Here is a 72,089-nt window from a genome sequence, read left to right as displayed (position 1 = left end):
ATAAAAATGTCAAATCCTCTTAAACAATAAAAATATTATATGTGGGTGTATGTGTATGTGTACACTCACACATACTTTTTTTTAAATGAAACCACAATATTTATATTAGAAAAAAGCTTTTAAAATGAGAATAGTCTCAACAAAAGACTAAAGCACTGGGAAAACACCTCTAGAGAAGAGACATCCAAGTCATTCTCATGACAAGCAACACACACACTCACACACGAGAATAAAACTGAAAGACTCAAATAGATAATTAATGATGGGAAAGAACATGCTAGCTACATGTCCATGTAACAACACTTAGAAGAATATAGAAGAAGCATATAGAAACATAGGCATAGAGATACAAAAATGTAGAAGTAGAATGGCATAGAAGCATAAACCTAGGCAAACATAGCATGAGCATAGCATTAACATACTCATTAACATAAGCATAATGACATAGAAGCATAAATTAAATTTTTAATGTTATGAGAGAGAGAGAGAGAGAAACATAGAATCATGAACATAAATAGGCATAAACATTGAATCATAAACATACATAGGCATATATAAAGGCATAAACATAGAAATAGGCATATAGGCATATATAGGCATGAATCATAAACATAGACATACATATGGTTATATGAATGGGCATAAACATAGAATCATAAACATAAATAGGCATATATATAGGAATAAACAGACTCATAAACATAAATAGGCATATAGGCATATATAGGCATGAATCATACAAAGTGGAATATCATACCATAAGTGAATGAAAGAAATACATAAAAGTGAAACTGCCATACCATAAGCAAATAAAAGAAATATTGAGGAAATACTACCATACCATATAGACAAGGCTATTCCAATGTTTCTTTATGTCTAGCTTCGAAAGAGAAATGAGGTACTTCCAATTTAAATACATCTTAAACCCAATGAAGCATAGAAGCATAAACAATGGCATTCACATAGGTATAGACTAAAGAAACATTAGCACAAAGAAGCACAGGCATAATTTCCATAGAAGCATAAAGATATGGAAGCATAAAGATATGAAAGCATATAGATATGGAACATAAAGCATAAATAGCATAGAAGCATATAGAAACATAGGGAAGCATAAACATAGGCATTCATCAATGGCCTACAAGCATGATTTCCTACGAAGCATAGACTAACCACATAGTTCTACACAAACCAAGCTAGACTTTGTGATAGGCTCCCACTGATTCAGGCTTCCTCATTAAGATGGAACCGATGTCCATAACAAACAAGACAAATTAGTAGATCGCAGGGACAGGGGCCCATTAAATTTTTCTCTAAAGAGCGACAAGAAAATCAACATTTTTTTAAAGATCACATGTTCCATTTATCTAAACCAGCTTGGCCACTGAGCGATTCACAAAAGTAGAAGAGAGCCAGAGGCATTGTCCAACAAGTCACTGACAAAATGTTTCTTAATGTGCTCCCTACCCACTGTGCAACTGCAAACATAGGCTGGTGCTGTCTTTGCATATTGATACCAGCCTAAGATAAACCTTGGATAAGCTCACAATCACATGCACTAGGGTCAAGCCCAACATGTTGTCACACATGGCTGCCTTGTCACAGCAGGTTGTAGGCATAGCAAGAAAATCAAAGCACCTAGGGGTAGTTTCAAGGAGGTTTATGGGGCCAGCCAGGGCAGAAGGGTGCACGATAGTAGCAAGGTAATCAATAGGAATAAACAGAGCCCAGGAGTTGGAGCACTAGGTTGGCTGACCTGGCTGCTAGTTAGCTGCGTACAGACTGGGTCGGCCAACCCTGGTCTGTAAGGCCTACAGACTAGGAAATCGGCCAGGTTTTTGGGGGGCATACAGTCCTATAAATAGCCTTGTGGGGGCCAGTTTACAACACTAAATATAGGAGCAGAACTCCAAGCAATCTAGAGTACACCTAGGTGCATACCTACACCTGAAGCAGAGCATAAGAAGGTGCACAAGAGTGAGCTCTATTAGTAGTGAACTCAGGAGCAGAACTTTGCAGAAGAGCTATGCCTTTGAGCAGCTACTGAAGCCTACCACAAAGGCATGTGGCGTGAATTCCCCATTCATCATCACAAAGATGTCAAGTTGACTAATTCTCCAACTTGGGATGGTAGAAATCTGGTGATTCCCATGGCAAGAAGGGCTTGCAAATCCCAAAAAAAGGTCATTCAGCCTGCAATAATGTCTACGTACTATAATAGGGAGAGAATAGGGAGGAGATGAAACCTGAGTAATGCAACTCAAACTATTCTTGACATTCAATAATGGCCATTGCAACCTAATAAGCATACGCTTGGTATGGAGATATGGCGATGCTCGAACCATGAGAAGCTATAGTAGCTTGAACTGTGAGCATACAGACCTAGCTTAGTTGAACTGTGAGTATACAAAGTTGGTGCAATAGCTTAGAACTTGATGCAGGCACACAGAGCCAGCTTAACTTGAACTTCGGGGAAAGCCCTAGAGAAGAAGCCAAGCTTCTATAGGTTAAACACAACTCTTACAGCCTCTTATAACAGTGCTTGCATTGATCGACTTACTATGTGCACTAACCTATAAGCTTGGCAAAGTATTTAAATCACTTCAAAGAGAGCCCATCCGGATATGTCTCTCAGCTAATTGGAAGCTTTTGGAAATTGATCTAAAATCCAAGAGAGGGCATTTAACATATGATAGATACAAGCTAAGAGCTAAGGCATCCGGTACAGGATTCAATATCCGATTGCGAAGGAAGAAGCCTAGAACCACTAGTCGAATAACCATTGTCATACGGTATGGATTGATCCGAGCAGATGAAATTGGAACTTTTTTGAGATAATGGATGCCTTACCTCATCCATCCTAAAGAAAATAAGACATGGCAGATAATTGATTGGTATTCATAGTAGAGATATTAGTTGACATAGATGCAAAGTGAAGTCTCAACCACTATAGAGGCTACTCATTCTTAGCTTGAACACTAACAACAGAATTGCTTACATAAGGTAATGAACCGAATTCTATAGACTTACATAGGCAGATCAGGATGCTCTCAATTGTCCCCATCATCTTCCCCTTTGCCTCCAACCTGGCATCCATCAATCTTCATCACGTATAGCTTTCCTTACCTGGACTTCTAGTTCTCCACTCTCTCCTTCCAAGTGACGCCATATGTTGCTGCCAAGTCATTGATTGGATTCAATCGTTGTGGTTATACTTTGAATTATAACAAGAATTGTGCTTTTTATTGGATAGGCACCGAATTGAGAAGTGTGTATGCCCATACAAGGCCTGAACCTGGGACATTTTACTCTAAATAAGGAAGAGAATGAATTCATTTCGCCTCACCTCCAATGTATGGAGGAACCCCTTGTGCATGCTGATCTCGGTGGAATTCCAGGGGATCCCCAGCAATCTGACAAAACAAATAAAAGAGTGCAAGTGATAATGAAAACAATGTACAAGAAAGCCTCCACAATAGATCACATCTATAACTGAGAATTACTTGCGACAACAGTGCAAGAGCTTTTCAGCTTGGATGATGAGTGTCGCTTACAGTTGGCCCGTTAGTGAGAAGAGGAACCATAGGTGGTATTGTTTGCATCCTGTGATGCATTTCATCGTCAGTAGCGTGTCCATAGCTCATATGCCCTTGCTGTACTCTTTGTGACAATCGAATTCAATTTCCAAATCATCTCAGCATAAAAAATCTCTCTTATGAAGGGAGTGACATTACATGAAGTTTGAAGACAAGATTAATTAGCCTTCGAACTTCATAGTAGACTCTATCTTTGAAGAGGTTTCGAAAATTTCAACTCTGTGCACATAACACCACTTTGAAAGCTAGATCTATAGTGTTAGAAAAATTTAGCGAGTGAAAAGGGGGAAGCAACCCTCTGAGCCATTTGTATCTTGTCTTACACTCTGATTCCCCTCTTTACGTCCATACTGTAACAGGACCGGCAAACAGGCAAGGAGCATTTGTTGCAGGCAACGAAAAGTTCAGCATGCAATGTGAGCCAGACATCGTTACCGCAAATTTGATAGACCTTGATGAATGCAAAAGTCATCACAAGAGAGAGAGCTCGAGAAAGAAGGGGTATACGGAGAACATACCTGTCTCCAATCCTTGTCTCCCAGAGTGCCAATGTGTGAAAAGGATGAAGAATAGCAAGCAATGGTTCAGTCTGAGTCAAGGGTCATTTCCTGTGATGTCTTCACCAACGATTGAAGCTGCACTACAGAACTTTGTCGGTAGAATGCCTGCACAAACAAAGGAGCGAAGAGCTACTTACTTCCAAGCCAAACGTCCTACCAGGAGCTCTTTCTACTTGGTGAAACCGTTTCCTCTATAGGTTCCAAAGATTCTACCTTCATCTTTCCCCTTTCATCACAAGCTCCCCAAGTTCCAGTGATCACATACGGAACGCAACCGGAATTGCAATTTGCAAGTGTTCTTGCAACGACTTGTGCTTGTTGGATAAAACATCCAATAGTGTACAGATACAAATTATGAGCTTGAAAACTGCGCGCATATCAGCACAATGTCATACAATATGCATTCCGTTACAATTCCACCTTCCGTCATGATCTAGAGCAATCCTAATATTTTGAATAGGAAAAAGAACAGAGCTTCGTGTGTATCTGCATTTGCATTGCCTATCTAATCGTATATGTACGTAATGAAACAGATTTATCAGCATTTACATTTCCTATGGACGATCATCAAGCGTAGGATGAACGGCGTAATCATCACTCAAAGAATAGAACCACACAACCCACAGCATTCAATTAAGTATCAAACATGTCCTCAGCAAAAACTCCACTTTGCAGTGCAAACACACCTTAAGAAAGATGTTGATTGCTCTGTACAATCCATCGTCCAGCACCCACGCATAGTCCATCAGCTAGTGTCGTGAACTCAGAGACCTTCAAATTCGCATCGGGAGCAATCTCTGTGAGATTTAGATCGATCAAGTTAGCGACCTTCATGATCCCCCACTGCGAAGGAGACCCCAAGTCATCGGATTCACATAACGTGCTGCTGTTGCTGACATGGTCCTAGTTCTCCTTCTGTTGTAGGTGGGTCACTAGGACCCGCTACACGATGTCGATGTCGAAGAGGGGATCTCTTGCATGTGAGAGAGCCGGGATGAGGAGGTCATCGACGGTTTCCTGTTCGAGCTGAGGCCCGAGTCTGCAAGCAACCGCAATGGTGGTGTCGAGGACGATGGAGGTGCCAAGGAGAATGAACAAGAAGTTCATTGGGAAGATGTTCTTGCCAGAGGGCAACAAGATCACGATGGTTCCGAGCAAGGTGCACTGTGCGTGCTCAGAAGCTGTCGAGGACAAGATTCAGATCTTGGTGGTGTTACTGGTGATAATCTTGGAGGTGAAGCTTTGCAGAGCTCACTGAGCATAGTGCATCAGAGAACCTCCCAAGCTTTCGTTTCGCAGACCTTGAGATTTCATGGCTACAAGAGTTCCCTAACCTGCACTGACATACACAGACTAGAGATAACCACACTGATTTCAACCATTGAAATTCGATACCCACACTGACATGCACAGATGAAAGATTTCAACAAGATGTTGAGCTTCCTTCAAAACAAAAAGAGCTTCCTTCAAAGTAGGGCCATGTGAAGAAGCATCACTTACTATCGGCTCCCCCAAGCTACATTACAGCATCAACAAAGCGTTCATGGAGTTCTGGTGTCCAGCAAAGCCGAGGCTTTGGATCGTCGGAAGCTAGGACGCTGATATCCCCAGGGAGATTAGTTCCAAACAAAGCCAATTGTTTTTGCTACTGACTTGAGTTCGGGTTATCAGGTATTGCAACGCTGGGGTTTGCGTAAGGTCGATACATATGCAATCAAGTAATCCAAATACGATAAGTTACGAAAGAAAAAGAGGAAAGTGCAAAAATTGAGTAGCAAAAACACCGTGCCACGAGGCTGTGCTAGTGTCTGGCATCAGCAAAGCGACAATAGATGAGTTTTGTAAAGCATCCAGGGGATTGAAGAGCAGCGAACCTCGAGGCGATATATGAGATGAGAGAAAGATGGAAGAGGAAATCAACAGAGGAGGGGGTGATGGAAGAAAGGAGATGTTGAAAAGTGCAGAATTTCACGGATGGGAATCATAGCGGAGCTTCAAATTGGAAAGAAGGAATTGCAAAGGGGATGAAGAAATAGGATGGAAGCTCGCAGCTATGGCTATGGCTACGGCTACGCAATCATACGTACGGGTATAAAGGAAGGAAGCTTGAAATCATACAAGTATAAAGGAAGGAAACTTGAAAGTAGTTGTTGCAGTGAAGCTAAGCTTTGGGGGAAATGGGGGCCGTTTCAACAAAATTTGGGTTTCGTCCCCAAATTGTATTTTCCCGCCTCTCCCTTCCCTTCCCCCTTAGGCACAATGTACATAAGATTTATTAGCCTCCACGCTTAGGCACAAAAAGGGGGGCCACTTTAAGGCGGGTCGTCTTGATAACTCAAGTGAAGGCTCCTATGGGGGGGAAGTTGTTTGCCAGCTTCGCGGTTTCAGATCATGCCCCTCTAATGTGAACCTTTTCCATTCCCTTGCCTATTGGGAGGTCCCTGGATGTGCCGTTTAAATTTGTTAATATTGGCTATAGATAAGGAATTTTGTCAACAAATTAGAGCTATGTCAAAGGAAAGCACACCAAATGTGGTGGACCAATGCACTAGATGTGATGTTGGGATACAAGGTATCCATGTTTTTGCTAAGTGATGGGCCAAGCAAGAAAGAGACAGATTTGGCAAGGATAATTATCTGTTGTCTGTAATTCAACAAAGTCTAAATATGCATAATGGTTGCTGATCCTAGGGATGCATATTTTTCTACCCTATTAGCGGAGTGTGAGTTGTCCATTAAGGATTTGGAGTTGGCTAAGGTTGAAAGGTCTAGAATTGTAGTAGACAGCTATGGCTAAATGTGGCAGATTGTCCCTCAAAAATGTTTTTTTAGGCAACCAAAAGAAAGCATATTCGGGAGGAATCGATTGATAAAGTTCAGGATGGGAATGGAAATCTGGTTACTGGATTCTGGTAGGTTATTGCTGAGAGTTGGTGATTGAAGGCCTATCACTATGCTTAATGTCTCCTATAAATTAATTGCTACATTGTTGGCTATCATGGTGCAAATTGTATGCATGCAATTAGAGGATGGAAAGAAAACGGCTTCATTAAGGGCCGTGACATTCTAGAAAATATACTTAATGTGTCTTCAGTGCTTGATTTTATGGATTAAATTGAAGCTTCAATTACCACCAGAATGAAAAGAGCACGGGAGAGGAGAGGAAGGCACACACTTCTCTTAGCTTCTTAGCTACGATAGCAAAGGCGCATACTCACGTAAAGACCAGCCACAACCTAATATCTCAAAATTGCCTACGTTAAAGGCACACACTTCTCTTAGCTACAAGAGCAAAGGCCAGACATACTCACATAAAGACCAGCCACAACCTAATGCCTCAAAATTGCCTACATTATGACCACCTAACTGGTAGTACTATCGACTTTAACCCATACCTCTACAAATAATCAAATCATTTAATACACCTTAGACAAACTAATGCCCTCCTTCCCACCTCTAGAATTTGATCCCGTAGGTGGTTGGAACTCCTCCTTAGAAAAGGGACGAGAAAGGGACAGGCCAGCATATTGCATTGGTACTAGGTAGTCAAAAAAAGTACATAGTATCCAACCAACCCTTTGAACATCTCCTCTATCCAGGTCACTCATTGTGCATCATGAATGGCTTCTTCACTAATTGATGTGCTGAGCTCATTCCAAAACACATCGAGGATATGCCAAAAGTTGGTGACTAAGTTACCATCACGGTTCATCACTCTATCAATCTGATAGCTCTCCTACTTCCTTCTAACAGATTGGAAGAAAGTTCAAGAAAAAGGAGAAGTGCCCCACCTATAGCAAATGATTTCTGCATCTTACCCTTGCCCACTCAGCTTCCTCGATGTCTCTTGCCTGCATGCAATTCCCGCTCCAATCGAACGAACGCTCCAATCTTTAAGCAATCTATAAGCTACTCCCAAGTACTCGAGATGGTTTCACAGGCTCCTTCATTTTTGGCTTCAACTACTTTTATGGTAATTCGGCGTGAGTCATTGTGCAAATTGTTTGCTAGGGAGCTTGGCACATAGGCAGGGAAAGCACAATGGAAAGCACGGAGGCTATGTAATAGGAGATGGAGCCACGATGATGGTTATGATGACCATTTCATTCCCCATTTTCCCCATATCCCACACACATTGATCGAATGGATGACACATGGCTAGCCCCTCAATTGACAACTCAATCCTTAAAAAAGGAAGATAAGATGTTTTATTGTCAAGTTATTCAATTTGATTTACAATTATTGAGACCTTTGCATGAGTTGCAATGCCTCTCCAATGCCTACATGATCAAAACTTTTGCAATGTAAATATTTTCTTTTAATAATTTTTTTTCTCTTTTGCAAAAGAAAATAATCCATGATGGGGTATATTTTAATGAGACCTTTGCACAATGTCTACATGATTAAACCATGGATGAGAAGATATAGTTGCATTTGTGTGAAGTCGTATGATATGGTCCATAGAAGGATGATGGATTGTTGCAAGAGACGACCATACTACAGAATAATAATTGTTTATCTAAACTCTATAGGTCACAGATGTGAAGGATATGCATTCACATAGGCACATAGAAGGATATGCATTCATTAAATAGGCATAAAGCATATGCTAGCATTCACATATAGCATAAACATACATCATAATGCATACAGAAATGTAGAAACATAGACATAGGCATACACATGCAGAGGCATATAGAAACATAGAAGCATAAACGTACGAATTCACACAGGCATACATAAACATAGGCATATAGCTTAAAGTATTTACATGAGATTTACATAAAGCAACCTGGTGCCTCTGCTAGGTCAACCGTAGAAATAGCCTACTAGGTCTCTGTATCTATATCAACTTTCCATGTAATATTAACAATAACATCCAATTGGCTATCTATCCAAGAGTATTCTAATATGAGTAGAAATAGCTTATTCGCGATGCATGTAGGAATTCTCATTGGGGCCGCAATTCAATTCTTGAAGCCACAAAGCTTGAGGTCTTTGATTCTTCACTACAATTATAAAACCTTTGTGTTTTCTTACCCAAACCCTTGCTCCTCTCTTCACCCCGAGTAGTGAACAAAGACTTTATAGGCATATCTAAAAAATTAAATCTTTTCTCCATCCTTGACCAAATGGACCTGGCAGCTTCTTTGATTCTCTTGTGAAGGTTTTAGCTGATGGGGTGGCATGGAGGGCCCCACCTTCCACACTACCAATGACTTCATGATGATCTTCCTGTGGGTCTGGTTGTTGATATTTTTGGTTGAGGAGGAATTTATTATGGTTGGAATCGGTAAGTTCTTGATCACCATGCAAGACGAGTGTTTGGAACTTGAGGAGAACTTGAGAGACCAATCTGGCTGAATCCAACACCAATATTTACTTATAATGACTGTGAGGGCTATTCAGCACATTAAAACTTTGAGCTACCCATCAACAAATTGTGAATGCTCTTACACCATCCTAGATGAAAGAATATTTAAAAAATAACTTTGAATTTGGATATGAGAATAAACACACCCTACCTGTTAATTTAAAAACAGTATATAAAATTACCCCTGCTATAAATATATTTCTGTAAGTATTGAGAATTAAAATACCCCTCATTTTGAACTCTCATAGTATATATACATTTCCTAGATGGACCCCCTGAGCTTTTTAAGGCCCCCTTGGTATATCTAAACAAACAACCTGGGAGATGCTCACCCCTAGAGCTAAGAAGATCTTCAAACAACCATAACAAGAACACCCAAAGGCAATCGATGGTACAAGAGTAGTTGGAAAAGATGAGACAAGTTCTTGAGTGGATAGAAAGCCTAAAAAAGGTAAGATCCCAACTGTAAAAGTAGTGCACAATGTATTCTTAATGAAGCATTGAAATGGTTATGCACCTTTGCTATTGTTAGGTTCATACACGAGTTGAGGCCTCTAGATATTTAGGCTAGAAGGGTGGGTGCACAATCTCTGGATGCGTAAAGGTCTAAACATCACTAGTATATGCTTCCTATGAAATGGATAAATGGTCTTCCTTTTTGAAAAGCCTGAGATGGCCACAGAGGTCATCCAAAATGGTACTTGGACCATCAGAACCAACCACTTTTAGTGCAACTTTGGGAACTTTCCTTTAGCTCGGACTTGCTACCTCCTTCCAAAGCTTTGATCTAGGTGGAATTCCTAGAACTCTCTCTCTCTCTCTCTCTCTCTCTCTCTCTCTCTCTCTCTGTGTTTTGAAAAATTGATGCACTGTGTGCACCCCTGGGCCAATTTCTTGTCCTCAAACTAAAAGATTTATCAGCCCAAGGGGAAATCCCTAGGCTTGTGTCCCAATGGACCTTGTTGTCAACCCACCAAACATAATCCAAATCCTAGACGAGGACGGAAGTGAGTTTTTCCAAAGAGTCTTCTACAAAAACATTCCAAATTCTTGCTTCCTATGCAGCTTGGGAGGACATTTCATCAAAGACTACCCCACTAGAGCTAGTAGGAGAAGGGAGAAAGAGAACACTGAGAGCCCACCCCAAGAGACTGTTCCAAAAGTTGACAAAACTAAGCCCCAAAAAGAGAAGCCGCTCAGTCTACCTCAAGAAGATAAAGGGAAAGTCCCTCTTTCCCTATAGAAGAAAAGTGAAGTGCTCCTTGTAAATGATGACAAAATGAATGACACTTTGGAGGATGAGGAAGAATTCTTAGCTAATACACAGGACTTTGAGGAGCGGTTAGTGCAAGCAGAGCATGCGCTAGTTGAAAAAGGAGAGACACCCTTCATAGTTGTTAAGGGGAAGAAAACAATCCAAACCGAAAGGAAAAGTCACAGAGCGAACCTCGCTACTAGCAATCCCAAAGAAGCTAGCATCTTTGAAAAGGGAGAAAAGAAGGATGTCAAGAGGCTTCACCATCTCCCCTCAACACAGTCCGGTCAGCTTTAAGAGGAAGAGAAACAAAACTCCGCCTAGTAATGTAGACACCCACCCAGAAAAGTTTTCCTTTCTCAGTCTTAATGTTTAGGGGCTTACAAATGACCTCAAACCTCTAATTTCTAGGAGATTGATCAAATAGAGTAGTCTTCATCCAGACTTTCTAGAACTCTAGGAAGTCAAACTTTGAGGAGATAAGTTGAGACAGCACCTAAAGCAGATAGACAAAAACCAAGTTTGGTTGGTCACAGATCATGAAGAAGGTATAGGTGGTGTTGCCCTTGGGGGTAGCAGCTCATGTAACCCAATTCATAGGTAGAGCTCAACCTGCCTTTGAGCCCAATGGAATCGGGTGCGGGGGATTCAGCAGGAGGAGCTTATGATATCATGTGAGTGTACAATAGGGGTTTTTTTTTATATGAGGCATAAGCTTATACATTAGGGGTGAGGGCCCTTTTTATTTTTTCCCAATATTAAATTTAAGTTAGGGGGTCCATGCCATATTTAAGATGGGGGACATAGTATAGGCTACCTTGGGTAACTAGTCCGAACAAGTTTGGTTTTGTGTATGGTTTTAAATAGTCATAGGGAAAGTAATCAAAATTTGCTTATAATTGTGTGATCTAAATTCTTGAGAAATAACGTAGATTTAAGGAAAGGGGGGGACATAATAGAATTTCGGTGGTATCTTATAAAATTAAAAAGGGTTGTTTTATCATCCTACATGGATCTTAAATAGGGGGTCTTTTTGAAGTTCATGCACACAGGTGATGTCCCCCTTTAATGAAGAGTGAATCCCCCGAGGAATCGAGATCGATTTCAACCACAACCATTTTTTCTACCAGATGTACTCAGTCTATGCTCCCAATTCAGCTCAAGAGGACAAAACACTGCTATGGGATGATAATGTGATCTGATCCTCTTGGGGATTTCAATATGGTATAGAAACCAAGAGGGATAGATGGCAAGGGTTGGGGAATGTCATCAGAGGCAGAGATTTTCCTCTTGGAATTCTCTAAAAGAAATGGTTGAAGTGGTAGGCACTATAGAGGATACTTCCTTTACATGGGCCAGCAATCAAGTAAGGCACTACTGCCACAAGAGAGCCAAATTTGAGAGAGCTTACTTCTCAAGAGTAATACTTGACGGAGCTCTAAGCTAAAAGAGAAACTCTTTGTCCTCTATACCCTTCTCATACCACATGCAAATTTTGATCAGCCTAGGCAAAGGAGAAGGAGAAAGAGCCAAGTCTTGGTTCAAAACCAATCCTTTCTTCTTCTAGCTCCCCTACATTAGAAACAAAGTAATCAACATTTGGCACAATGCCTTTGGAGGCTCAACTAGAACAACAGATAAATGGATCAGGCCAATGGAAAGGTCCAAGATATTCTTGCAAGCAATAAAAAAGAGGGTCGGTTGAGCCAAAAACAAGAGAAGACAAGCTCTTGAAAACCACGTCATATTCTTAGAAAGGGACTCCATTGAAGATTCTCCTAGCTCTACTAAGCATCCACATTGCTTTGTGCAGAATTAACCACCACAATAAACATGATTTTTTCTTCGGGATACCCTTGTCCTGCAACTTCTCAAACCTTTGTGTCCACCTCTTTTCTGAGTCTCATCTAAGCCACTTTTGATTAAGTTGATCTATCACGGTTTGCGCATCCATAAAGACTGGGATCAAGAATGCAGCCATGCAAACCATATCCGATGGGCATGACAACTTACACATGTCTAAAAAATGGGTGAGACTTATGCAGTTTTAAAGTATCGTGCCCATCAAAGACACACATTTGAATAATATACCCTGGCCCAAAGTGTGTTTTTGACTCTTGTGCATGATATGTGGTGAAAAAACATGGTATAATGTGTCTTCAACCATCCAAACCATATCTGATGGGAAAGGAAACTTGCATGGGCCTTAAGAGCTCTTCATCTTGAAAACTTCACTCTAAGCTATTGTTCTAGCTAGGGCAACTGCTCTAGACTCCTTTTTGCCTTAATGTACCTTTGAGTGTAATTTCTGAGAGTGGGTTGTCACTCTTGATGATGGAGAACCAAATGGAGTCATGGCTGCAAAAAGTTCTCACCTTCCTACTGAACCCTTTCTAGGTTAGGAATGGTTTCAAAGATTCCCCAGCCTTCCACATGCCCTTCCAAAGTTCAAACCCTATGCATGTTCCTTTCCTAAAGAGGGGTGCACCTATCAGTAGACTTCCAATATTTACATCTATTTATCTTTACCCTGGAGACATTTTTTATGATGAGTGAGGCCCAAACTAATCCCAAGTTCTGATAAGCTTTCAAGATCCACTGGGCCATAAATATGGCTATAGAATTTTCTACATCTACAATGCCTAAACCCCAAGCTACCCTTGGGATGGTACAGCTTGCCACCTTACTTTAGCCATCTTCCTTTGAACTAGATCCCTACCCCAAAGGAATGTTCAGAAAATAGTGTTTACCTAGTCAAAGCCCTTCTCTGAAGGGAACCAGTAGGAAATGAAGTAGATAAGAGAAGGATAGATATAGTGGTTAAGTACAAACTCTCTTCTAGCAAGAGAGAGTTGGAGTCCTTTCCATCTTTGCACTTTTGTCGTGATTCTATCTAGCACCCACTCCCATCTGTCCTTATTTGAGCATTTAAAGCCCATAGGAATTATGAGAAGCCTAAAGATTTCTCCTTGTTTTAAGAGTTTACACCCTTTGCTAGTCAAGAATTGAGGGGGAGGACTCTTAGTTCTAAAGATACCTATCTTTTCATGGATAATTTTGGAGCCAAAGCCACTGCAAAATATCTCTAGGCACTTTACCACGTTACCACAACTGATTGTTCATCATTTCGTAGAGTGAGGTTGGTGTCGTCCAAGAATTGCTGGCAAACTACCCAAATGCCTTCTATTGTTCTCTTGTTAATTTCCTCTTGAGTTAGCCAACCGAGAGAGTCTGCCGCAATGGGATCTAATGCAAAGGCAATTAGTACCTTTCCCTTTCAAATTTTCCTACATTTTACTAGAGATCAACCCACAAGGGCCCCAATCCACTGGAACTTTTTACGAAGCAATGTGCTATGGTGCATCTGGATTCAAAGATGGATTAAAGTCTTTTCTAATGAAATAATTTCTACTGAAGTAGGCTTGGATTTTAATTAAAAAGTGGAAGGAAAGGAGAAGACCCCTCTCGACTCAGCACAATAAGTGCCGCTAAAGGATGACCACACCAATACCCCCACCAACTATGATTGTGCTACCATAGGTTCCCCCTCCTCCAAAGAGACATTGACATCGCCGTGCCTCACTTGACTATGGCACCCTAGCCTCCAACAGTGAAAACCTGCTACAAGCGCCTTGTATCTAGAATGATGCTATCAGCATAGCCTACAACATCAGGAACGAGTCCTCTACTCCGAATTTCTAGTATATCCCTGTTGGTGATAGACCGATGGTTTCTGTGGATCTACCCCCCTTGCCCTACTGAGACACTTACAGTGAAAGCACTGTTGATACCACCATGACACCACCTAATCCTCCTATTTCCTCTACCACTACAACAAGCGCACATTTGAATGCTTTCTACTGATGAAGATTTTGCTCCAGCCAGGGTCACCTTCTCCCTCTAACTATCCTAGGGAAAAAAATCCTCGGAGTAGTATGCAAGGTTGACACTATGGCTCCCAAGGAAGAAGATGATGTCTGAAAATGTTATTCTTATTTGCTTTGTTGTTAAGTTGATAGTTGGAAGTTATGGTCTCAATCTTGAATTCAGCTGGTATGATATGACCATCCTCCCTTTTTCTTGCTTTATCAGGGAAGAGATATAAAGTTGTAATCGATACGATACTTTTCTAATATAATATAAACACATCTACATTTTTGGGGGGGGGAAAGGGGAAGGAATACTTGTTCACAATAGAAATCCTTCTAGCCATGAAAGAATCATGCTATGCTTAGGCCTTCCAAATTTGTGCAAGGTTTCCACTCAAAATAGTCTTCAAACATAGAAAGGGAGATCAACTGTCTCTCTCTCTCTCTCTCTCTCTCTCTCTCTCTCTCTCTCTCTCTCTCACACACACACACACACACACACACGCACACGCACACATGTGCGTGCGCACGCACGCACACATCATACCCCTTCCTTCTTTTGAACACCTCTTGTCTATTATCTCCCCCCCCCCCCAATTTACTTTTAATCTTTTTCCTTTGATTTAATCTTTTAGTTTTAATTCTTTTAATTATTTACATTTAGTCTCCTTTAATTTTTCCCTTTTTCTATTAGTTCCACTTAATTCCTTCCTTTTATTCAAATATTTAAAGTTGAATAAAATTCCAAAGGTTTTTTCCCCTTATTTTATCTCAATTTTCTTTTCGTTTTTAAGTCCATCAATAATAAACCCCCCTCTTTACTTTTAATATTTTTCCTTTTGTTTTACTACTTAATCTTTTACTTTTAATTCTTTTAATTATTTACATTTACTTTCCTTTAATTTTTCCCCTTTTTCATTAGCTCCACTTAATTCCTTCCATTTTATTCAAATATTTAAAAGTGAATAAAACTCCAAAGGTTTTTCCCCTTATTTTATTTGGAATTTTTAAAAAAGCCCTTCATTAATAAACCCCCCCACCCACCCAAAACCCCACACACACGTGCCATTTTGGTCTTGCTCCGTGAAGCATGCTGCTAGTGCCTTACTACACACCTCCCCTTGCACAACATGGCGTGCCGCATTCAGCGCCTCTTTTTGTGTAGCCCACCCCTCCAAATTCCTTGGGCTCCTCACCTCTCCAACACTCCTCATCTCCCCGACTCTCCCTTCCCCGACTACCCCTCTCTTGCCTAAAAATGAAGCCTTTCTCAAGAGAACATTCCCTACCTCCAGCTCCATAGACTAACGAATCTTCCTCCCCCCCTTGTAGTTGCACTCACTATGTCGTGCAGTTGCTTCTGCAATTACACTACCTATGTCCATACTTCGTATACCGCATAGATACGCTATACGACCCTCGGTACAATTGCATTCACTTCTCCCTACTAGCATGCTGTCTAGAATCTGCTGCTCCGGTGCCACGTTCCCTTTACAGCTCCCCTTTTGCTTCAACACCTCCTTCCACCTACAGTATGGACTCCCCTAACCCATTTCCTTTATTTTTAGTTAACTACCTTCATTATTTAATTAATCCCCCCCCCACACCCCACCCACCACCCACACACACTCTTTCATTTCTTCACAAAATTTAATTTTTTACTTCAAACTCCTCTCTACTTTATCCCATCCACTTCCCCTTTATTATCCTTTCCCCCTCTAATTAATCAATCCCCTAACCCTTTTTCTCTATTAAATCCCTCTCTCCCTCTCTCTCTCTCTCTCTCTCTCTCTCTCTCTCTCTCTCTCTCTTCCCTCCCATAACTTTTTTTTGTCTCTTCATGTTATCTTCCCCCCCCCCCCCTCTCTCTCTCTCTCTCTCTCTCTCCCCCCCCCCTCTCTCTCTCTTTCGCTCTCTCTCTCTCTCTCTCTCTCTCTCTCTCTCTCTCTCTCTCTCCCCTCTTTCTCTCTCTCTTTTGCTCTCTCTCTCTCTCTCCCCCCCCCCTCTCTCTCTCAATCCTCTTCTATCTTTTTCCCCTTTATTTTTTCAATCTTTCCCTTCTCTAAAACTTTAAATTATTCTCATTAAAAAAGACCCAATTCCTCACTCTTCCTATACCCCTTCATTTCTCCCTCTTTACATCATCTCACATAAGCAAATCCCCTTTGCTTAGTTTGTCTTTGTCCTTATAACCTTTTCCTCCCCTATTAAAATGTATTACCCTCCCCCACTTTGTTTCTTTAATTGTTATTTCCCAAGATAATATTTAAAACCTTTCCTATATATAATTATCCTACCCACCCCTTCTATTTATTGCCTTATTTTCATTCAAGTTTTTCCCCTCCACCCAAGACTCTTTCTTTTTTCCTTAATTTTTTCCTTGCTCCCCTCTTTTTTCCCCCACTTGTCTATAAGTCCCTTTTAGTAGATTACCCTCCTAAATTAACGCTTTTCTCACACTACAATTTTTTACATCAAGCATGTTAAATGTATGGCAAAGCTTCTCTTTTATTGTGACCTCGATAATAAAGGATTGTCTATGACATCTGTTTTCCCAACCAGAGTTAAGATGGTTCTTATCATGTTTGCCTATTGGATGGTGACAGGTATGCAGATTCTTCTCTTCAATAAAAGAGATGCTTGTCAGGATTTCATGGGCTTTAATTTTTTACACAAAATATTTCTTTTTCTAAAACATTATTAACACTTCTTATCAAAAAACTCTTACATACTTTTTATACAATTTCGTAGGTGTTTTACCTACTCACTCAAACACTTCCTTAATTCTATAATGTTCTCTTTCTACCCTTTTCCCTGACTCTTTTGTCTTTTAACTATTGTTGTCTTCTCTACCACTTTCATTAAATTGTTTTTTCCTATATTTTACACAAAATTCTTGTTACTAATTCTTTTTTTTATCTTTGCAAAAGTACTCTAGGGATACTACACTTTAGTCCAAGTCACTCAACACTCCTCTCCCCACTCCGTCTCCCACGACTCAAGCGATACTCTCATGTTTCCAAAAACTTGAGTTCTTTTCATTCATTAGAACGCACGATCTCGAGGCTCTTGCAAAAAACACTCCTTTGCTCATTAAAACGTTCTCCCTTAATGATTGGATCAAGCTTCTCAAATTCTCATAGAGCGAAAGTAATGGCTCCCTTGCCAGACTTGAAAAAATTGCCTCAAACCTAGCCGCTATCAATCTCAATGACACAAAGGCTTTGAATGATTACCATACCACCATCCCCGGCCTTGCCAATGACATCCTTGTCCTCAATGGTGTGTTCCCCCTCCACATCCCTGTTGGGTCACTCTTGGTAATTCTAGTTTTCATAACTTTATAAACATTGACCTCCTATTCCCTGAAGACAAGGCTTCTTTCCAAACACTCTCTCAGTCCCTATCTCAACCACTGAAGCCCCTCGACAGTAGAGAGCTTTAAAATTTTGCTTCATGTGTTCCCCTCCTTCCTCTTAAACACATAGAAACGAAGGTTCTAGTTGTTGATCACAAAATCTGGTGTCTCGATAAGCGTAGCTCTCTTGCACCCTTTTCCATTCCCTCGCTTGCCTTCATTTGTAACCTCTTTTGAAAAGAGGTGGAGCAATGCAAACAAAATGCCTACGAGGGGCGTCAACATCTAAATTCAAATTACTCTTTTAACTCCCACTTCCTCATAAACTCTATTGACCATTCTAAATGTGGTTTCACCAAGGAGGTCTTCTTTCATTCAAAAGGTGCCACTTGCAATGATGCTAGCTCTTCAACCAAAGATGACAACTATTATGTCAAGAACTATTGGAATGTTTTTAGGCCTTACATAAAGTGCACCTGTCTCATAAAGAAAACAAACATGTCCTGCAAATCCTATATCCTTTGGTTTGACCATGTGGTCTGGTATATACTCAACCATCTGGATCTTTTTTTCCCTATTGGTTCCTTACAAGCAAAATTCTTTGCCTTCTTAAACTGGATGGTGCAATTACCCAAAGAGGTAATCTTCTCCCTTATCACGTTTTACCACTTTAGGATCCTACTCCTTGAAACGGCACAATCCATGTCTCCCTCCATGGACTTCTCACTCCCCTCTTTTTTTCTTAACCTCCCAGGTCCCTCCCTTGCCCTTAATATTCTTTCCCTTTCCTCTATTGCCAAACTAACTCCTCCTTTACCCAAAAGAAGGCATAGTTCCCTGCCCCAAATTTCAAAAAATTTTCCCTTCTGCCCCAGTTAGCAACCCTTCTTTTGTCTCTCATGTTAAAGATTCCCACAATTGGAGTCTTACACCACCTCTGCTCCCAAAAGAAAAACACTTGATAATGATGATTCTTCATACTACTCCATCGACTGGGATAAACATTGATCGTCTCCGTGTTTTCTTTGCAGAGCACTCCATCTGATGATCCTGAGGTATGTTCCATAAAATTACTCAATAATGGATTATTTTGTTTTCAGTCTATTCCAAAGAAGAAAAGTTCAAATTACTTTAATGTTCTTTATTCTAACAAAATTTTAACTGAAATTTCCCCTAAATCTCTTTTTAGAGATACATTGCTGCTACACTTTAATACTAATTCCGACACTCTCCACACTTTCGACTCTTTCACTTTCAGCTGGAAGTATACTCCACCCCTTAGATCCTTACTTTACAAACCAAAACTCACCCTCCTAGCAAAATCCTTTAGCTCCACTTGTCTTTCTTATCTCATGTGCACTTATAAAGCACACTAGTATCCATTGCAAACGTGCTTGACTCCCTTAAGATTCCCTACAACTCCAACAACCTTCCTTATCTCATGTGCACTTATAAAGCACACAAACACAGCTTTTGTTGGCTCACTAATGCTCGAGACTAGATATTCCTCAATGTAAACACCAATTTACAATGGGGTATAGATTCAAACTACCCCATGAAATCCACTCTCTCTACTCTACTAACATTGCAAACTATTATGAAGCCATTCCTCACCATGGCTCTTTCAGCCTTATGGCATCCCTATCACATTTCTGTAAACTTGCTACTACCAAATTATGTTTTAAAGGATTCTTCCAAAAAAACAATTGTTTTTGTCTCATAAAATCAACCAAAGTCAAAACCCTTTACACCTTTAGTACATTTCTCAATTACAACTACTTCTTGCTCGACTTTTGTGTCATTTAGGTTGGCCCACGTTGCTGGATCTAATCTTAAAGGCATACCCATAGTTTCTCATGCTCTTTGGTGCCACCTTTATCTTACTTCTTTCGAATTCAAATTCGTTAAAAAACTTGCACGTCTTGGCCATTCCCATTTCCTCTCTAAAATTTCTCCATACCTTCAGATATGTTGATGACATCCTCTTCATAAGTAATCCCTACATCACCAAGTTTCTTGACCCTTCCAGACCACGTGGGGCTTCTATTATTTATTGCAAACTTTCATTGTTTTTATTGTACTTGAGTAGTAGAACTCAGTCATGGAGCTCATGAGTGTCCTTATACTTTGCATTTAGAATGATGACTATGTGATTCTCTTTGACCATGATTTATGAGTACTTGAATTGTAAACATGACTAAGCCTGAGCAAGTAGAGAAGTTTAATGGAACTAGTTTCCATACTTGGCAAATAAAAGCTAAGTTTGTGCTTATGAAAAAGGGGATATGGAATGTTGTGAATGGAAAGGAAAAGAAGCCTACAAAAGACCCTGTCACTTCTCACACACTTGAATTACCTAAGCTATTTAGATAACCTAAATGACACATCAATTTAACCCCAGGGCCCAACCTAACCCGCCCCCACCACCCTCCAAGGGCTCAACCCTCCTCAAACGTTACACAATCCCACACAGCACCACCCGTGGTTATTTGTATGTATCTACATGAGCCTCTTTATATTTCCTACTTCATTGCATCTCTTCCTACCTTTTCTTATGCTACCTCATTGCCTCGTGATCTTTTTGCTCTCGTAAACTATTTGCATCATCTTCATCATAGGCCTTATACTCTATTTTACATCATGGTGACTCCCATCATTCAGGTTCACCTCACTTTTGCATGTTGCCTTTCTTGTTTGGACCTATTTGCATGACTTTATTTTCTCTCATGATCCTTGTGAGCCTTCTTTTTAGCTTATTGGTGGCCCGAATCCTTGGCACTATACTGTGTGGTTTAGCCTCCTTGTATGTGACCTCTTGACACACCTTTGTGACTCCTTGTACATAACAACCCCAACATTTGGTCTCTGCTAGAATCAAATTCACCCCTGGTTGCAGCTCCCTTTGTATGGTGGCTTTGAGTTCTCCCTTTTGATGATGGTCTTTGCCACTAACCTGCACTTTACCTCTCACCATGGCTCCATTGTGGACTACCATTTTAACAAGCTTCCTTGACACTCTTTATTCTCCCCATTTCTTTTTTAACTTCATGTAGGTTCACTCATGACACACAACTTTGTTTTACTTATGAGGTCTCATGTATGATGGCCTAGCGTGTTCCTTTTCACCTTGTCTTCTATTGATGCAACTCTCATGGCTTTCTTGTTGCCCTTTGCCTCTTTTTTGCTCTTATGTCATATAATATGTGCTCTTTTCGGTTATTACATTGATTCATTCATGACTTACCTCTTTCTATGTCTACCTGGTGATACATATTATTATATGTGTTCATATTTATCTATCTATACTATAATAAAAAACAATTGTGATGGCACTAGTAACTAAGAGTACTATTTTTGATTGTAATCTCTTTACTCATATGGCACCATTCCTTTTATTTTTTTAATCTAGTTATATATATATATATATATATATATATATAATGCAAAAAACACATGTCATGGTACTAGTAACTAAGAAGACTATTTTTTATTATAAATGTTTAAAATCTCTTTATTTATATAGCACTATCTCTTTTATTTTCTTAATCTAGTTTGACTAACATTTTCCCCCCCTCGCCCTCGACCCTATTCAATTTATTCAATCTAAGGCTCTTACCTTAATTAAAATTTTCAAAGGATTTTTTATTCAATTACTTTTCCCTCAATTATAGAATTTACCTTATCTGATTTAATTCTTTCAATCATTTAATTAATTAATTATTTATTTTACTCAATTTGATTTATATTTTCATGAACGTGACTTAGAGTAAATTTCATTTTTTACTTCTGTAGTGCTGTTTTGATTTTTTACTTTATGACTCTTTTAATTGTTGAGGTGATCCTTGTGTATGACTTAAGGGTGTGGGTTACCTCGCTTACTTGTGTTTGATTCTCTCCAGGGTGTGGATTACCCCCCTTCTCATAAGAGGTTTAGGTTTTTACCTTGGGTGTGGATTTACCCCTAATCCTTTGTCTTTGTCATGGGTTGTGGATTACCTCTCTACTTTTTGGTTTCATTGTGGGCTTAATATATAAGGATAATGTTTACGTGAGTACATGGCTTAATTTATTGTCTCTATGCATACATTTGATATTGCCACTTGCTATGATGCCATCCCTCATATTAGCGATGATAGTTTGATATATGCATTAAATTTTCAATTGAACTTACTAAAAAAAAGAGGATATTCAAGGTGCATTCTTACCTAATTCTTTTGTAAAGGTTGGAAATAACATTGCCAAACAAATCCTAGGAATACCCATGGGATATTCTTGTTCCCCCTTATGGTGCAACCTGTATCTTCTCAAAGTTGAGATTGCTTTTTTAAAGAGACTTATGAGCATCGCCACCCAATGAGCTCCGCGATGAACCCAAGATCAAAGAAATCATCAAAATTTGATAACAATTTGAATTTTTCCAAGTGTGCCACTCGTGGTGATTTTACCGACATTCGACTATGATTATAACTATTAACACCAAGTAATATGCTAGTATCTTATCCATTCGGAAGACTTATCTTGGTGCTAATATTCTCGACATTTATATTCTCGGTGTTAATATTATCGGCATTATCTCCGCACCCAAGGAAGGGCCCATTCCCTTGGATTATAACTTTTCGGGGAAGGAAGCGCCTCTGCCTCCCTTCCCACACTATGTGTGGTTATAATAATTATATATTATATATTATCATGTAAATATTTTCAATTGCTCGTCCATTCAAAATTGTTTGTTTTCAATCTGAATTCTTAAAGCATTCCTCTCTTTTAATGCATGTAATTGATGCGAGGGAGCAAGGAAATCCAAGATGGATGTAAGATTGAAGGACGACGACACCTTTATTCATATGGTTTATTCCATGTGACAATGTTGTATAGACTGATGGAGCAACAATGGCAGCATGGAGAATACCAACAATGAAGGAAAAGACTAGTTTATTCATGACTAGAGGGCCTTTATAAAGGCAACTGATACAGTGCATGTGCCCAAGGTAGAGCACCTCCAAATCCATAAATTACTCCACTGATCTCTCAATCAGACCCATGAATCTCTCAATCACACCTAATAGAACCTTCTACCAACTAACTTGGTCACATTAACCACCATGTGGTGACACACAAACTCACACTGACCTTCTACCCCTCGATATAAACCCCATTAGATCAATTTGTCCAACATAGACTTCAATGAGGATAAGTTATTGGATCTCACCTCGGGCATTTGTAGGGAGGATCGGGTCTTGACGGACCTTGTGTCTCATCTCATGTCCATTTTCCTCATTCGCTTTTTTCGTGAGAAATTTGATAAAATACTAGGATCCAAGTACAATTTCGAGTTGAGTGGGGCAAATCTAGTTTTTGTAATTGCATAAAGCCTTTCCAAGGAGGCAAATTGTACAAATCCAATGTGTCAAAACTCAAATTCCATAATTTATCGATCTTTTTTTCACGGCCATCTTCCACACAGACATTCTGTGAGATATCTTCCATGTCGAATAGGACCCCAGGGACAACCATAAAGGTCAACGGTGTTTGGTTTCATCATCAGCCTAAAACACTAATCTCGGCTTGTATACCCCTCTCTGCACTTTGTATAACATGGACAATCACTCGTATCGATCTGATATGGCTTCCTGGTCATAGCGTAAACATCATCACTGCATTTGGTTTTTACAGGTTCCAACGGCTAGCGATGGAGATCGGAGATCGAGCTGTAGGATTCTCTTTGCTGCTATTTAGTGTCTCCCTGTTTGCTTACTACACATTTTGGGTGATTATTCTGGTGAGTCTCTGCTTGACTAAGCTCTTTCTTTCTCTTCCTCGGTTCCATAAGGGATCACAAACACAATTTTACTTAAATTCATCGGCCTGCGTTGTCTACAGCGGAATTTTTATTAACTATGCACCAATGGACGTATTTTCTAGAATCCATATCATTCCTTGGGATTCCATCTCTCTGTTCTAGAAACATACATTATGATCTACCTGTAGTTGCATGCATAGTTCAAGCTCAATTATGTCTACAAAATATGACAATCGGATTTTAAAAAAAAGAACTAACCGTATCATCCAAGCTAGGTCCACAAGGTTAAGAGGTTGCGTCCCACAGGAAAGGCTTTTATGGAAAAGATGAGATTGCCATGGAGTGCTTCTTTAAAAACCTAAGCCTTCAATTAGAGTGCTTTCAAGTTTCTTGAACCTGCGTACTGGTACATGCAACTAGACATTTCAAGTGGAGTCATACCTTATTAAACTAACAAACATATTGATAAGGGATGCATTTTGAGCTTACTTCCTGGTTGTAGCCAACTTGAGTAGTGGCAAGGCATCCAGATCCATTCTCTTGATGGAGTTAGACCTTATTGAATCGACTAAGATATTAATAAGAGATGCATTTTGATATACTTGCTACGTTTAGTGTCAATTTAAGTTTAGTAGAGCCTTGGAAATATTTTTTGAACGTACTGTGATCTCTAAACTATGTTTTTCTTAAGACTTTGGAAATGTCACTTCTCCTCAACATAGGGTTTCTAAAGGCAATGCTAATGTCACATGCACCCCTGCACTTGGGTGAAAAGTGACACACTGGCTACATCGACAAGTGCATTATAGTTCCTAGATAGGAGATTTTGTCGTATGCTGTGACCCCTTTGTGAGCCCTTGTCCAGGGACAGTAAGGCACAAGCTACGTAGGTCAGTCTCTCAGCCTTAGGTCAAGTCAGTAGTCAGTTCTTGTTCACTAGTACCCACTGGACAACAGTAGGTTAAGTGTTTCCATCTTATAGTTTAGGTCTTTGCCTAGGTTAGGTGTCCCTTTAGGGTCCCCAAAGGCTGGACAGGTAAGCAGGGAAGGCTGCCCAAAAACTCCCCGGTAACATGCAACGGTTATCTGATCGTGTAATTCACAACAAGACCTTCTTTAAACCTTTAGCGAGGAATGAGCATTGTTTACCATAGAGACGAGAAGGAGATGAGGGTAGAGAGAGTAGAGTCGACAACCGATTGGGTCCCTGTACCCACTGAGGGCCCCCACCCCCAATCAGGGGAGAATTTGCTTTATACTTGGAGAACTGAGAAATACAAAGAACACTCTTCAAGAGAGCACGGAACACGCTTCTGAAGAGCTCACTATGCACACGTATAGCAGACCCAAAGACCTGAGAGGCAACGCCGACCAATACTGAGACCTTGATGATGTCCACACTGATGATGTAGGACGCTTCTGCAAGGCAAGGAAGAGGCTTGTGCTGTCTACCGGAATGTAGGGTTACTGCGTGAGTGAGAGAGTGAAAACTAGAAGTGATAGATCCTATGAGAGAACTGAGAGATGACTGAAATATATGTAAACTGTAAAAGAGAGCTGAGAAAGCTGAGGAAACAGTGTCCAAACCTCTCTCCGTTTGCTGGTCCAAACCTCCGACTGTTGTGCTACGTGGTCATTTTCAGATCAGGCTGAACTGATGGCCAAGGGACTGAGGCTAGAGCAGGGCCAGATTTGAGGATCTCATGGGCTGCACAGGAGGCTGAAGTGGAGCTGTAGGAGAACTGAAGGCAGGAGCAAACTGAATGAGAAAACAGGGCAGCCAAGGGGCCCTTTTATAGGGCTGGACTGAGCCAACCTGTAAACAGACCGACGCAGTCTGTTTTACAGACTGGCTGGCCTACAACCAGCCTATAAAAAGCCCTCCCTCGCTCATTTTGTATGGTTGTGTTGAGATCCTGAAAGGACACACAATCAAGCGCCATGGAAGGGTCAGGAAAAGATTTCAACCGCGAAGACTTTAAAGACTACCAACAAGATACGCTTCCGCCAAATGCTCAAGAAGTGATGGCGAACCTTCTAGAGCAGAATCGGATCCTGCTGCAGCAACTCGAAGAACATTCATCCCAGCTGGAAGAAAGCAGAAGGTAGCTGGACCAGACAAAACGACGTCTGGAGGAAAAAGAAGCAGAATCCCCTGGAGTGATCTTCAACCTATAAACCCACTTGCATGGTAGGACTTTCTGGCCTGCAGGCAACTGCACTAGATTCCATGTCTGATTCTTCTCAAGAGATTGCATCTCTGAAACCATGGCTTTCTGCCAATTCTTTGCGTCCTCCCTCTTCATGGCTTCTTTAAAGCACGAGGGTTCACCACAATCTGTCACCATGATGTAATCATCAAGTGCATTCACCCCTGGAACAAACCTGTCAGGCATCCGGGACACCCTGGTGCTCTGCCTAACCCAACCATCTTGATTAGGTGGCTGATTTGCTTGCTGTTCCTGCATATTTTGGGGCTGTACAGCCTGCTCTGGAAGCACATCTTGCTGAATCTCAGGCTGCATTTGTGGCTCTTCCTGTGGAGGATAATATGGAGCATTAAAAGCCGGAGGTGGCTGCTGATTTTGACCATTTTGGACAGCATTTTGATTGGCATTTTGTGGTTGTCCTGGAGGTCCTTCCTCCTCAAAAATGACTCTTCTCACTCCAATGGTATTGATAGGCTGTTTTTGCATCCTATCTTCTCGAAAAATCACATCATTGCTCCTCACAATCTTGTGAGATTCAGGGTTCCACAACCTGTAACCCATCTCTCCATTGTCACCATACCCAAGAAAGATACACTTGCGTGACTTTGGGTCTAATTTGCCGCGTATTTCCCTTCTGACATGCATAAAGGCATGGCAGCCAAACACCCTGAGATGTTTGTAAGAGGGTGGCTTTCCTGACCACACCTCCTCAGGTACCTTCAAATCCAAGGCCCTGTTGGGTGACCTATTGATGAGATGTACTACTGTCTTAACAGCTTCTGCCCAAAAACCATGGGTCAATCCTGCTTGTGAGAGCATGCTAAGAGTCCTCTCTTGAATGGTCCTATTTGCCCTTTCAGCCACGCCATTTTGTGGAGGATTGTAGGGAGCGGGCAAGTCCCTCTTTATCCCCTTCTCATCACAAAATGTAGTAAATTCCCTTGAGAGGTATTCCCCTCCATTATCAGACTTGAGGCATTTAAGCTTCTTTCCTGTCTGATTCTCAACAAGTGCCAACCAAGTCTTGAAGACTTTGAACACATCACTCTTATGCTTAATGGGATAGACCCATATCTTCTTGGATGCATCATCAATAAAAGTGACAAAATACTTGGCACCGCCCAAAGAAAGGTTGGGCATTTCACATACATCTGTATGTACCAAAGTTAGGACTTCTTGCTTAACATTTCCAGCCTTTTTATGGGCTGATTGCTTATGTTTGCCATAAATACAATGATCACATGCTGAAAAATCAGAAAAATTAAGTCTCGGCAAGTAACCCAAAGAAGACAATACTTTCATTCCTTTCTGGCTTATATGGCCCAACCGGCTATGCCACAATGAAGTGTGTGGCTGCTCGGTCACATGGATTACATTAGCATCAACACCCTCAACATACAATGGATACAAGGTGCCTGATTTGCAGCCCTTGGCCACAACCATATTTCCCTTAAGCACCTTCCACATAGAATGACCAAATTGGGTGAGATACCCTGCATCATCAAGCTGCCCAGTGGATATTAAGCTCTTCCGGAGCTGTGGCACATGTCTCACATTGTGCAATACAAATTCAGAACCATTTGGGAATTTTAGATGCACATCCCCAATGCCAACAACGTCACAGGCATAATCATTCCCAAGTTTCACGCATCCTTTCTTCCCTGCATCATACGAAGCAAACCACTGCTCATGAGGAGTAACATGATAGGATGCACCTGAGTCTAATAGCCAATCCTGTGCATATGAGCCATCATTGGCCACAAGAAAAGAACTATCACCAGAGGAGGCAACAAGTATGACATCGTCATTATCTTCATCACTGCTAATCACTGCATTGAGCTCCTCAAGTTTAGCCTTGCCATTAGTGTCTTTGGCATCTCTTTTCGCATCTTTGTCCTCTTCTTTTCTTTCCTTATCCTTGCCTTTGTTTTTCAGCTGAAAACAGTCCCTTTTAATATGCCCCTTCTTATGGCAATAGTGGCATTCAAGGTCCTTCCTAGGACGGGACTGACTGCGAGATTTCCCTTTATTTTGGTTTTCCCCTCTATTTTGCTGCCTACCTCTGCCCACAGCCAATGCACTTGCATTCTTATTTTCACTGCTATTCTTACGCCTCACCTCTTCCTGCAAAAGAGCGCTTTCCACATTTTGGCATGACAATTCTGTGAAGGCAGGGGCTGAATTGCTTATGGCTGTAGCAAAAGTATCCCAACTGTCAGGGAGGGTACTCAAGAGAAAAATGGCTTTCACCTCATCATCAAAATTCATTTTCTGATTTGTGAGTTGGCTGAATAAAGAGTGAAACTCATTGAGGTGAAGTGAGAGGGCTGTCCCCTCTTTCATGCTTAGTTTCATGAGCCTCTTCAACCAAAACACTTTACTAGCTGCACTCTGACTCTCGAAAAGGGACTCAAGTTTTTTCCATATGCTGTAAGCGGTGGCTTCATTCTCTACATTGAAGTAGATCTTCTTAGAGATGGTCAAAAGAATGGTACTCTTGGCCTTCTCATTCATGGTTTCCCACTGAAGGTCACTAACTTCATCGGGCTTGATCCCTTTATACTTGATAGGCATATTTTGATCTTTCTGGACCAACACATTGTATATTTGCTTCTTCCAATAAGAGAAATTTGCATTCCCCTCCAACTTCTCGATGTTCCAATAGTTGCCTTCGTTGCTTGAAGACATGATGATAAGCCCAAATAGAAGCAAATAAATACACCTAAGGCACAGAGAGCCTCAAAGTCACGTGCTGTGACTAAATGCAATGTTGTCCACTCTCCAAAACTGTTTAAAAAAAAACAGTAAAAGAAAAAACTCTAAAAGTCCCCAAATCTCTTCCAAAATTGGCCTGCACTTGTACAAAACTGTCACAAAGGTCCCCGAGCCTTGACAAGTGACCAAATGTCACTGTAGAATGAATGATCAAGTGACACAAATATCCCAGATTGTTTAGCAGGTGTTTGGGCAAACTCTCCCACCTCAAATAGGCATATGAACACTGTCACAAGGCTAAACTCAGAACTGAACTGAGTTTTCACACTCTCCAAGAGTGTACAAATGCGCTGTCCACAACAAGAAGCATTTACCCAAAACTGACCTGATTGCAAAATCTCCTCTTTTGTCAATGCATTTGACACATAGACATGTGAATCCCCTTCCAAAACTGTCTACAACAGCCAATGACACCAATTTGAGCAAAAGCCCCTTGTTTTGGCGTCTATTGAAGAGAAATTTCGTCGAATAGGCATCCACAAGTGCGTACAAGCACTCTAGCGTCAAAAGCCCCAAATTTCTTGCATGCAATTTCCGAGAATGCACCACGATGTGCACCAAATCCTCAAATTTCTGCCCAATGTGACCAAATGTCACACAATCCAACTGCCCACTTGACAAATGTCAAGTGTACCTGCGAACCATGTCTTAAATACCTCGAAGAAGGATGTTCCCACGCACGAGATTAGCGAGGTCACGACCCACGAAGGGCGTAGAACAGCAGCGGAACGCGACCCAACGAAAAAAAAGAACGCGTAGGGCAGTCAGAATAAAACGCGTCCGTATCAGAAATTCCTCGTCGTGCACGCTGTACGGAACGTACGGACCTTGATGCTGTAGCGTCCATATTAGAACTTCCTCGTCGTGCACGTTGTACGGAACGTACGGACCTTGACGCTGTACGGACGAAGCCACCAGTCTGATACGGGAAGCAGACGGGGAACTTCTGGGCTGAGGGTGAGGACGCAGGATAGAGATGATGAGCCAAAGCTCTGATACCAGTTGAAGCGAAAGCGAGTGGAGGAGAGCAAGACCAAGACCACAAGAGTGGTGGGTGTGAATCGAGAAGCGAGGGCACACCACAACCCTCAAGAATATATTAGGATAGACACTTGGGTGGAACCGGTTCGGAGTGAACCGTGTTCACACTGTAACCTGTAACAAAAAAGTTTACATGAGGTGGCACAGGGCCTTAACCCCAACACCATACCACCAGGTGGCATTGTGAAGCCTGGGATCTGCTACTGGGCCTTGGGCTACGCTATGAAGCAGGCGCGCGTCCGCGACTCAATCCAGGATCAAACCTAGCACCTGGGAATGAAACTTGCTCCCATCGGCTCCCTGAGAACTGAACCCCTGGGCCCCTTATATAGACTCGGGCCCCAAGCGCCAAAAATATCGAGGACCTCTAACTGGTTCGTACCCTTGCCACTCAACCCAAGAATCAAGCCTGCCTAGCTCTAAGCCTCCCCAGGCTACGTGAGCTAGTCTTGTGTACCCAGTACACGTCAGATACCAATCCGTGCACATGACACCAGGAGTCGCTTATGAGGCTCTGATACCAAGTTGATTTAGGGACTGTTTGGAATCTCTCACTGATCTCCCTCAGACACAGCAGTGAACACTCATTGAGAGTCACACAGATTTACAGCATGTGGAGACAGAATAGTACTGTATATTCATCCACCAAGCATGGGAGAAACTGCTTTGAAAAGAGCCAAATACATCCAGCCAATGATGCTGGGTAAATTCAGAGTCAAAGAAGAGTGCTCCTACTGACCTACAGAAGAGAGAATCTGCCCCACACCACAATCCATGGATTTGTTGAGTAGAGGTGGACAGAAATGTTTGCCTATTTATAGGTAATGCAGGGACCTGGAGTCTGCTGAAAAAATGCCGATTGGTTAGTCTCGACTTTGTCTGCAGATCCACCGACTCAGACTTGACCTGTTTTGGTACATTTGTGGTCCACAGATGCAGGCACCTACTTCCCGGGCTATAAATAGGCCCTGGCAGTGGCTTAGACCTGCTGTTTTTTATGACCAGCTCTAGCCAGAGATGCCACATGTGGACCCACGACAGTTCAGCTGCTGCTCCAGGACTTACCAGTCCACCATACATGCTGTAAGCCCTAATCCTCCTGTCCAGGTATGCTCCCTACCTACAGTGACTTGACTCCTTGTCCTCATTTGGGGGCTGGGTCATTGACACTCAGTGCTCACACACCATGGGTCCACTCAAGTAGACGAGACACGATTTTGCAGTCACGTGGCACTGTAGCGATATGAGGATCTGCACTATCCTAACACAATGTCCTAGATACTATGAAATTAGAGGGAGATTTCACTATCTTTTCACCTATGGATACACGATTATGAGAAGAAGCCTTGAATAGAGATGCACAATGTCCTAGATACTATGAAATTAGAGGGAGATTTCACTATCTTTTCACCTATGGATACACGATTATGAGAAGAAGCCTTGAATAGAGATGCGGATGCATGCTTCACACATGGGGCTATCCCCCCATTGGACATGGCCCAAGATAGTAGGAGTTGAGGTTGCCAACAACATATCTTGGACACGTTCCAGAGACACCACAACTCCTGGAATGGGACATTAGTCGGGCCCACACAGAGCTTAGGCTACTACACACAACCTATGACATATGATAGGAACCCGCATGGAGTTGTAGTTCCTTGGTTCGAAGTAGTTTTTTAAAGGCGTGAGATACCTCTAGTTCCATCCATGGGGGGTGCATTCTCTTTTTTCTTGGTCTCATAGGCTTTTTTGGCCTTTTGCAGATGTTAATAAATCTTTCTTTCTTTCTTCTTTTTGCCCCCATCATCACCAAATGACAAGCATGAACATACGATTTGTCATGCCTCTTTGTGTGCTTGGGCTGTTCATGTTTACACATGGTCACACTCTTTCAACACAGGACATACTCGTTAGTGAAGGGACACATCCCTTCACCACGGGACACCTATTACTGAAGGGTTTTGCCCTTTCATGCAAGGGATGCTCCCGTTTGTGAAGGGATGCACCTCTTCACCTAACGGATGTACACCCCCTTACTTGAGGGGCACAGCTACAAAGAGGTTCTCACTGCCTTTATTTATGTAAAAGTCCCTAGGGATGGTGTAGCCTCAATCATAACATTTTCATTTGCTTCATGCATAATAAGAAGGTAATTTGGCTTCCTGGATGAAGATAATAGTTTTATGTGCAAGGTGTATCATTTCATAGGTTGCTTGCTTATGTGGGTTTATTCATATTTTTTCAATGTGCTCAATTGCTTCAATCAAAACTTTGGAGTTTACTAACACAACTGTTATCTGGTCACAGCCTTTTGTTGATGAAGATCACTTCATTCACAAGTATTTTCTACCCCAGCAGTATGCGATCATTATCCCCACATTTGCTGGTGTCACGCTCCTGTGCTTTTTGATGATTTTTATTGGGGTTATTATGTTCAAGGGGAGGAAACCCAAACCAAAAGCAAGTTGAGGTAGTTCTTCACCTCATCACATGCCGTCGGCTGTGCTGCTGGATGGTAATTTATGGGAATCTTTTAATACTTGCGTACAGTTAATATCATGCATATAGTCTTAATGTATTTCAAATACAGAAACCACATTGTCCTTTTGACTTTGTGTAGTGAAATGACCCCTCAAGTGGATGGGCCTGTGTTTTTCCCTTCTAATTATCCGGCTGCTGTAGTGATGTTGAGGAAACGACTGTTTTACTATGTGCTTGTTGACATGCATTCTATACATTTACTTTGATATGTCCATAGTGAGCAATATGTGACACTTATGTTAATTTGTAGGAGGTGAGAATTGCATGTTTGCTTGTGTGTTTGTAGTGCTGGATTTAGAATTGAATGTGCAGAGAGTTTGCTCCAGAAATCACCTGTTTAATCTTGTCAACAGTGCATATGTGTGAATTCTTTCTTTCTAAGTTCCAACGTACACATGTAATTGGTAAGTTGTTGCATCCTTTTTTCATCACATTTGTGTGCACGTATCTCTTTTCCATGCTTGTGGAGGATTTTGATATGTTCAATTCACCACATTTGAAAGATGTAGAATGGGGAACTCGGAGTCCCAAAATGGGATGGTCTACAAGGTCAAACTTTGGTTGGAGTCTTGGAGTCAGTGTCATACGTTGATGTGGGGAATGATTTTCCTGTGTATCATGAAGGGTTAGCAGCTGCTCCAAATTTGTGTTGTGCAAGCTTAAAAGAGAATACAGCATGTCATCTCAAAATGTTCCAGTTCAATCTTTGCTAAAATGCGGAAACTCATCCGTTTATAAGGGTGCAGAACAACTCGATGTTTGAACTTAATTTTGGGGATTATTAATACGATAATTCTCAACTACATGTGTCTCAGGTGTATATGGTGCAGTATATTCATTATTGGATTATGATAATGCTCATCTACATGTTCTCATGGTGTTTGTGGTGTAGAGAATTATTACATGGTCCAGAGAGAATGGTTTCCATTCCATCCTGGATATCGTGACTCAAAGAGACTTAAGACCTTGAGATGAGGCGAGAATTGAGCTGCCTTGAGTTGGAGGGGTGTGAGGATTGGAGTGCAGCTGAGAAAAGTCGAGAAGGCTTGACAGCTTGACAGGCTGCATGGGCATATTCAGCTTTGGAAGTTATTGGGTCGAAAAGAGCTGGTCCAGAGGACAAGTGCTTAGTACACTATTCAAGTAGACTATTGAAAAGTAGACTGCAGCACAGCAAGTAGGAGGGTTTTAAAAATCAACCAAACAGAACAAATACTATTTGGAGGATCGCAGCAAATACTATGAAAGTGATGAGCCAGATAATTTTTAAAAGAATAATTTGCATTTAATGTACTTATTGTTTAGTTGCTTTCAAGTTGTGGTGGTAGTAATGGAGTTTGTTAGTTTGAATCTTTAACCAAGTCTTACATAGACCTTTTGAAATAAGGCTATTGTTAGAGCATCAAAATGTTGCATTCATATCTATGATTTGGATGTTATTGCTTTTGACGACAATGATAATTGCATAATAGCATCAATTGAAATTTCTTTATGGATGAAAGATGTGGGGCCTTTTATAGGTCGAGTTTACTTCTAAATTCAAAATCAATGTTCAAATTATGGACATGACTCTTTCTAAGTTAGATTTTGTAAAATTCTGAAGCTAAAACTTTCGTAGATAGGCTAAATCTTGAATCCGCTTGATGACTTTCGTCATGGATGAAGGTGTTTAGAGTTGGATCCTCTTTTTGATTCTGTCTATTGGTTGTTTTATTAAGATGACCATGAGAAATTCACGTCCAATTTATTGAGTAGCTTCTCAATAAGTTCCTTACATCATATGCAGCTGTTAGTGTCGGGATCATTGCTAAAGGATTTTTAATCTCATATGAAGTGATGAAGTGGAATTGCCCAACCAGCTGACCTGGTTGACTCATCAACCAGCCCTTCAAGCAGGCTGACCCGCCACGTGTAAACCTGACACTGGCCGGGGTCTGTCTTGCCTACAATGCAGCTGTTTCCTGGCCAAAGGTCTGCTTTCTTCCATCGTCCTACACGCTGCCATATATACGCCTCTGATGCGCTTGTTTCCAGGACATTGCCAGGCCCATATGTTGCTCCATGTGGGCACCTTATTAGTCCTGCCGTCCCGCACTGTTCCTTAACCTTTTCCAGGTCCGTATGGCCTGCTGCAGTACCATATTCTCTGCTGGGTGCTTCCGTACAGTCACACTCTATGGTGCCACCTGTACCAGGCCAGATCCAGGCCCCTAAACTGGCCGTACACCTGCTGTACCTCCTCTTGGACATGCCACATGGCATCACGACATTCCCTGGCAGGATTCCTTGCACCCACGCATCCCTGATATGCTCTAAAGTCTTCTAAACAGCCATGTACCCTTCTGAGGTGTGCTGCCCACATGGCAGCCTATTTACTGCCCATGTGGCAGCCCCTTTTCTATGGTTTTCTCTTTGAGCTTGCTGCCCACATGGTAGACTAGATACTGCCCATGTGGCAGCCCCCTCTTCATGGTTTTCCCTCTGGGTTTGCTGCCCACATGGCACCCAAAGTGTTGCAACCCTACCCTAAGTCCACCTTCCCCATGCACTCCTCATATGGGGGCTTATAGATGGGGAGGTGACTTCTCCAACAGCCCCTCTCATCGTCCCAATCCTGACTCGTCGATGAAGACGCTCCATTGGCTTCCATCTTGAAACCCTTTGGAACAATGTGTTGCCGGTCCCTATTCTTGGCTTTTCATCCAGTGGCTCTTGCTGCTCCACCAAGTCCGGTCCCGTCCAAGCAAACCACCCTAGTACACAATTCCATCCTCAGTAGCATCTGATGGCACCACCACCTTCAGTCACATTCCTGCCCTCGAACTCGAGCAACAATGTCCTCCAACTTCCCCCCCTCATGTTGGGCGACCAGCCTGAGGTCCTCTAGGCACCATGCTCTCAGGGTCTGTTTCAACCCATCCTCCATCTGGCAAGGTCTGCAATCAAATAACAATTCTCATACACCTATCTGAACCCGAGCCACCCTCCTTCTCGCAAGGGCACAATCCTTCAGACGTCGAAGTAGATTCCCCCGAGCTCTGAATCAAGGTTATCCTTCAGCAAGGTCCTTGCCTTTAGGCCCCACTTCCCTTGAACTTCCAATTAGGGTATTATGTTAGGAATGAACCCGACAGAGGGTATCCCACAAGGAGAAGACCGACTGAGTGTCCCAAGAATTACACCCGGAAGTGTTTAGCTATGGAATCCAAAACTTCTTTACTTATGTGTACTCAAACATACATATGTGCATGCTAGTAAATAGACAGTGCTCTAGAGATATAGAACCAACAAAATATATTTCTATCCACAATTGGACACAATACAAAAGAGAGGTCCAGAGTCCCACCAAACTGAGGTCCTCTGACCTTACAAAAAGTTGTCCTACTATCTGCTGAGCCCTTGTGCTCCTTGATGGGCTTTTGTAGATTTAGTCACCTGTGCCGGCAAGCACGCCTCCAAGCTATCCTTCTAGACAGCTACCTGTGAGGTAGTAAATGCCTAGAAAACTTGACCTCCTTGCTGCCCTGATGTGCAGCCAATGGTGAGGCCCAAGCTTCTCCAGTTCCCTTTACCTTGATCCCTGTACCTTGCTGTCTTGGATGATAGCCAAGGGTGCAACCCTTCCCAGAGCTCTTTGTCTATAGGTCCTTGCCACCTCCCTCGGTCTCATGGAAGCCCTTCTGGCTGGCTGTATACTGCTCCCCAATCCGCTCCCTGGAAGCTGCCACAATGGATCTCCTGACTTCTATTCTCCTTACTGCACTAGAGGACAGCGAAGGGTCTTCATCCTCATGAGCTCTTTGTCTACTAATGATGGCCACCTCATTTGTCCATTATCTGGTTCTTGAGGCAGGCTCCCTCCAGCTCGAATCTGCTCCGCAGATGGACTTCTGGAGAGTGAGTTATGAGGCCCAAAGGCCCCCTTTATATAGGAAAAAAGTAAACCGACCCAGTAGGGCCAATTTGGCTGACTAGAATTGCCGACCTGGTTGGCTCCCCAACCAGTCGGCCTGGTTGGTTCATCATCCATCCCTTCAAGCAGGTCGACCTATCACGTGTCAGCCAGGTCTGTCCTGCCTATAATGCACATGTTTCTCGGCCAAAGTTCCACTTCCTTTTATATAGCTGCCTCTGATGCACCCTGTTTCCATGCCATTGCCGAGCCCATATGCTGCTCCATGTAGGCGCCTTATTTGTCTTGCTGTCTTGCACTGCTCCTTGACTTGTTCCAGGCTCGTATGAGTTGCTGCAGTTCCGTATGCTTTGCCGGATGCTTCCTTACACTCACACTCCATGGTTCCACCGGTCTACCAGACCTAGGCCCCTAAACTAGCTGTACACCTGTTGTACCTCCCCCTAGACATGCCACGTGGCATTGTGGCATTCCCTGGCAGGATTCCTTGCACCCACTAAGCTCTCTCTCTGCTGCACAACCATCCCAACCAGCCAAACACGGCTAAACAGTTGCAGAATAGCCAAAGACAGCCAAAACTCTGGCGCAACCAGCCAAGAGAACCCTTCCAAAACAGGTCGTCCCTATATGTAGTCACCTTGGCCACCGTCCAACAGCATAACTCAGCATTCCTTTGCCTGGAAACAATACCAAACGTAATAACCACCAACAACAGCAAAAGTTCAAAATCCTGCCTAAGAACATGTCATCTAGCTCCAGGGAAAATTGCGATGGATTTCTCCTGCATGCCAAACAAGTGTCCTGTGCTGATTTTGGAGTCATGTGCTAAAAATAGCAAATTTTAATTGCACCACTCTTTTGCTCCTCTGTTGCACACAGTGGTCCTAGGAATTAATTGACTAGTAATTTTCTTGCACATTCACAATTTCCAAGGGCCCACTAGGAGTTTTAATTCCCCAAGTCTCGAACACGTGGCCAAACTTTCATGCCCTAGAGGCCCAAGGCAGTCAGACGCAAATTACGGAATCGCAAATCAAAATTCACATAAATTCACGTCCTTGTGACATACCCTCCTCTTGAAAGAAGGCAAACGTTCGCGATTGCTTGCAAACAAAAACAACGGAAAAAGAAAAAGAAAATAGCAAAAATAAAACCAAATTTGAAAGGACAGCCAACAATGCCGCCAACAAATCAACCAAGTCTGAAAGGATAGCCAACCAACAGACCAACTAAATTTGAAAGGACAGCCAACAATGCCGTCAACGGATCAACCAACAATGTATACATATTTGTAGAGTCATGGATGACAAATACATATAGCATTGCACATCAGATGCATCATAACCAAGTGACTAGTACACCAATCATAGAGGCCCCACGACAAAAATACTATTGGCAACCAGTACCTCAGGTGAGACATATTGTAACACCAAGCAACCTCTAGATACTGGAGCGTGTAGGGAGTGGAGGTGCTAACCACCCCCTTGAGCATCAGGCAATGCTCCAGACGCCTGCCGCTTGGTTGAACCTGAAGAAAGTGCCAACTAAAGTTGGCTCCAACAGGAAGGCCTCAAGGTAAAGCTGCAACACTTGAGGAGTATCCGCCAATTCCCCCTCCAACCAATTTGCATGCAATGATGAATAATTGGAAAATTTCACCAAGTAGTGTCCGGTAACTTTACCTTTTACCTTCCTTTCCTTATGTGCTAGAATTTGCTCGGGTACAAGAATTTCATCTAATTCTTTCACCTCTGGTTGCATCTCTCAAGGCAGATGCTCATGCACATCTCCCTGAAAAGGCTTGAGAAGACTCACATGGAAAGCATTGTGGATCCTCCAATGATCAGGCAATTGTAACCGGAATGCTACATCATTAATCCTCCCAATTGCCTTAGAAAGCCCATAATACCTCATACTCAACTTAGGAAGAAGCCGACTTCACGGTGGTGTTTGTCTGCTGTCTACACAAGGCCTTATCTTCCTACGTCATGACTCCTCTTTTTAGGACATACGTGGAGGCAAACTGATGTTGCTTGACGTCGAGAGGTTGCTATGATGGTACCTTGAATGTGTTAGTTGCTCACGGGGCCCATATTTGACCTCCTGTAACCTGAAGGCTGACATGTTTGAAATTTCTGGTCGTGGTTGTAGAGTCTCCTGATTACATAGTCTATGATCTCTTGCTGTCTGGGGCGATGTGGCATAGTAAGTCTCATGAGCCTAGACTCGAGTCAATTGACCATGTGTACAGATAGTCTAGCACATCGCTCATGTTAGTAAGCCCTCGATGAAAAGACAATGGTACAATAGGTGAAAATTTTACATGGTCCTTAGTGCAGGAATTATTATTGTATCTATAGGCCATTGCTACCAAAGAGTGGTATTGCACATATGTCTATATCAGGTAGAAATTTGGCGAGTGGATAAGTCTAGTAATAGGTAGCTAGACCTTTTTGGAAGGCTTCAGTTTTGTGTAGATCTTGGGCACCTAGTTCTTTCCATAAGCGCCTACTTATGGATGTGTAATTCTAGACTAAAGAGCTATTTTTGGTAAAAGATGATTGTAAAAGCATATGGAGGCCCTCTATGTGAGCTGAAAGAAAGAAGATGTATCAGGCAATGGTAGAAGCTGTATTGACATTCATGTTATTGTTCAAATTATGAGGCCCACAAGGCTTCTATGGGTGTATGCTTCATGATTCATCTTTTCTCTCACATCCTTTTTGGCAGTAATGCCAGGTAAGGGCTACGGAGTTACCCTAAAAAGCAAACCCAATTCTATATATGGTTCTTTTTTTAAAAAGGCTCGTGATGGCTTGTAGACTAGGTCTATTCCAAGAATTTTAAGTACAAACATGGCAATGTGTTGCCACAGAATGCGAAAGTTATAGTTGGATTTTCAATGTTTTCTGTACAGGAAGAGAAACACCTCCCTAAAAAGAAATTTGACTTCTGTGCACGTTGCTTTTTGTCAAGTCGGCTAATGTTGTCTTGTAGACCGCGTCTATTCCAAGCATTTTAAGTGCAAACATGACACGTTTTCCTTTGCAGAGCACAGAAGTTACGATTGACTCTTTGAGTTTTGCATAGGGTAGAATTTTGTGCTGTACACTCTGATTTGCAAGCTCAGCATAGGCCGAGGCATGGTTTTTGCTTTGTGATGTATGGGTTGAATATCTGCAAGCCTTTTCTTTGAGGTATGCATTTTACATAAGTTGGATATGGACTTGGGAAATAGTATTTTGCAAGGGTTTTTCCGGGTGCCCTCTACGAACAAAATTTTTATCTTTCCTTAGGGAGTAGGGAGGCTCCCCTTTTTTCTTGAAGTCCATCATAGGTTTGAGGTGGCATTTTCAGCCTTAGCCTTCGAGCTTTACTAGCTTTTCTTGATGAGCATGTTTTGACGCACTCAGGGTATTTTGTTTTTATGCTATGCATGATGTACTCTTGCCATGATCATTTGCTCTTGGGGCTTTTATCTACTTAATAGAAGTCTTTTCATGTGAAAAAATAAAGTTGGATGGAAGCCTGAACATATATGTGTTTGCTTCTTGATACAATTTGAAGCTGAAAGTATGTCCTTTACAAAGCTACAATTTTATGGGAACAAGATGAAGGTTGTGAAGCAAAAAGCATATGAGTTTTGGTGAGCCACTCATAGACGGCTTCTCCAAGAGGTTTCAGTGAAGAAAGGTTATTGTTTATCTTGCAAGTTGACTTTTGTGTACATCGCTTTTTGTCAAATTGGGTGATGTCTTGTAGACCGAGTCTATTCCAAATGGCCCCTCCATTTCACAAATAGAAGTGCCATTGCTTGACGAATGCCCCTGTATTTTCAAATCAGCATCCCCAGTAAAATTCATCATTGATTTGTAGAAAATAAACCCTCTATGGAGTGGTAATGCCGATAATGATCTGCCACTTACTCATCAGCAAGCACAGCATTGCTGAGTTCCTGCGTGTGGAACTCTTTTGGTTGGTGTCGAGTACCTCTATTGTCATTATCAGCTCCAAAATCAGCAGTTGAAGCACACATGCTATATTTAGAGAACTGCAACTTCCATTTGACTCCTCTTCGAGATCTCCCTACAATAATAAAGGAGCAATCAAATGATGAGAGAGACAGAGGCAAAAGGTTGATCATTGATCTAGTGACCCTTTTGTTCCGGCTAATAACGTTCTTTTGATTATGCATTCTTGGGCAACTGTTAGGGAAACAATAACTAAGTCTTTTTTGAGTAATCAATGCCATCCCATGGGTAAAATCTTTGCACAAGCAAGAATTTTGCGCTCTACACTCTGATTTGCGAGCTGAGTATAGGCGGAGGCATGGGTGTTTGCTTTATGATGTATGGGTTGAATATCTGCAAGCCTTTTCTTTGAGGTAGGCAGTAGAGGACTTATTGCAGCAACTGGAGGTGTTTAGGCAGCAGGGTGGGTCTAGCATGGATTGACTCTACAAGGACTTATTTGGCCAATATGTTCAGGCTGCTCTCACAGATGTGCAAGGATCCATTGAGAGGGCTCTTATTTTGTTTTGAGCACTTGAAGATGGGTCAATTTGTGGCCAGATTGGAATCAGTATTTGAAATCAGCCTTCGGGAACCCCAAAGGGCAGTGAACAGATAATAACCAGCAAATACCATTAGTACAGCCACTTAGAGAACAATTTCAGCAACTCAAGAGAATACATAAACCAATAGAGAGCTAGATTGCTCCTACTCAGAAACCAGACACTGAAACTTAGCCCCCCTTTCGGTATTTCTTTATCGTTATTCAGAAGGCAACCATATTACAGCAAAAGCACTCTTTTGCAACTGTCCAAAAACCAGCCAACTGAATATTCAGTTCACAGGCACTTCTACCCTGCTATGAATAAGTTAATGACTCAGATATGCATCCCAGTCCAGTGCAAGATTCCATGGCAACCCTTATCAAATATTTGGCTGTTCAATTCTAACCTAGCAGCTCCAAAGGAGTCCTGGCAGGATAGAAACCAAGCAACTCTGTCCTGGCAGCTCTAAAAGAGTCCTGGTAGGATAGAAACCAAACAAGTTGTAGTGGCAGCTCTGAAAGAGTCCTGGGAGGATAGAAACCAACCAAGTCTGCTGTCTTGGCAGCTCTAAAAGAGTCCTTCAGGGCAGATACCAGCACTACAACCAAGCCTGGCTGTTCCTGGCACACTGAAAGGTTATCTGTGGCAAGGCAAAAGCTTCTGTTGGGCTTCTGGGAGGAAAACGACTACTTAGGAGGCTCTGGAAACCCTGGAACAACTTCAAACAAGAAAACAACTTCTCTTTTAGCTAGGATGCTTTCTGGAAAGCGAGATGCTGCCAAGGCTATTGGCCTGGCTATTCAGTGTGTTGACACCACTGGAAGGCCTGGTTTGAGCCTAGACTTATGTACATGGTGGATCATAAGATACTACGCTGAAGGTTCTTGTTGATGGTTCTGGTGGTATGGGACGCCGGACCTAGGGCATATCCTTATGGGAGTCTGATTTCTAGCCTGTGTGCTTGGGGGTGCCTAGGAAGTGAGCCACCTGTTGATCTTCATTTGTTTAACGGATTATGTCTGGAGTGTGTTTAGGGTTAGATCCTAGCATGGGGATGCATTAGTTGGTATTAGAGCAACTCCCTACATGGTTGAAGCTTGCAAGGTATGTAGTTCAAATGGTGACATGTATGTAGCGAATTGCTCTTGCACGTTGCTAAAGTGTTTCGAGGGGCAAATTGTTGAAATATGGTGCTGGGAACTTTTGGCAATTGTTTGTGTGCAAGAAACAGCAATGGGGTGGTAAAACTTGTAAAGGGAGTCCTTGTACAGTGGATTGCGATTGCAATTGCAATTGCATGTGAATGGTTTAGAATTGAGGGTGTGCTGCTGCTGTAGTTAATCGTGGCCACATGAGGGCAGCAAACTGACAGGGATCAGTGTGCAACTCCTCTGGTAGCCATTCGTAGATCCTTGGGTAGTGTTGTGCTGTGTAATGAACTTGTTGAAGGCTGAACCCAAACTGGATTAGTGCAATTCAGAAGGTAAGGATAGAAACAGCCGATCTGCTGTGCATTCTACTGTAGGCTTCATCAGGTTGTGGCCAGCCTGAGAGCAAGGAAAGGGAATAAGTAAAGCAGTGGTTGTTGCAGAAATTCCATGCAAAATCATGATAGTAGCAGGCAGAATTACAAGGGATTCACATGGGTTATGGGGTAGATTGTTGGTTCATGGTTGATTGCTCAAGCAAGATGCAACAATAGATGGTCATTTTGGGGGCTTGAGCATGGTTGAAGTAGAGGGGAAGTGAATTTCTATCTCCTGGAAGGCCTATGGTGATTTGCAGTAGGGAAATCTGGGCTCTAGGCTAAAAAGAAAGGTGGAAAAGCTTGGAAAAGGCCCATCCCAAAGTCAGCGTTAGGGAGCTTTTGGAAAAGCTAGAACGCTTTTGAGATAGCTCAACCCAAAGTCAAGACTGATTTTGGTAACTTTTAGGAACCTGCTTTTCACAGGAAGCAAAGAGCCTAGAGCTCATAAAACCAGCGAATCCTTGCGTACAGCCACAAGCAATTGGACTGCAACGAAGTGCTGCCCCTCTACATCCTTGACCCAGTCTACTAGGCCCTAGAGACTAGCGAAAGAAATTCAGAGCTGTGGGCTGCTGGAAAGACCTCTGTTCAAGGGTGACTTGAAGCTGATAGCCCCTAAGAACTATAGGAATAGCTCTAGACTTGAATGGGACTATTTTGGCTCCCTCTCTTTTCTCAGCTTAATTTCCTTTGCATAGAAGGACAGTCTGCTCTCTCTCTCTCTCTCTCTCTCTCTCTCTCTCTATGGCCCATCGGATATAGAGATCACGGAGACCACAGCGAGAGATGGCTCAATAGACACAGATACAAGACATCTTTGCATCCAATCAGAGAGTTTCAGTATTTGAATCATCTCCTAGGTTGGATTGACATTTTTTATTTGTAGTCCTTTTCAGCACCATTTGGGACATTGCCCTTGGGAGAGACACGGTGGGTATCCACCTGGTGCTTGTTAGACCCATCACTCAAGGGTCGGGCATCTCACCAAAATGATACATGAGCCTTGGGATGATAGGATCGGGTGTGTCACCTTGTAGCTTGAGATGGGAAGGGGGTTGGAAGAGAACTTCAGTGACCCATAGCATAAGCAACTTTGATGGTCCGCAAGTGTGGACTCCCAATCTACACCTATGGACTTGGTTGTCCTCCGATTTGTGCCTCTACTGAGAGGCGAAACGTGCATATGCCAATCAACCAAACACCCTTGAACCTATCCATGCTTTGTAGGGAGTAATTGTCTTCAATGCCCATGCGGGTCCTCTATTCCAGCACATAGTTTGCACACATGATTGCATTTGACCAAGAATAATACTTTTGGCCATTTCCATTAGGGTCTGGTTCTTTCACTTTGTAACTCATTTTTATGCGGAGTGTATGGCATTGTGCATGATGTATGATGCACCGGGCTACTAAAAATTCAAAAAATGCACGGGACATTGACCCCCTATGAGTATGGAATGTCAAGAGCTTATGTTCGATCTCATTTCAGCCACGGCAAGAAAATGCTAAAAGCATCAGACTTGGATTTCAAAGGGTAAACCCAAGTGTTCTTGGTAAAGTCATCCAGAAATGTGACAAGAGATGGGTTTCTCATTGGTCCACATACATTAATTACTATGAACCAAGTGCAACTTACGAGATGCACCAACAATCCCATCCTTGGGAAAAGATAACTTGTGCATCTTCCGTAGGAAGCAGGCCTCATATATGTGCTTTGAAAGTGCATGCATTTTGGGAAGGTCTACAACCTCATCAAACTTCCATAGTTAAGATGTCCAAACTTCCATAGTTCAGATGTTATATGAATGCACCTTCATCAAAATTCCATAGTTGATATGACCAAGTCTCTCATGCCATAGGCGTGTATAAGAAACAATAGATTTTGTTGTTGCATCTGCCTCAATAACATCCCCTTTGTGATATGAGTCCAAGTGATACATCCCTCTGGTGAGTGTTCTAAGAAGTACAATTTTGTTATCAGATTGGAACTCATACATGGCACAACGAATCTATAGCCATTTTGCTTAAATGGATGAAATGGAGATGAGCATCTTTTGGATACCTAGAATATATAAAAGTTCCAAGAGAGTGATTGCATCTCTTGACATTGAAGGGAGTTCCACTTGACCAATGCCTCCCATAGGATGAAATGCATTATTGGCACATATAATTATGCCCCCTTAGGTGCATCCTCCAAGGAATGAAATAGCGGCTTGTAGGACGTGATGTGCTTGCCAAGCAAACATAGAATCAACCACAAATAAAGGTGCATTACGCTCAAAAGGATCGTAGTGGCATGTGACAGCAAATGCCCACTCATTGTGAGCAATATTTGTTGCCTCATAGCTGCGCTCACTTGTAACAGGAGCATCTATGATTGCAGGTCCTTGCTACTTTTTCTCCAAAGCAAAGCAAAGCGCTTTCTACACTTTGAAATGTCATGTCCAGGCTTCTTGCAATAGTTGCATCTCTTTTCTTCTTGCCATCACCCTGGTTAGAAGAAGATGAGGTAGCAGCATTAGTTTTAGGCTCATTGAATTTCTTGCTCTTCTTTCCTTTGCTTTTATGATCTATGGCAAAAGCTTGGTCTACATTGATGGAGGAAGCCTGGTTCGCACAGCTCTTCTCCTCCTACAAAACTAAAGTGACAAGTTGATCAAAGGCATAGTGGTTGGGGTTATCCATGGCCACCAACCTCAAAGACATAGCGAAGCCCGTGTTTATGAATCGAAATGGCGATAGCTAGGACAAAGGTTAATCCTCATAAAATAGGTAGCTCCCTATGACCTATCAATCAAGTTATGGACCCTAGGAAGGGGATATTGGGTCATATTGTAACTTTGTTTAACTTTTTTGGACTTTAGAACAACAAAAATCTAAATTTGTATGATTGGACAGATTCTATTCTTACAAAGGTATATATTGTTTAACTTTTTGTAATTTGTGCACATCCTCCTACTTTCATCCTATGTTCTAACAATTGTTGTCGTGATATCTCATCTTCTTCCATTTGACGGGTCTTGTAAGGTGCCATGCTTACAGGATGAGCTCTTGAAAATAACACAAGTGGTAAACTAAGTAGCTACTCGGAAGAAAGTACATAAGCAAATTCTATTTTCATTTTAGCAAAAGTGCATGTGTTTTCCATGCATCTAATGGAAGATTCATTTACATTATCAACCTAAGATGCAAAAGTACATAAAACACATTGGTACGCTTCATAATTAGAAATCACATCATATTTATTACTTCCAAAGAGTTACCACAAGAGGGTAGAGTCACCCGACAATACAAAAGATACTCCCCATTTGACAAAGTTAACTTGTGAGTCTAGCACCCAGTCTAGGTATTTAACTTGTGCGACCATTCTTTTCCTAAAATTACATCCACTTTATCTAAATTCATAAGGATGAAGTCTAGATCTTCAGAGTAATTGTAGACAGTAAAGGGGATTTGCATAGCATGATCATCCCAAATTTTCTTTGCCGCTAGCATGTCTACCTTGTAGACCTGGTGACTTTGTTGCATAGGAACCCCCAACTTTTGCACAAGTTTAAATTATGATAACTCCTCGAGTCAACTAAAATATGCTCGTCTACTCATGATTGTCCTATATGTACGTATGAGACCATGTGGTCTAAATACGTTCATGTTAGAATTACAACCATGCTTGCCAAGACGTTGACTTAAAACCATGGCATAGATGGAAGAGAGAGTGTCACCGTAACTTTGATCAAAGTAGCCATCTTTTCCTTTCCCTTCAATTTCAAACACTACCCTCACATATGCTCCTTTTGTCCGCAACCAAGGCACTAGCCTTCCTTTACATATTGAAGAGTTTGTTTGGCCTTTTTTATGCTCTTTGTGGTTGTTTCATCCTAAAGGAATTGGATTGTGTTTAGGATTAGATCCTAGCAAGGATGCATTAGGAAGTGACTTGCTTGATTCTCTAGGGCTTGATGAGAATACTCTAGGCATTGATGATGAAGGAGTTTGTGAGTGAGTGAGAGAGAGAGAGAGAGAGAGAGAGAGAGAGAGAGTTTATTAAAGTCTTCGAAAGACTGATGGGTCTATCAGACTGCGAAAAACCTGGTACAAATGAGCTATGGTGGTGGAACTACTAAACGAGCATCCACACCAATGCAAATGCAAAAAATGCAGAATGGCAGTACTAAGTCCTAAGTACAACATAGTCATGTTGGTAGTCGATTATCTCATCATTATCATCATCATTAGGATATCAGGGTGGATGAGGCAATGGGGGCATGAAATCGGTGGTGCTGTTGGTCACTCAAAGGTGCAGCCCTGGCATGTCTCCTAGTCATAGCTCTGCGTTTGACTAGGGCTAGCAGGACCCGACTCTAAACAGGGAGGGGATGTCCCCAAGTGTGATATGTGTGTCAATCCTGTGTTTGAGCTATCAGGTCACAAGCTCCAGGTCACGGTCATGTCGAGGCCTCGTCTAGTGGGGATCCATGTGATCTGGCTGAAAAAACTTTGTGATAGAGCTCTGAGAGGGATCAGCCAAGGAAAAAGTCTGCTCCTATCTTTGTGCTTGAAGTATCCTCTCATGGTGTTTGTTGAGTACCTCATGAATGAAACCTGCCAAACATCGCTGGTCTGGGTAGGAGATGAGTTGGGCCAAAATCCCATAGCTGTCTCTGAAGAGGCAATAGAAACGCCCTTGGATCTCATAGTAAACATGACACCTGAAGATGAAGTGCTCCTTTGTCTCAACCTCTTGCATGTCACACAAAGTGCGTATGCACCTCTCCCTGGGGGTAGTCGCTCAGCTCTGCCGCTCAACTGCCTAAGAGAGATCCTCAGTGAGTGGGGTAAGTCAATCTATGTGTATCCTCATGGGTCAATCAAATCCTCTACTATGATATGTAAGAAGTGATCTCTGTAGAAGCTAAGCTTCACTGGAAGATCACTCGGTCCCAACTAGGTCCGGAATGTGTGTAGTTGTAATAGATCCTCACAGATAACCTGGTTGACCTCGTGTGATAGGAGGGGAGAAAACGGAGCATCCATGCTATACTAGAAGGGAGGTAGTCTGTCCATGTGGAGCCCCAGTCCCTCAAACCATCTCTTTGTGCATGCATACTAGCACCTTTGGCCCCCTCCTGTTGCAAGTGCCATAGAAGAGAACAGTGCTAGCCATGGTAGCCTGCTACACCCAGAGGTGTAATCCCCATACTCCCTGACTTGGTACAGATACATGATGACCTGAAATGTAGCATCTAGCTGTAATGGGGATGACCCAAACTCCACTCAAATGATCTGGTGAGGAACCTGTAGCCACTCCACACGGGCCCACTCTGTATTTGACAAGTCTGGCCCCCAACATGGGCTACCGTACATCCCCGCTGGACGGACCAAGGAGTCAAAAAGCAACGCTTTTGGTCTGTGGGTCCTGAAAGTGTGAGCGGAAGCACTGCCTTTCTAGTCTGGCCAATGAAGCATACCCTCTACTCAAGCATGCTTGCATCGTGGGTCACATAGTGAAGATGGATCTGAAAAAGACAACCCCAAGATAAGTGTACGATGAAACTATCTCAATAGGTGACCCATCAAATGCGAACTGCTCTTGGCACATGACAGCTCGAGATGTATTGAAGATCATAACCTTGGTTTTACTCAGGTTGACCTTCAAATCATGAGACTCACAAGAGGACTGTAGTGTGTCCAGGTGTCTTTGGAGGCCCTCTGTTGAGGAAGACAAGAGAGCCATGTCATCTGTGTAAAGCAATATCCGAATCAGCGTGTCCGCAAGAGAGCAACCTACAACCCCCTCCCCCCCCCGATGTCTGCATCACTGTCTCAAGCTTGTCAATGTAGAGGCCAAACAAGGGTAGGTGATAATGGACACCCTTGTTTGACCCCGATGGTGCTCATGATCTCATCTGTCCACCCAAATTCTATCTGAACTCTACCTGAAACTCTCTAGTAAAGTGCCATGACTGCCCAAATGATCTTCTAGTCGTAATCCAAATCTTGTAGGCACCATATGAAGCAAGCTCTCGGAACCATATCAAATGCCTTGCGGAAATCCACAAAGTAGTAGTAAACCCGCTGCTTCTGTACCCTCACCTCCTCGATGATACGTCTGAGCGTGAGAATGTGGTCCAGGTTCCATGATCACGTCGGAATCCGACGTGTCCTACTGCTCTAAGTCCTTGACACTCTGCAAATCTGCTGACCTCTGAATCAAGTACTGATGCATAAATCTTGGACATGACATGTCCAATCATAATGGTCCTATATTTCTCCGAGCTCATGGGATCCCCTGCCTTGTGGATGGGTGAGATAGCGTTAATGGTCTAGGTGCGTAGAAACCCCAAACAAACAACTTCATTAAATAGCTTTGCTAAGATCGGGGCTAGGAGGTTAATCCCATATGCAATGAACTCAGTGCATAGTCCCTCATGATCCTTCGCTCGGCCTATGAAGTTTCATTATGGCATCCTTTTACCCCCTCTAGTGAAGAGGGTGCAGGATGTGGGGCGTGGCATATGTGAGAGGTTAGGGACTGGCTGATTTGGGATATCATGAAGTGTGCATGCATAATCAAACCAGACCTGAGTGTTAGTGAGTGGTGAGGGGGATCATCCCTCTAGAAATCTTCGCCAGAAGTCCTTAGAGTTTTTACTGAACACAATGTTGAGTAGTTCCTCCTCGTTTCGGTGAACAAATTCTAATTTCTTTTTGCATACCAGTCGACAGTACTCGCGTACCATCGCTGGTTCACTCAGAAGACCTTTTTTGGTTTCAAATCTGAGCTAACGGTGTAAAGCCTTACACTCATCATCGTACTAGCTATTACAGGATACAATACCAAGGGGTGGTGGATGGGTGGAGCAGGTGGTGTGGGGGAAAGCATGAAGGACAGCCTCGTGTACTGAGCAGGAGACCAGGGCAGCACGGTCCTCTAATAGGGGTATGAAGTCAATATAGGCGAGAAGTATGTAAGACGGCCAAAGTAGGTGAGTGATCGCAGTCAAAGCATATATCATGGCAGGTGGAGTAAGAACTCAGTGGGGTGAGAAGTGCTGTGCGATGGGGAGTAGAAATGCTAAAGAAAAGATAGGTATGATCAGCCCCTGGAGGGAGAGGTGCTACGGTAAAGTCAGTGATGCGAGATGTGAAGGCAAGGGATCCCATGATGTAATCAACAACGTTGGAGCCTCCCCCATGTGGAAAGCACGTGAAACCACCTAAGGCGGGCCATCTATCAAGACCATTATAAATAATGAGATCATGCATCCCAGTCGAGGTCTACAAAGGTGGATCCATAGGGAGGACCCAAAGGATGGAGAGAAAGAAAGAAAGAAATATGTTTTAACATCTATAGGAGACCTCGCGCGCCTATGAGACAAAGTACAAAAACAAAAAAGTAGCTCATACAAGCCGCTATGGGTTGAAGCAAAGGGCTCACTAAGGCCCTTGCTGAAAGCTAAAGTGCCAATCTAATTAGCAAAATAACAGAAGAGTATTAGGTGCTCAAAGCTAATGCTCCTATATATATATACACAGAGAGAGAGAGAGAGAGAGAGAGAGAGAGCTATTACAAAGGTGGATGATAGGCAAAGACCCAAAGGATGGACTATCTACAAGTTCCATTTGGATTTCCAAAGTGTTGATAGCATTTTGTAATCTTTCCAAAAGGGCAGACATAAGTTACAAAAGGGTGGAATCTGATGAGGTCCAAACAAGATCATGCATAAAAGGTAGTAATGCATGTATTCTTTAGGGGCACCATTTACAAGTAGAAATGTATTTTGCCCTTTATCTACCCTACTTTGGGAACTAAATGCCATAGCATTTAGTGTGAAATGGAGGATTACCAAAAAGCGAGCGAAGAAAAGCGAGCGAGGCCAAATAAGCGAGCGTGGACAAACAACAATGCAAGGTGTTATCTATTTAATAACAACCACATCATATTCATCTAGGACAGCCAATTACCACAATTTATGCTCCAAGAAAGCTTAACCACTTGCCTGCATCTTGGCTAGCATGTTTCCAGAAGTACATGTTCAAATCATGTTTCCCTTGCTGTGAAAAAGTAATGATAAAATAAAACATTGAATGCTTTCAATAATGAGAATAGTAACATATTACATTAATTGCTCTTCATGTTGTCAAAAGTCACCTTTTTTCTAAAAGTTATTAACTCCATAGCACAAAAAGCATATGTCATACAAAAAAAAATTGATAGAAAAATTTGATGCTTCAAAATATCTTCCAACCCTTGGAATGATTGTACAAAATGTTTTTTTGTGCATTGCCAAAACATGGAAGCACACCTATGTATATCATCCGCTTCCAAAGGAAATATAAAAAAGGGACATCTAGACTGCCTACTAACTGCTTCATGGGTTTCTTCCACCTTCAAAAAATACAACTTAGTGCAGCATCATGCAAGGAAGCACACCTACATATATTATCCGATTATGAAGGAATTGCAAAAAAAGGACATCCAAGCCATACACTACATACTTGATGGGTTTCTTCTACCACCCAGAGCTTGAAACAATTCAACTTTTGTCAATGCAGCCTGATGCATAGACTGATGCACCATTTCAGTTAAGCCCAAGACAATAATAAACACGAAGTATATGTGCTTGCAAGGCATGTAGGGACTTTTTCTTGCTTCCCTTTCTGTGAAATCAAGGCATGTGCAACGTGGAAACTCTGAAATCAAGACACTATATGTTAGCCCCTTAGACATTGATCCTATTGTACGAACATGGAATACATGCACCTCATGTGGAATAATGATGTTCTCTCTCACCACCTCCCCATTTTCTGTAACTGCCTTGTGTATCCTTTCGTTGAAATCTTTATTCAACTTACTTCTCCATGAAACAAGCTTTCCATCACGATGAGAAGGGCGCACATGGCTAGGTGTATGGATCTGCTGTGCATAAGGAGGTCCCATCATACCAATAGAATCATCACTATTAAATACGAACCCTGCCCTTACAAGGGCACCCCTCTCATCTACAGTCATTGATGTCCCACTTGCAACCTTCCATACACCTGGAGAGACCCCAGGAACACCTTGAATGGATTTATCCACATTCCATGTATGGGTGACAGAAGTATTACAAAACCATACAACCCCTCTTTCTTCTTATGCTCATCGATTCTGTTATTGGCCTATTCATCTCAGGAGATTGTATCCCACCCTCTTCAATCACTATGTGTGATAAATCCACAAGCCTATTTCTGTCCCCTTTACCAGACCCACTACCATCAAGTATTCTTCGCCGGAGAGCATCTAAATTTGGTCCTGTACCCAAGTGTCTTCCATTCATAAAGGCATTGTAGTGGGCACTCTGAAGGACACTCATTGCAAGATCTGCTGCACAAGCATCATACAATGTTATGTGTTTTGCATATCCATGTGCTGCTCTCATGCTAGAATGTTTTGTCTCTGAAAGGTTCACTGTAGGAACAAATCCAGAGTGCTCTTCTTGCTGCAAGAACATTCCCCCCCACTGGTTGACTCTAGTATCCCACCAAGCAAGCCACGTATGCAATGTTGGTAGCTCACCCTCCTTCACATGAATTGGGGACCAATACAAATTCAATGTTTGTTTGCATTGGTCTGCAGAAGTTGAAGTTGTTGCCTCTCTCCACTTCCGACATAGAAGTTTATGCTCCTCCTGAAATTGTGGCTTAATGCATCGTCCGGTGTGCTCAACCATGCTCATCTCCCAATGGAAAACACAAGTTCTTTCTCTACCATCCATCACATTTTCCGGTCCCCCATTGTAAACAGTGCGGACAGCCAGCCAATTTGCTCCTACTCCATCTGCCATGAATCCACGGAATTCAGGTTTTTTAAAACCATTCTTCTCCATTGTATTGTTCAGTAGCTCCCAAAATCGAACTTGAGCATGGTTATCCTCCACCTTGAATTCACATATTGCTATAGTTAATAGTTCCCTTATGAATGGGTCATACACATGAGCACCCATTGTTGACCATCCCCTCACTCGATGCACATGGTCAAAATGAACCCATTGTGATCCCAAGCTGCCACCAGGCCGCATGCGATTCACTAGATCAACTCCTGATCCTGGACCAATGGTCGACATTTTGAAGATATGTGGTTGTTGTTCATCTTGCAATTGTTCAGGAAATAGGATACTTTGCAGGAATGGATATTTGCATCTCCTCTTTAAATCAAGTATTGAATCCATTCCACCATCCCCTCCTCTAGCCTCACTTCTTGCGCTCTTCACCACTCTCTAAAGCCTCCTTCTCTGGGTCATTGGTGTAATGGTTTCAAGCACTTCTTCGAACTTTTGATCATCTAGCGGCTCCACAACAACCCCATCCTTTGCTAGCATCATCTCCATCACAAGGTCTTGCGCCACAGACACCTCGATATTTTTGCAAGAGGAATTTCCATTCAACCTTGCACGCATTGAAATGAGATCATCTACTTGCATTTCCTTTGCTCGACTTCTACCTTTTTCAACTGGATGGTCATGGAAACCCACATGCACTGCGCATCTCGTTGTCTTCACTCGTTCATGGGGAAAGCAATAATATATAATAGCACTGCATAGGTAAACACACTCTGGTATTGTATCACAATGCTTGCACACAAGTGACCCCAAGGTTGGATCAATGGGACCAGGTAGAGGAGGTCTCCTAAGCTTTCCTTTCCATTGTGTATCATTTAAAACTCCCATTCGTTCAAGGAAAGGACAATCCAAATTACAACATCTCAAATAACCTGAACATCTACTCATTCTCACAACACCATTGAAGCAGTCTTGCGAACATGTGGAATATTTTGTCCAAACATGACCATCAGCATTCTGTTCCATTCCAGACATTAGTGAACCCTTAGGCATAGGTGGAAGTTCAAAGACAATATATCCATCATAAGTTAGAGGAAGCTCAGCAACCTTCTCCACTCGAACTGCAGATTTGAGCGCAACATGAAGAGAACTATTCAAAGGCATCCTCTCTATCAGTGAAACCACACTATTTAGTTCATGATTCATAAAGTCACCATGAGAACCTCTTTTATAGGGCATGTGAACTCTTAAGGTTGATTGTTGGCTACCACTAATCTTGAACCCTTTTTGACCATCCTCTAAGTTTACCACTGGAAGTACAATGGCAAGCTCATCTATTCCGATTTCTTGATGCAGCTCAATGTCCTCGTTCTCAATGTGAAAGTGTTCCTTAAGCTCCACCAATGAAACCTCCAGGAAAGGAGTGTCAAAACGAATGGCCAATGATTCGTGTTCTCCAAAGCGAATGAAAACTGAGAAAGGCATGATTCAAATGCTAGAGCCAAGATGTAGCACCAGACGACACCAACCAAAGAACAAGAAAAAAGCTAGCTACACAAAGGGTCCGGAAGCAGGGAGGCAAAAGAAGAAATGGCATAGATGTGTTGGAGACCAAAGAGAATGGAGCAAAGAGAAGTGTTGAAAGAGCCACTGAGAGGGATTATGGGAGAGAAGAGAAGAAGCAAGTTCGTCTCTGTAAGTGTCAAATGCAAATGGATGTCACTATTAGCATCCAAGGTGGTCGTTTAACTGCAAGTCTTTATTGAACAAGATGTGTTTATTTGTTTAGAATAATGGTAATCTTTGAACAAGATGCCTTCATGCATATAGTAACTTGAATGACGCCTCCATGCATTTCATTCAGTAAGGGTGTACATTTAATATAAATGAATAAAAAGAGAAGTAACTTTCAAATTTATATAATTGAAAGACTAAAATATCAAGAAAAAAATTAAAGATTTATAATTACTATATTTTAATAGTAATAGTTAGAATGAGTAGTATCTTCAAATCCATATCTAAAATGAAAACTATCAAAACGTGTTAGTTTACTTCACATTTGCATGAACGAGCAATATTACTATTTCCATCATGAGTCATTACAAGGTGTTCTCCTCACTATTACAAGGGTTATGCGGTTTCTGGCGTTACCCATACCCACGTCTTCTCCCACCGTCTAATAATGACCAGGCCTGCAAAATCTGATAAAATCGTTTCTCTAAAGGCTAGGCCTGCCATCAATTGAGCGTTGGGCGGGGTGACAGGTCCATTGGAATTCGAGAGGAGTAAATGCTGATGAAACTAATGGAAAACATTGGCTCATAAAAGAAGAGGAAGATCTCAAGAAGCACGCTCTAGCATCCACATTCTAGAGTCTAGTTGGTAGCTAACCGGTTGATAATGGAAACATAAACCCATAAGGCCACTCCACTCAATTGCTTTTCAATTGCTCCTTTTCGAGGAGAGCCATTCCTTGTCAGAACGTTGGAATGTGTCAACGTTAACTGACAATGTATATACATAGATAGAGTCGGCAGTAGCAATTAAAGACCAACGTAAACTGCAAGGGCGAATTGTGCGGGCTATGCGCAGAGTCGACTGCTCAACGCCGCTACTTTCGACTCCTCAACGCCTCCTCAACGCCGCTACTTTCGACTCCTCAACACCTCCTCAACGCCTCACGCGCGCTACTTTCGACTCCGCATGCGCTACTTTCGCCTCCTCACCGCCTCCTCAACGCCGCCTCCTCAACGCCGCATGCTTGCTCTTTCGCCTCCTCACTGCCTCCTCACCGTTTCACCGCCTCACCTTCCTTCCTTCCTTCCTTCCTCCATCCTTCCTTCCTTCCATCGTCATTCCGTCCATAGCTCTCACCTCATCGTCTCCTCCATCTTCCTATCTTTCTCTTCGCCACCTTTCCTCTGTTTCACCGATTGTAGCGATGGTTTCCTCGTCCGCAAGAGCACGTGCCAAAAGAGCTAAGGCTTACCTCATGAGCCATTTCCATTTGCAAAAGAGCAGGAGAGGTAGAGAGATCGGCTGCTCCTCACCGCCTCCTCCTCACCACCTCACCACCTTGGCTCCTCACCTCCTCACTGCCTCCAATCCTCACCTCCTCAGCGCAAATCCTCACCGCCAATCCTCATTGACAAGTCGACCTCATTGAAGGTTGGAATCCTTATCGTGCTAGAGATTCCATTCCTGCCCTCTCTTGGATGTAGTGGCAGTTGGACTGCTTGGGGCAGCAAAAGGGGCAGCGCGTTAACGCGCTGCCCCTTTTGCTGCCCCAGGCAGTCCAACTGCCACCACAGCATTTGAACTGTGGGAAGTGTGGGAAGGCATACACACCATAGCCTGGGGCAGCAAAAGAGGCAGTGCGTTAACGCGCTGCCTCTTTTGCTGCCCCAGGCTATGGAATGTATGCCTTTCTGTATAGTCTAATTAGTCTACATTTTGGCATCGGATTTTATCTCCTCGGGCTCTTCACGACTTTTGCTTGCTCCATTTTGTTTCGTTACTCCATTTTGCTTGCGTTGCTCGGTGGTTGTTGCTTAGGACTCCATGGTGTTCACAGGTTTTTTGTTGACTTGGTTGTGTAGCAACCCGAGGTATCATTTCATTTCATAGGACTTGCCGTCAAAAATTTATGCCCATATTCTACAAACCATATATACGAGGCATGTATGTGGTTGCTAGAGTTACCCAGAGTCATGCAAGGGAGGGGAACTTGGATTGTGGAGGGCAGTAAAAGAGGCAGCGCATCTTTTGTTGCCCCAGGCAGTCCAAGACCCTCTCCCATGTGAGGCATTCAAGTGATATTCAACTCTTGAACGGATGAAAGAAGTTTACAAAACAAATGAGCGAGTGCAAGTCCAATGTTCAAGTGTAGAGATAAGAGGAAAATTTTTAGAAAACCTTGTAGACCATCGGCATCTCGGTAGCATTTCGAAGACAGTCCTATTTATGCTCTAGAATTGCATGAGAGACCAAAAGAGACAGCGCGTTAACGCATTGCCTATTTTGGTCCCTCGGGTAGTCCAATAGTCCCCTCCTTGCATAGCGATCAAAAGACCATGTGACCTATCCCTCCAAGAGTCCAATAGCATTCCAAAGACCATAAGACCTGTATACCAAAGCATACTTGGAGACAAAAGATGAAATGGTCGAAGCAACCTCTTGTGAGTATTGATACATGGAGGATTGAGTAGAAAAGCCTTGCTGAAAAGCCTTCATGAAAGACAGCTTGAGATGCCAAAAAGAACAGCGCGTTAACGCGCTGTCCTTTTTCGTTTCTCAAGGTGTCTTTTCATGAGGGTAAGGGGTAGGCATAGAAGTGCATATTTGCCACTGCAATTCCATATATTCAAGTGTATAGATACCACTGCAAGTTGATATACTATGTGCATTGGAGATGAAACTTTTTCTTTTAGGACACAAGTGGGTGAATGTTCCCTAAACTGGAAATCAATTGCATTGGTAGATACATGTATTTTTGTCTAGATATGTAAAATGATATTTATTCATAAGTGCGAGTTTACACACCTTTGCATTCATATATGTCAGCAGTTTGAGATATTTGTTTGAAGCTTTTTCCTTACGAGGTGTACACACTTCATAATCTGTTTGGGGCTTTGCCCTCGTGATATGTATTGCATATGTTTTCATAAACAAAACCTTTATCATATATATATGTGAAAAAGCTCTCATGTTTTTTTGAGCATATGGAAAGATTTGAGAAGACCTTTGAACCTGCCGTAGGTTATACTCTATCTATTGTTACATGTTGTTTCTTGTTTTTAGTTTTGGTTTTTATTGAAAAGGTTTTGAGAACTATGATTGGAAAAATGCCTTGTTTTTTGTCTTTTCAGGATGACAGGAAAAAAAGGCAGAAAAGTTCGAGTGGCACATTCTACAAAGGTGACAAGAGGAACAAAAGCAGATCACAATGTTGAATCATCAGTAGGTGGAACCGAAGAGCAAGAAAGTGTGGTGGGTCTAGAGGTTGAAGTATCATCAACTCAAAGAGATGAAGGTCCAAGAGTGGAGGAGGATGAGTTGGATGATAGTGAAGTTCAGGTGGAAGGAGGAGGTGATGTGATTGGCAAATGTAGGATGCTTGATTCAAACCAGTGTCCTCGCATTCCCTTGTGTAGGTTGATACCTTATGCAAGAGTGAGAGGACTTCGTGATGATGTATCTTCACTCAAAAGTACATTTCAAGTGGAGGGCTATCTCCCAGAGAAAGGGTCTTTCATTGTATCTGTTTGCAAGAGTGATGGAGGGGAGACAGTTGTGACAGATGATATGAGGAAGAGTTGGTCTCCCACTTGGAGAGAGGTGGATGAGGAGTTTGAGAAAGATGTGATGTCTAACACTGACTTTCATTTTATGTCACAAAAGATGTTATTTGTTTGGGAAGGCAATCATAGGACCACTGCATGGATGAGTGTTATCAAGGAAATCTTTCCTACAAACAAGAAAAGACATGTACGAGTGGTATGCACAATAATTGACCCAAGGAAAATTATTGAGATTGCTCTCTTGGCAGGGCTACAACGAATGAATTCGTAAGTACATGGACTCTTTGAATCTTCTCCACATTTGTGTTTTATGCTACTTTGCATTTATTGATTGGGTTGTGTACTTTACTGTTTGTTTTCTAGCATGAATGAACATGCCATTATCAAACCCAGTCTAAGGGACATACTCATAAATGCACACAACATTTGTGAGTGTGACTCTATGGTGTTTATGAAAACATTGTCTTCGAGTGAGATCAAATCAATAGAGAATTGGAGGGCTCAAGAGAGTAAAGGGAAGAAGCCATGGTTTCCATTGACAAGAGGTTATCTGGCAAGGCTTGTCTTCCAGGCAGAATGTTGCATTTGTATTGATGCTTACTTCTTTATCACTCCTTTGCTTTCTCTAATTGGAACTTTTGTATGTAGGTTGAGTACAATACAGAGCTTAAAAAAGCAATGGACAAAATATCTACAAAGCTACCTTTAGATCAAAGGGGAGAGGCAGAAGGAAAGCAGCGTACCATAATTCAAAAGAGAATTGCTGATAGGATGGGAAAGGTGTGAATTAAATTTTCTATACTTTGTTGCATTTATTTTGAAGTTAAGTGATTGACATGTCATCTTTGGATAGGTGTTGAATTGTATAGATCCTGGTCTTGGAGAGGCTTGGTTGGAAAAGTTGTTTGCCTTGCGCTTTGATGGTGCGGACTCTTGCGTGACATTGGAGAAGCTCCAACTCATTGCAAAGTCTGATTTGAGATTAGAAAAAAAAAATATTTTCCTTTCTTTGTTAGAAGCCACTAAACCTATGCGAGACATGTACTTCATGCCTGTGGGCGACCTTGAGTACAGAGGGTGTGTTTCTTCTACCAATACAAATCATCTTTCATGGTGTTTGTTTGTTTCTTGCCAATAACATGACTCTTATTTTTTTATTATAAAATTGCGTCAACTTTTACTGTTTAGGTGGATTAGTAGAGAGATATTTTTGGAGAAGGTGGAGAGACAGTCATTGAAAGTGCTTGAAGATTTGAGGGTGATCACAACAATGGGCATGCCTTTGGATACCCCTAAGGATTACACATTGCAACAATACATGGAGGATATAAAACTGGAGGGGAGAAAACATATGTTTGTGGTGCTAAGATCAAAGGAAACAAAGATGGAGAGCAAGGGTGGAAAAAAAGGAGATGGACTATCTGAGTTAGACATGGCTACCCATAGGGTGGTTTATAGGTATGTTGTCAATTCATTCGAAGGTTCATTTTTCATTTGTCTATTTTTGTGCTATTGATTCATGTAATTACACAATCATTGATGGTTGTTCCACTTGATTTCTTGACCCTTTGATGGTTTGGGACATCCAATTTTTTTGTGTTTCTTGGTTGATAGATATCTCTCCCACTTGGCAACAGAGAAAAGGATCTCTGACATTCCAAATTTGTGCAAGAGTTGGGTGGAGATTGGTCATGCTGCATGCATGTATCCACCTGGCATGCACCGTCTCTCTCAATGGGAATTAGCACATTGTCCCTGGTGGATAGATTTTCCTAAAGGACAAGTACTGGTGCGAGAAAGAGACTTGTACAATACTTATGCTTCACAAAAAGCCAATGAAGCAAGTAAGGACAAAGTGGAGGGAAGCTCAAGGAGAGATAAGAAAGAGAAAGAGAAACAAGAACATCCTACAGAAAAAGGTAAGGAAGATACAATATGATTGTTTGTTGATGTTGCCTTCAATTTGTTTTGACATTGCATTAATAAGTTTATGATTGTTCTCTTTCTAGATGAGGGACCATCTAGTCCTATGCGGCATGAAATGGATCACATAGAGAGTGCAGGTAAGGGTGTTATTGTGTTCTGCATATGTAGTTGTTCCTTTAACACTAGTTTTACCTGTAATTAATTTGCTTTTGCATATAGGTAGAGAATCAGTCTCGGGACTTGTGAAGCAATACGTGTTCCATCGATCACAGTCACCTGACATTTCCTTGGCCTGTGGCATCACACCTTTGTTTGCTTGTACAGTTGGAGATTACATTGCAATGGGCAAAGACTTTGCTGAATCTAAAAGAAATGATAAGTATGCTATTTTGCATGAGTTTTTTATTACAGTGGCTAGTCGAGATCAGGACTACAAGAGGATGGGTAAGAAGGTGAAGTGGGCTTTAGATTTTATATTGCTCGATTTTCCATCTGGCTATCCACTTGATGAGAGAGGATCCACTCCTACTTGGAATGTCTTGCTCGAGGACCATGTGCGGCATGGGCTGGCAGTTGCATCAGCTTCTTTGTCTGATAGTGGTTGGTTGGCATGCATATGTCCTTTGGCAGGTAAGGCACAATACCACAATTGACATTTCACATTTTTTGTTTCCATTCTACTAGTTTTAAATAAAATTAATTGCTTGTAGGACAATGTATTGGTTGGATGGAACGGTTTGCATATGTCCAGGGCTTGGAGGTTGTCAGACGTGTGATCATTCATGACAAGTTTCCATATGGATTTTGTAGAGAACATGATAAAAGTGTTAAGGTAAGCTACCATTCCATGCATTCTATGTTTGCATTCCATGATAAAAGTGTCTTTGACAAATGTCTCCTTGTTAGTCCTATGCATGCTATGTTTGGAAGGATAAGTCCTATGCATGCTATCTTTGCCATCTTTCATGCTATAATGCTTGCTAGTTGAAGTCAATATACTATACATGTTTTTCTCCATGTGGTTTCCAGATGCAATCTTCAGTATTAGCTCTAATACGTAGAGCAAAGAAGAATCCAATAGTTTTTTGGGAGGAGAGCTTTCCACTTTTCCAACAGCTTTTGATTGATCCACGTGAAGATGTCTGGACTCATTACATACCTCCCTCTGCAAGGACAATCGTGCCGATGTCTTCTCAGCTAGCACGAGGTGGACTAGAGAGGAGTAGTTTTTTTGTAGGTTGCATTATGTCTCTTCTCTGTGTTCCTGGAGGGCTGGTTCTAGAGATGGGTTGTGGTACAGCCCCTCTTATGCGTGCTTGTCAGGCCATTGGCAGGCCTTGTTTTTCATTTGATTCAGACAACGGTATTATGGCTAGCATTGTTGAGCCACTTGTGGCAGATCATTCTGGAAAACGGATCAGGTCAGAGCATGATGGAGAGGGAGAAGAAGAGAGAGTGGAACCTGTCACAAACCCCTTTGATGAGTAGTATGCTACTGGCCCTGAGTTTTTTTGTTATATATTTTGAATGCTAAAATTGAGGACTTTGAAAGTGTTATTTAGCATCTTTATAATATGGTAGATAGTGAACATTTACGGGTGCCTTTGAATCAAGAAAGTACAAATTTTGATGCTTTGGATAGTGTTTGTAAGGCCTTGATCTAGCAATTGATTTTTTTTGCTTTTTGTTGGTAGCGAATTGTCTTTTGTATAACACATAAGGATGGCAAGTTCTTCTTATTGGAAATTATTTTCATTGTTCCACTTTGACTTACTTTCCTTTGAAATGTATGTTTTGTTGTAGTTTGTTGCCATGCTATGCAGAAAAAATGGCAAGATTCATGACAGCCGACAAGAGATATGATGAGTGGCAATTAGATAAACCACATGCGCGCAACTACTTTCTTGATGATGAATGTCAGGGGGATTAGAACATGGTTTAAAACACCATTTTGTTCATAGACTGATAATTGTTGTGGTGAGCCATGGATACATTTGGAAAGTTTTGGTCTAGTGCATTTTGCGGGTGAAGTGGTATATCAATAGTCATCTATGTTATGAGTTTGGTAATTAGTTTATGTTCTTAAAGTGAAAGATAGGGTGGATTGTAAGTCTGATATTGTAAGTCTGATTAATGGTATGCTTATTATGACAACATCTTGCTATAGTAAGTTCGGTTTCAAATTTGTTCTCATCGGAGGAATTGTAAAAAAACTCGCTCGCTTCATTGGGCCCGCTCGCTTTTTCTCGCTCGCTCTATTGACTACCTCTGTGAAATGGCATATACAAAATATTATTTCCATTCACCCTTTGTTTTCTCTTTCATGCAATTAAATGCCATGGCAATTAATTGCACAAAGGCATAAACAAAATTGATTGCATGAAAGGAAGGATAGAGGGAACATTGAAAGTTAATTCCGTGTGTCCTTGGCATTCAATTGCACAAAAGGAAAAGCCAAAATTACGATTGGCAGACCAAGAGTACCTTCCCTCTATTTTCCCTTTTGTTTAATTAAATGGTACTTTTCATCTTTCCTTTTTAGTAATGCCATGGTATTTATATACACGTAAAAGCAACGAAAAGATGGATCTCAAGTAACATTTCCATCTAATATCCTTTGTGTGTCCTTTCATTCAATGAAATGCTATGGCAATTAATTGCATGGAAGGTAGAAAAAGGGTGGATTATGTGTAGCAATCCTAAATATTGTTTTATGCAAATTAATCCCCATAGCAATTAAGTGCACAAAATGGTGCCATTTTGATTTACTCTTTGTCTGCCCTTTTGTGCAATTAAATGCCATAGCAATAAATTACGCAAAAGAGTAGACTAGAAGTACCATTCCCACCTGCACTTTGTTCACCCTTTTGAGCAATTGAATATGATAGTCAAAGAGCACATGGCCATCGTTCTCAAAAAAACACCCCAAAAGGGTGGATGATGTTTTGCCATGTTGCTTGTGATCCACTCTTTCACACCTACCCTTTCATGCAAAGAGTGCAAATAATTGAGTGCTTGGGCAAATACATATTTACATAATATAAATATCATTTCTACATGTGCGTGCGAGTATATTTTATTTTATTTTTTCTATTACAAGCATGTGCGTTCACATGGACACTCCCCATACACACACGTGCAACCCCCTCCCCTCACACACACACATGAACACATGCACACAAGCGCGCGCATGCGCAAGCACACATGCATGCAGACATGCATTGTGAATGGGACTATGAACCTCCTTCGTGTCATGTATTCATGCCCATGTGCATTGTAATCGTTACAGGAGTCATAAGAGGTGATGAGGATGCACAAGAGGAAGTAGCGAAATTATGGTGCAAGGGTTAAAGGGTGAAGGCTGGGGCACGGAAGGATGCGTGAGAGGAAAATAATAGAGTATATGGACATCAAGGGAAAAAGGCCAAAGTCTTATTGCTATATTGAGAAGCATGGTGGTACTATACAAGAATGAGGCTAAAGGATCATATAGCGTGTCACATCAAGCGATCATCTCCATTTTTATAGCCAAGGTCATTCCCCAATTCATGGGGCTTCTAGATGCATAGCATGAAATGAGCATCTTCTATGTGAGCCAGTAGGCCTCACACCTTCAATTGCATGTGACAACCTTGGCTCCAATTTCTCACATAAATCAAGCTCCATATTATGAGGCTAGAATATTCAACAAATGCTTCTTAATTTTATACAAGCATCTATTAGGACATGTGGAAGGTTGGTGCAAAGATGCTTGCCACCTCATCCTACTTTCCCCTTATAAAACTATTATCCCTTGGACTATGCACAACCACTCCATTCAACACACCCATCGGACCGTCCACTTGAAAGGGTTGGCATAAGAGAGAGCTTGCCACCTCAACCATGGGTCCAGGGTCCATAGCCTTCTTATTCTATATTGTATGTGCTAAATCATACTACACACATTGCACATAAGCAGAATTACATTTGTCATTTTGTATCATTAACACTAGTTGCCCCCCCCAAACCAGGTCTCCCCCAAGTATGGAATGTATAGCATTTCCATGACTCGATTAATCGCTTATGAGTTTACCATGTCAAAAAATATATATCAATAATGCCGTCTTCAAATCATTTTTCTATTGTGGCTTCAATGTCACATCATCACATTTCAATAGGGTAGTAAAATGTTAAATGCATTAGTGAGTTCCAAAGTTTGTCACATCCCTCGGTTTTGGAAGAAATGACCTGCAAGATTGTCCCCCCCATATCAAGGGAGATCATAAAGACACTTTAAGGCATAATCCCAACCATGCTACAACTAGTGCTCCACTTCATCATGGTAGTGCCATCATCCATGAAATCAAAAGGGAAAAAAGATGAGAGAAAGGTTTCTTCAATTAACAGTGCATCATTTACCTCCTTTAACTTAGCATCAAGCTTTGTGCATAACTCTTGATCATTGAAATCAAGAGAACATAGCGATGAAAACATAGTTTCAAGCTTTGATTGCAACTTCCATAGTTGAGTGAATTCTTCCCATACTTTGTTGCATTCTTCTTTAATGTCTTGCATGATATTTACCATAAATATTGTTAATTCCTCCATCAGCTAGCTCGTGTTGAGTGGGAAGCAAGGATGTTTTTATTGAAGCTATATGTATATATTAATATAAAATCATGGCGAAAGTTTATTGAGCTTATTTTTTAGGTTTCATAATATTGATAGAATGTGTTATAATTTTTTATATTTTCTTTTAAAATTTGAAGAACAATTTATAAATCCTACCAAAATTTTACATTTTTTCTCATTAAAGTTTCAAATCTTGGTGAATGTTTCAGACCTTTATTTTTATTAGGCCATACAAACTTTTGACACTAATATAAAAGTTTCACCTCTTAATGAAAGCAAGAGAAAAAATCATCCTTGGTGGAAAGCAATAATCATGAACTATGGAATGCAATGGAGTGTACTTGCAAAATGGATGATGTGAAAGTACAACTGTATGGCCATATAGACTCAATTTAGGACTAAATGTCCTAAGTGCACTACCCCTATGTATTCTAGGCCAAGTGTCCTAAATTAGTAATACTAGGGCTAAAGTGACAACAAACCCCCTCCATGGAATGGCCAAAGTATCTTGGAACCATCTTAGGAATACATGGAAACCAAATCACGGTTGCAGGTGTTCGTTCGTGATGGATATAGCAACCTATGATAGTACAAGGAAGGAAGAATCACATAACGAAAGGTACCAAGTGTAAAGCTTGTTGAAAAGCTTCAAACTTGGGTTATGGTAGAGCCTTTGTGAAGAGATCTACCAAGTTAATATCCACCATAACATAGGATAATTGTATGTCTCCAGCTGACAGTTGCTCTCACACATAATGATACTGAATCTCTATGTGCTTACACAATAGCTAGGGCACTCCGACTGTTAGTTTAGAGTAGCCGAAGATGTTTGGCCGACATTAAGATCTACAAGTAGCTTTGAAGCTATACATACTCCATGGTAGTTGCAAAGGCTGCCATCGTGTACTCAGCCTCACGACCAGAAGTAGCAACTGTAGGTTGCTTCTTCCTAAACCAAGAAATACATGAAGCACCAAGCATGAAACAATTATTACTGTGTGACCCTCGCATGTTGTAATAACCAGCCCAATCAATGTCCATAAAAGCATGCATAACCAATGAAGACTTATCATCATAGAGAAGCTCAAAATGTTGCATGCCTTTCAAGTATCAGAAGACACGTTTCATTGCTTGCCAATGTTGTGTAGTGAGCTTGTGTATAAACTTGCTTGAGTGGCGGCATATTGTAGGTTAGTATGGCACAAGTAAATTGGGGAACCACCAACATGCTTCTCAACAAGTAGCATCAAATGGGTCACTCCCATCCTCCGTAGCCCAAAATGTTGCATGCCTTTCTAGTATTGGAAGACACGTCTCACTGCTTGCCAATGTTGTGTAGTGGGTTTGTGTATGACCTTGCTTAAGTGGGATATAGCATATTGTAGATCAAGCTATGGAACAAATAAGTCAAGAAACCAACAAGCTACTCCTCAAAGAGAGCATCAAATGGGTCATTCCCATCCTCTTTGGAGAAATGGAAGCCAAGTTCCAAAGGTGTCAAGATTGGCTTTCAATCCTTAAGCTAACAAGGATGTAAGAGCAGTCCAATATACTTGGATTGGCCCATCCCTACACCCTCGTCAAAATGACCAAAGTGAATGACAAGATAATGATGTAACCAACCCATATCTGACATGGGAAGATATTGTTGCAAATAAGAATTAAAAGCTACAATTTTCTGAGTATTTGGCTCAGATCCACATAAAGAATTAAGATGAGAAAATCTGATCCACACTTTAGGACATAATTTTGTGGGCTATTTTGAAAGCCAAGGCATATCAAATGCACATGAATCTTGGCATACCACACCCAAGGGTGGGTGCTTCAATCCATAAAGGGCATTATGCAGCCGGGCATATCTTATTTTCAAACCCCTTAATCTCAAAATTAGAAGGTTGGTTGGTATAGACTTCCTCAAGTAAATCACCATGAAGAATGGCAATCTCAATGTCTAGTTAATGAACCTCCGAATGCTTATCAGCTACAATAGCTATGACACATTGAATGGTAGTGATGTGTGAAGTGGGGCAAATGTTTTCTCAAAGTCAATGACTTGTTGTTGAGCATATCAATTGGTAGTAAATGGGCTTCATAGCAGTCTACACTGCAATCAGCCTTCTATTTCAACTTGTAAACTGACTTTGCACTGATGGTACACTTATGAAAAGGCAAGTCCACAATTTCCATGTGCCATTTTGGTGAATGAAATCCAATTCAGCTTCCATAGAATCCATTCTCTTTGCTGTCAAATGCATCCTTATGGCATAAAGGTTCCTCATTGTAGGCTATGGTAATCAATGCCACATCCAAAGTTTTGCCATGCATCTTTCTTTATGTACTTCTAGTGTGGGTAATCAATGGTTCGACCTTCTTGCTATCCCTAAGGATATCCAACAGTCATTTGGGGACTCTTTTATGTTGTCTAATGACATCCCACTTGTTTGGAACTACCTGTTCAATAGCATGATCATCAAGCTGAGGCAAATTAGAATGAATACCTATATTAGGAGAAGGTTGAGAACTACTAGTTGATGCGGGATGAGAACCTGGGAATTGTTGATCCGAATCTGTACTATAGTGAAAGAGGCCCCAGCAATGAGTTACATACATCAGAGGCATTTGCAAAAGGGTTTTTGAGAGTCTAGCCAAAGCAAAGATGATGCTTAGCAAAAACATCTCTATTGACAATATTGTTCCTTGTGCTAGCCTTGGTACACTATGTAGCAAGTTACTTGGTGAGTTGTAGCCAATGAAAATGCAATAGGAAAAGTTGACTTTTAGATTCTTTTCAACAAATCCCATGGCTGAGTGCGAGTCTCTTCATGTAAATATTCTTCTTGACAACCAAAAGAAGGTTGTTATGTTAGGATTGTGTCGTTGGGCAAGTAAAATCTTGTCCTTTGCCGTTTTCTTTGGTAGTAAAAAGAGTTGTGGCTTGCTCCTTGAATGCTACTTTGACCTCTTATTTCTTGGGTTAGGAGTTGGGACCCTCATGCCACTATTTCTTTATCACAAGGCCTCACCCTTGTAGTTGAAAGTGTGCTCTTGGGGGTGATAAGTGAGGATGGTGTGACATGAAGTTGGGGGTAAAGAAACTTCATGCACTTCTTAGCTTTTTGCTTCTTTTGAACTCAATGATAAGGATCCTTTCACTTGATGAGAGGAACATAACTTGACATGTATATGTAATAAGGAATCATACCAGTCATACAATAACCCAGTGAGGTGCTCCTTAAAATAGGTTTTACACTAATATAAATTTCATGGGAAACAGAGAAGCAGTTGGAGAATTTTGGATGACTTATCAGAAGGGGTTATAACTGTCATGAAACCAGATAGCCACAAACAAGAGTCCCATAACTTCCTCTTTTGACATTTGATACCAAATTTGAATACATATAATGATGCGTCTTGAAGAGAGCTTTGCGCTGATATAAGTTCCATCAAAATCGGACAATTGAGCACCAAGTTATGAGCAATTTACCACTAGGGGGTCAAACTATCATGAAAATAGATGGTCCATACATAGAGTCCTACAACTTTCTATTTTAACCTTTGATACCAAATCTGAATGCATATAATTATGCTCCTTGAAGAGAGCTTTGGGTAATATAAGCTTCATCAAAATTGGACAAGTGAGCACCAAGTTGAGCTATTTATTGCCAAGGGGTAAAACTGTCCCCAGAATTTTGTCCTCTTTGCACATACATTTCTCCTAGGAAGGATGCTCCCTCAATACTCCACCTTTGTCAGCGATCCAAGGTCCATACAATTCGCCTAGAAGCAAAGGATAGGCACTCATAATGGCTTAAGAAAATATTGACCCATGTGATCGATGTGAGTGGTGATGGAGACGGGAGGGCTCAAGAGAGGAAAGTGGAGAAATCTATAGAAATGACATGTATGGACCCCAATTTTCACTGAGATGGAGCTACAACTCCCTAATCTAATGTCAATAGAGGCTTTGTACCTTCAAGGAAGAGAGAGAGAGAGAGAGAGAGAGAGAGAGAGAGAGAGAGAGTCCAAGGCTACTCTCATGGAGGAAGCAACTAAAGAGAAATGGATTCCAAAACTCTATACAAGAGAACATCTACAAGAGGAGAGAGAAGCATCATAGAAGAGGCTGGAGGAGACAAGAGTTATAGCAACATGTTGTCTAATGGTGGGATTCTTGTTGAACAAAGGAGAGGAGGGCCCCTTTTATAGATACTTTGTCACCCTCCTTCACACATTTACATTGCTATCTATAGATTCCTTTCTCCATTAATCACAAAAGCCTGTATGTCACCATACATGTCCTTTTGGCTATTTTTCACATGTGTCCCATCACAAGATTCCCATGATTCTTAAAATATTGAGAAATTCAAGAGTCTTCCCACATGGAGCCCATAGGGACCCTACAACAAGGCTTAAAAAGATGGAGCAAGTGGCCAAAAGCAAGTCTCACAAGGCAAAAAGCACCCAGGAGATGGTGCCATTAAAGAGGGTAGAGTCAAAAAAACGTCACTATGAAAGAAACTTTGCAAAGTTTTTGATAAATGTTTTGCAATTGAGACCACCATAATGACAAAGAAGTCCATTATCAAAATATAGCAAAATCTCATTCCCTTCACAAGGTTTTGGCTAAGGTTTCTTGACCTTCCAACTAATTAACACATGGTCATTTTAATTTTGGTCCCTTAATCATTTTATTTGCAAAGTGTCGAAACTTTAATTAAGCTTAGTGTTGACTGGTCTTGTTCTATGTATGCGATATTGTTTGGTGACAATGTTCTATGTTTTTCTCTCACTCCCTTCACAAGGTTTTGGCTAAGGTTTCCTGACCTCCCAACTAATTAACACACGGTCATTTTAATTTTGGTCCCTTAATCATTTTCTTTGCAAAGTGCCGAAACTTTAATTAAGCTTAAGGTTGACTAGTCTTTTTTGGGCCATTGTTAGGCTTATGGCAACCTAGAAGGAAGCCAATATGTAGGCTACTTGTTTGACTATTCTGTGAAATTTAATAGTTGAAAGATTAGTTCTGAGTTTCTTTTTCATGCTTCAATGCCAAACCATTTCAAGAAGAGGGAGCTATGTTTTCGCAATTCTTTGGGTCTCTATGCTTGAGAATCTTATATTGGCAAGCGATTTTACGCTTGGAAAATCTCCAAGATGCCTAATTACCCAACCACAAAAGTTCACATTAATTTTGTTTCCTTCTGCGGCAAGTTCCATAAAGAAAATAGAAATGGCAGGCACCTCTAAAGTTAAAAAGTAAAAACTTCCACTTTGTTGATCAAGGGACTATTACCATATTTATTTGAGAGAAGCTTCAATCCTGAGTGTACATTCACTTTAGAGGAAGATAAGTGAACTGATGCTCATATTTTACTACATGTTGATCCTGAGAGTGCATTCAATTCAAGGGAAGATGAGATTGTAGGAATATATGAAACTATCTATAACTTGCAAGTGATTCTTTAATCAATGATGCTCACCAAATAGTGACCAAGATTTTGTGGCAAATGTTTCAGCAAGTATAATTTTTTTGCTAGTAGACCTATAAATTCTTGAGAACAATTGCTATGTATAGCAGCATAAATTATGGTAGCTTATTGAACCAAGAAAGATAATTGGCTCGTGGAAGAGAATGTCATCGAGCATGGGAATTTGATGACACTAGTATATGGGAATTTGTCTTGGAAATTATTGATACCAAAACCATAAAGTTTTTGCTTTACTATCCTGCTTCAAAAAACAAAATGCACATGTGCATGTGCATGCATCAAACATGGAAATTTGATGACACGGGCATATGGGAGCTTGTCTTCGAAATTGCTGGTACCAAAACTAGAAAGTTGTCGCTTTAATATCATGCTTTAGAAAAAAAAATGTACATGTGCAAGTATGCATGTGTGCGCATGCGCGCACATAGACGTGCACATGCACATTGCACACACACATGCACGTGCATGTACATATACATTCATGCATGCATGCATATGCATACGTACACACGTGTGCGTGCACACATAGATAGAAGCTTTTTGGCAGGAACTACCGACACACTCACACGGAAGGGATATACCCAAAAAGGAATATTACACCTTGCAATTGAACAACATAGGGTGTATCCTCACACACAAAAAGATGGAGCTAGTGCCTAACTATACATGCCTAACTATACAACACTAACAACTTAATGAGAATGAGTAACTCTTATGGACTAGGCAAGGGAAAGGGAATACACTTTACTCTGACTTTTAGTGTGGATATGATTATAAGGGCACCCCCATGCGAAGTTTATGCTACCTAAGCCTTTGCTTTTGGATAAGGGCTTACTTATTTACTTATTCACCTTTTTTGGGGGGATCATCGTAAACTTCTTGAGATATATATAAGTTGTTGGTGCTTGACTATACAAATATATACATGTATGGATATGGGTATCTATGAATTTATATATATGTGCTATGCACAACTTACAACCACAAAGCAATGGTCTGCAAAAAAAAAAAGATAAAGAAAAAAGATCAATGTCATAACTTCCAAATATTTGTCAGTATTCAATTAAATTATCGTTGTGCAAGGAAAAAAAAGTCATGCTTTTTAAGTACCTTCACTCCATTGTGGAGTCAGCATCAGAGTCGGAATCTGTTCTATGAGACAAACTGGATAAAGCTCGCTTGTGTGCAATGGTTGGTATCTTCACCTTGATGGGGAGGTTGCTGCTCTTCGAGGAAACCTTCTTTGAGAGGTTACGTTTTGGAACCCATGACCATACAATAGCATCAATAGATTCCCAATGTGGAGGATCACCTTATTGCACATCCAAATCTTGTTCCAACAATCTGCATACACCTCCTCAATTTGTGCATTGTGTCTTTTGCATATAGGTGCCCAATATTGTATGAAAACCTTCTTGAAATTTTTAGATTTATTATCCTTTTGTACATCAGTTTGAGAGGCAAAGCTAAACAAACCTTTTAAACCAAACATAAAAAGTAAACCTATGAGAAGGAATTGAATTCATCTTCATGGGGGATCAAGTGCTAGGTTCACCTTGTTCTCTCCCTTCCTAGATCTCAAATGTGCAACCAGGGTGGTTTGAGAACCTTAGGACAACGTCTTAGATGGGGTAGTTCTTGGAAAACACTCCTCCACCCTTGGTTAGCTAGTTGCAAGCAAAAAAGTTCAAAACTATGTCAAAATAAGAGGTCCCGAGAGGCTCCCTATCCTAGATTTATTGTCTAAACAGTGTGCACTTAACTATGTAGGTTTTAAACTTCCATTACCAATTAAACTCTCCATAGATTCCACACTCAATAGTTGGATTAGAAAGAGGTCTTTTTTTTTTTTGGCTCTACATGCTTTTGGGGGGATTGCTCCTTCCCCCCAGAAGCATGCTTTTTTGGGGGGATTGCTTCTTCTTCACCGCTCGCGATGCTCCATGAAATCCTACTTCCTGTCACTGCGCTCCTCTCTCCTAGAAAATCCCCTCTTGGACGAAATCCTCTCTCCTTTTGGACGAAATCCTTCTTGCCGCTCCTCTCTCCTGGAAAATCCCCTCTCTTCTTTTGGATGAAATCCTCTTTCTGTCGCCACTCGTGATGCTCCTCCAAATGACACTCCTTCTGGACAAAATCCTGCTTTCGTCTCTACGTGCCCCTCCATCCTTGCCGCTCCTCTCTCCTGGCAAATCCCCTATTCTTGCCGGTCTTTGTCCTCCAGATCCTTTAGAAACTTCAGCTTTTTGTCCTCTAGAAAGTAGTGCTGATCATTAAATGGCCGGTTTCCCACGAATTCTGTGGACGACATGCCCAACTTCTCCCTTGTGCAGAACCACCTCAAAAGCTTCAGCTACATCCTCACAATACAGGGAGTTATGGACATTGGATCAGAAGAATGAACTTTGGAATCAACTTCTCAAGAAATTGATTCGGTCCATAGACATTGTTTCCCATGGTGGTGATGACAGGCAGGTTGTAAGATCTCCCATATGGCATCACAAGCATCTCTGCTCCGGTCTTAGTAGTAGAGTAAGGATCTCCGATTTCTAGCGCTCTTCTCTCTG

The 72,089-nt window shown here is 41.6% G+C and overlaps 2 protein-coding genes and 1 long non-coding RNA gene across 11 annotated transcripts; 2 read left to right on the top strand and 1 right to left on the bottom strand.

Annotated features, from left to right (window-relative positions):
* Positions 1 to 2,979: 2,979 nt before the first annotated feature.
* Positions 2,980 to 5,539, bottom strand: LOC147885796 (uncharacterized). Of its 7 annotated transcripts, none has more exons than XR_015543458.1 (6): positions 4,843 to 5,539; positions 4,370 to 4,523; positions 4,115 to 4,261; positions 3,555 to 3,660; positions 3,347 to 3,413; positions 2,980 to 3,175 (listed from the first exon to the last, which is right to left on the bottom strand). It is a non-coding gene; the product is annotated as an uncharacterized LOC147885796 (long non-coding RNA). The 7 variants fall into 7 exon arrangements; XR_015543459.1 differs by having other exon boundaries at positions 3,555 to 3,653; XR_015543460.1 differs by having other exon boundaries at positions 3,555 to 3,603.
* A 17,876-nt stretch (positions 5,540 to 23,415) lies between these two features.
* On the top strand, positions 23,416 to 33,632 carry DPMS2 (dolichol phosphate-mannose biosynthesis regulatory protein-like protein). 3 transcript variants are annotated; one of them, XM_087396600.1, is made up of 4 exons: positions 23,416 to 23,579; positions 23,686 to 23,791; positions 32,146 to 32,308; positions 33,272 to 33,632. In XM_087396600.1, the coding sequence occupies exons 2-3, from the start codon at positions 23,702 to 23,704 to the stop codon at positions 32,305 to 32,307; spliced, it is 252 nt and encodes an 83-aa protein (XP_087252726.1). In that variant the 5' UTR covers positions 23,416 to 23,579; positions 23,686 to 23,701; the 3' UTR covers position 32,308; positions 33,272 to 33,632. The 3 variants fall into 3 exon arrangements, with proteins under 3 accessions (XP_087252726.1, XP_087252727.1, XP_087252725.1); XM_087396601.1 differs by lacking the exon at positions 33,272 to 33,632 and having other exon boundaries at positions 23,416 to 23,530; positions 32,146 to 32,589; XM_087396599.1 differs by lacking the exon at positions 33,272 to 33,632 and having other exon boundaries at positions 23,417 to 23,579; positions 32,146 to 32,582.
* Positions 33,633 to 54,780: 21,148 nt separating this feature from the next.
* On the top strand, positions 54,781 to 59,668 carry LOC147885794 (uncharacterized). Its single transcript, XM_087396220.1, has 6 exons — positions 54,781 to 55,148; positions 57,745 to 57,763; positions 58,145 to 58,276; positions 58,350 to 58,573; positions 58,685 to 58,943; positions 59,642 to 59,668. Exons 1-6 carry the CDS (start codon positions 54,781 to 54,783, stop codon positions 59,666 to 59,668), a joined length of 1,029 nt encoding a protein of 342 aa, XP_087252346.1.
* Positions 59,669 to 72,089: the final 12,421 nt, after the last annotated feature.

The sequence above is a fragment of the Dipteris shenzhenensis genome, chromosome 25 (assembly GCF_047967505.1).
Source record: "Dipteris shenzhenensis isolate YYH24624 ecotype China chromosome 25, Dip_SZ_1.0, whole genome shotgun sequence".
NCBI lineage: Eukaryota > Viridiplantae > Streptophyta > Polypodiopsida > Gleicheniales > Dipteridaceae > Dipteris > Dipteris shenzhenensis.
The sequence above is the reverse complement of the archived record's forward strand: the minus strand, read 5'-3'. Positions and strand labels throughout refer to the sequence as shown.

Bases quoted from the DNA above. Each gene is read 5' to 3' on its own strand.
- DPMS2 (XM_087396600.1), top strand. From the start codon at position 23,702: ATGGAGATCGGAGATCGAGCTGTAGGATTCTCTTTGCTGCTATTTAGT. The intron at 23,792-32,145 runs GTGAGTCTCTGC...ATCTGGTCACAG, and splicing joins CATTTTGGGTGATTATTCTG to CCTTTTGTTGATGAAGATCA.
- LOC147885794 (XM_087396220.1), top strand. From the start codon at position 54,781: ATGCGCAGAGTCGACTGCTCAACGCCGCTACTTTCGACTCCTCAACGC. The intron at 58,574-58,684 runs GTGTGTTTCTTC...TTTACTGTTTAG, and splicing joins GGCGACCTTGAGTACAGAGG to GTGGATTAGTAGAGAGATAT. The intron at 58,944-59,641 runs GTGGTTTATAGG...TTTTGCATATAG, and splicing joins TAGACATGGCTACCCATAGG to GTAGAGAATCAGTCTCGGGA.